The sequence below is a fragment of the Pteronotus mesoamericanus genome, unplaced genomic scaffold (genome assembly GCF_021234165.1).
Source record: "Pteronotus mesoamericanus isolate MK-2021 breed Mesoamerican mustached bat unplaced genomic scaffold, CSHL_Meso_final contig_22, whole genome shotgun sequence".
NCBI classification, from domain to species: Eukaryota; Metazoa; Chordata; class Mammalia; order Chiroptera; family Mormoopidae; genus Pteronotus; species Pteronotus mesoamericanus.
The window spans coordinates 4,329,799-4,401,887 of record NW_026555090.1 but is presented as its reverse complement, the minus strand read 5'-3'; the positions used below and the strand labels follow the sequence as shown (position 1 = coordinate 4,401,887).

The 72,089-nt window shown below is 43.6% G+C and overlaps 1 protein-coding gene and 1 pseudogene across 1 annotated transcript; one reads left to right on the top strand and one right to left on the bottom strand.

Annotated features, from left to right (window-relative positions):
- Nucleotides 1-27,785: 27,785 nt before the first annotated feature.
- Nucleotides 27,786-29,039, top strand: LOC129068730 (cytochrome c oxidase subunit NDUFA4-like; annotated as a pseudogene).
- A 14,375-nt stretch (nt 29,040-43,414) lies between these two features.
- PMP22 (peripheral myelin protein 22) lies at nt 43,415-71,559 on the bottom strand. The gene is made up of 5 exons (XM_054571213.1): nt 71,387-71,559; nt 69,574-69,685; nt 68,182-68,281; nt 52,456-52,596; nt 43,415-44,722 (listed from the first exon to the last, which is right to left on the bottom strand). The coding sequence occupies exons 2-5, from the start codon at nt 69,649-69,651 to the stop codon at nt 44,559-44,561; spliced, it is 483 nt and encodes a 160-aa protein (XP_054427188.1). The 5' UTR covers nt 69,652-69,685; nt 71,387-71,559; the 3' UTR covers nt 43,415-44,558.
- Nucleotides 71,560-72,089: the final 530 nt, after the last annotated feature.

Here is a 72,089-nt window from a genome sequence, read left to right as displayed (position 1 = left end):
CTTTCGTAGGCAGAAGCGACAAGGAAGTTATACTAGACAGAAAGCAGGCTGGTTAATGCACGGTCACTTTCCTTTGGGGGGTGGCAGGGGTCTGTCAGGCAGGTGGCTTCACTAGTGCGGACCCCACGATTCTGGATGGACTGGCTTAAGGTTCCATTTCTGGGCGAGCCTAAGCTGACATTCAGTTTGGGGTTATTGATATGGGAAATAGCATGAGCGACTCCACGCTGGCCCTGAAAACGGCCTCTTCTGCTCGGCCACACTCCCTCAGCTCTGAGAATCTTCTCCTCTGAAGGCTCTGAAAGAATTGCCATTTCTTAACATCGCTTCCAACCTCAAGTAACCTCTCATTCTTCTCTCTCACCTATGGTTGATATCTTTCCTTGTTCTGGGCAAAGAAAAGACTCTCCCTTCCTCACTACTTCTTCCGATGCTCCAATGGATAGTGTAAACCTCCTGTCTGCTTCCTCCACTTCACTTACAGCCACATTTCTGAGAAACCAAAGCTTTTTTCTTTCTTGCTGAACAGCCCTGGCTTTTAAGTCTGTATTTGAGATATAGATTCATAAAGGCCTTTCGGGGCTCAAAAGCCAGTGATTCTTCCCCACGCAGAAGACAGGGTTCCTAGAGCCCCAACGGCTGTGGGGCGGTTTGATGGTGACAACAGCGGCAGTGTCCACATCGAGGGATTAGAGGTCAGTGGTACTGGCATTCTGAAAGGCCACTAAATGAACACTGTTCATTTCTCTCTCTCAAGTACAGAATAAAGGCATAGGAATCAGGTGAACATATATATTAGCTTGATTACTGATTTTAAAAAACTGGGTTGGATGGTGCTAATTCCCCTGAATCCAACAACCTGCCTCCCTGGTCAGTGGCCAGGCTCGAAGCCCGGAGGCCTGCCCTGTGGTGTTATTCCACTGAGAAGCAGAGGAGGCTTCCGTTCTGTGCACAGCCTGGTTCCCAATGAGATCCAGCAGGCCTGGCATCTTCCTCAGCACTCATCATGTGAGTAATTTCATCTCCCTTCCGACGATGAGAACGAGGAGGAGAGGAACTTGTGGAAAATTTCCTTAAAATATGAAGCATTGGAAAAACACCCAATTAAACACCAAGGCATTATTTGCTAATAGCATCATAGTAAACTTCTGGATTTAATTTGCAAATATTCTATTCTGATATGTTTGCATCTACAGTCATAGGTTAGATTGTCCTCCATTTGTACTGTATTCTTTGTGCAACCCGTTTCGGGCTGTGTGCAAGAGACCATGGTGGCAAGCAGTACGTAATGACTTCACTTGCCCCTCCAGAGACAGCGTCGCCTTCCTTCACCTGCTCTCTGCTCTAGGAGGCTGACTACATAGACCATGTCAATGAACTCCATTGACCTAGGCTTCCAGCTGGGTTTGGTCAATGAGGAACCCAGGAAGGAAATTGAAGGATGGAAGGAAAATGAGATGAGGGCATCTATTCTCCCAGCCCCTTCCCTGCATGGTCAGCGGAAGCCATCTGGGACCCAGGAGCAAGCATGGCAGCTCCTGTCGGGCCCTCCAGCTAGGTTCTCATAGATGCCCTCTCCCCTCCCGCTTCAAGCCATGGGCTGGGCACAGGACTGCAGTACCCACCTTGCATTGCCCCACCCTCCCCACACCTTCACTGAATGCGCTTCCAATGACCTACTGTGAGTGTGGCGTATGTGTTCTGCTGAGAAGCTGACTGGCACTGGTGGGTAGGTTAACTTAGGACAATGAACCGGAAAGCCTTCTATTTTTATCTATTCTCTGAAACCATCAAATATGGCAAGAATTTCCTAGCCCTTGAAAGCATAAAACTAATTTTTAGTGCCCTCTTGGTCTAGTATTTTAGGGATGGCATATTTCTTTGACAAATGTTTATAATTTTTCTCATGGTTATTGCTTTATTTAGTTTTCTCCTTCTTGCATCAAGTTTGGTAACTGATATTTCCTTAAAAAGCATCTATTTCTTTAAGAGGTTTAAATTTATCAGCATGGAATTTTTTACAGAACCTTCTTTTACTCTTTTAATCTACTTAGAATCTGTGGTCACCTCTGTCTTACTCCTAAAGTTGCATATTTGTGTTCCCTTATTGTTTTGGTTAAATTTATTCAAGGTGTGTGTGTATCAATTTTCTTTAAAAAAAATTAACTTATTTTTAAAAGTACTCATTGCAGCTCACTAAATTGATGTAATGACAGCATATGTCACCAGTGAGTTGGACTCTAAAGTTTGAAAAACACCACTGCAGCCCTAGTTGGTGTGGCTCAGTGGATTGAGCGCCGTCCTGCAAACCAAAGGGTCGCTGGTTTGATTCCCAGTCAGGGCACATGCCTGGGAATTGCAAGCCAGGCTCCCAGCAGGGAGCACAGGAGATGCAACTACACATTGATGTTTCTCTCCCTCTTTCTCCGTCCCTTCTGCTCTCTAAAAAAAAAATAATTAAATTTTAAAAAGTACTGTAATTTAAAAAAAAAGTCTTTAAAAAAAGAAAGAAAACATCACTACAGAGAAGCTTGTGCATGTGTGTGGCAGTTGACATGAGTGAAGATATTCAGAGAAGCACTGATAAAAATTGGGGGGAAAAAAACAATAAGTAAAATAAAATTGGCCAGAAGAATGGCTTATAGACTATGGCACATTCACATAACAGAATGCCATTGAATAAGATGCAGCTATTCATATTTACCTCACTGGATCTCAAACACCTGTTGAGAAGCAAATGCAGAAGACTTCTTGCAGTACGAGTGTATGTTCAAAATTACGAAGAGATATTCGTAATTGTGAACCTGTTCAGATCAGCAAGAGAATAATAAGCAGAATTCAGGAAAAAGGTTATTTGGAGGGCAAGCTGGGGAAATTAGAGGAGATAACAGGGAGTTTAAAAAAAAATTGGTAATGTTCTATTTCTTAGCAAAGCATTTGGAGGCCTTTATTTTACCATTTGCATCATAACCTAAATGTGCTATTCATATATTTTTAGATGTTCACATAGCCCATTTAAAATACATAACAAACTTTTATAACTGTTCTATGGATATTTGATAAGTAGTCTCTGTTTGAAGGAGAGAAAGTTCTACATCTTTAAATGTATCTCTTTTCATTTTTGGCTATCTGATCTGTCTAAAGTATTTTAAACTCTTACTCTGTGATTATAAACTTCTCATTGTGCTTTTAACTATTCTTGCTTTATATATTTTATTGTGATGTTCTTTATCACTTAAAATTTTATGGTATCTTATCTTTATTTACAGTGATTCTTTTATAAAGTAAAAAAAAAAATGCTTCTTTTTCTATTATTGCCTTTTGACCTGAATTCCATTTCATCTGATAGTAATATTAATATTCTTACTCTGCTTTGTTGTATTTATGTTGCCTCATGTCTTATTTTAACCTTTCTGTGTCATTGTTCCCTTTGCAACTATTTTGTTTTCCTGGGTGTTAGTATATAATGTTATTCTATGTCTTCATTTACAAATTATTTGGGCACTACACAAATTTTTGTCATTCTATTGGTAGTAACTTCTAAATAAAAATAATTTTCTATGTGTTATTTAATGTTATTCAAACTTTTTAAAGAATTTATTTTTTGCTGCTAACATTGACATGACTCATTCCTGAGTAAGGTGAGAAATGCAGTTTGCTCTTATTTCTGTTTCCACATACCTCAGTTTTTGATTATCATGTTTCAGATAACTTTTAGATAATAATTTTTCTAGTAAACTTAATTTTTAAATTATGTAGCTTCTCATTGAAGAATTATTTTTGATATTCTTGCATTTTTATAACAACGTGTTTATATTTCACTCTGTATTTTATTGGTCTTATTTCATTTATAACACTTCTCCCCTATTCTAAAATTCCTTACTATTATTCATTCTCCCACTGAGTGTAAAAATAGCTGTTTGATAATATTTTTAGAAAATGCATAGGAATAGTATTGTTGGTAAGCCTGTGACCTAACATTGATTGGAATTTTTTGGTTTACATGCATTTTTTCCTTAAAATTCTCTAGGTTATTTTCTGTAGTCATCTGACATTTAATGTTACTGAGAAGGCTAATGACAAACATTTTTTTCCCTCATTCATAAGTAATGGGAACATTTTTCTTTAATTAATGTAGGCTATTTTTTGCAACTTTGAAATTCAAAATTTTCAACAGCGTATGTCTAGATATGGTTCTTTTTTGGATAATTCTGTCTGCTCCATTGGAAGTTGTATCCAACGCATGGGCATTGAAGTCTGTATGCTCAACGGGAGCAGCAACAGCGTCTTCATGGGAGCTGCTCTCATGTGGCTTAAACATATGGCTGTTACTGACTCCAGAGCCTTACGCTCTGGCCCTCTTGGAGAATGAGTGAGGTAGCTGGTTATTATGGGGTGAATTGGGCTGTACCCCAAAATTCACATACTGAAACGCTAACCCTCAGACCCTCAGAATGTGACTGCATTTGAAAATAAGGTCTGACAAGGAATGATTAAGTCAAAATGAGATTAGGTTGAGCTCTAAGGCTGGTGTCCTTATAAAGAAGAGATTAGGACCCAGGAGAGACATTAAGGATGCTCTGTACAGACAAAAGGCCATGTGAGGACAGTGAGAAGGAAGCCACCTGTAAGCCAAGGAGAGAGGCCTCAAGAAGAAACCCGCTGACACCTTGATCTTGTACGTCTGGTCTCCAAAATTGCAAGAAAATTAATTTCTGTCGTTTAATTCACTGAGTCTGTGGTATTTTATTGTAGTAGCTCTAGCAAACTAATACAGTAACATCATTCAGTATGTTTATTTCCTGCTAGAATTTGCTAAAATGATTTCAGTTGTTTGAAACTAAAAGCACTAATGTCACACATATTATGTAATTGTAGAAATGGTATCCACTTCTGGTATGGCTAAGTAATTTTCTATTGAGCCAATCCTCCTGCAGATTACAACCATAAACTCTGGATAAAATGTGTAAAATAAATATTTTAGGAGAGACACAAAAGTAGGCATATTCTGGAAGGGACTTGAAATTTGACAGGTTGGATCAGCACCGGATGTTTCCCATTTTAAAAACTTTTATTCAGAAAAAATTGCCCTGGCTGGTGTGGCTCAGTGGATTGAGCACTGGCTTGCAAACCAAAGGGCCACTGGTTTAATTCCCAGCGCAGGGCACATGCCTGAGTTGCAGGCCAAGTCCCCCAGTAGGGGGCGTGTGAAAGGCAAAAATACATAGATGTTTCTTTTTCTCTCTTTTTCCCTTCCTTCCCCTCTGTCTAAAAATAAATAAATAAAATATTTTTAAACAAACAACCTTTTAGTTAGAAAACAGTCCTCAAATTTCACAATGTGAAGATGGCCAAAGCTTTCATGAAAAATCTGCCGTATTTTTGGTTCAAAGAACTGAAAGAGTTTAAGGAAGCCACAACCACTAGAAAGTTAGGAAGGAATCTTAATAAGGGACTGAGCCAGAGGAAGGAGGCCCAAATTTTGTGAATATACTTGGATTAAATTTCTTGCTAATTCCTGAATTGCACGTGCATGGACAGACTCCAAACCGCTCACCAAGGATAAAATAACTGAATTGAAATTTGAGCTGCTGTCCTGCTGTCCAATAAATACAATCTGTACTTTTAGTCCTAACAAATAAATTGCCTGCTGAAACAAACAAAAATCCATGCTCTTCGGAAGAACATTAAAAAATCCAGTTTTTAATATACAATGCTAGAACATCCAGAATACATTTCAAAATTATTTGACATATAAAAAGAAGAAGAAAATGTGACCCATTCTCAAGAGACAAAACAATCAATAAATATTCCTCCAAGTTGCTCCAGATGTTTGAGTTAGGATTTTAAACCACTATTGTAACTATGCTCTAGGAAGTAAGAGAAAACATACTCACAATAAATGAGAAGATAGTAATTTTCAGTAGAAATGTACCAATAATAATAACAGAACCAAATGGAAATTTGACAACTAAAAATATATTTAAGATAATTATATGAATACATATAGAAGGATACAGACCTACGTGGCAGTCTAAAATAAGGAAAGTGAGTAGTAGCTTCCACAAAAAAAAAGTTCTCTTTCAGTCCAGACTGTTCGTCACCCAGAACTTGGGAGAGAGCACCTTGGCCCATGACCCTGAAAAGGCTGCCAGATACTTCATGAGAAGTTAAACAGAAGAGACGGGGTAGGACTGCTGAATCCATTGACAATAGACGTTACTAAAGTTAACTTATTTTGTCAAATAGAACTTTTTAAAAAAAGTTTACCTTCTACCATTACCATCATTTAATTTAAAAAGAGAAACCTACAAGTAAAAACACATAGTTTCAGAATATATGGCAAGCATTTCCCCAAAAGAGAGATAACTGGCAATCTTACATTGATATATCAAAAGGGGGAGGAGTAGAAAAAAAGGATATATTTGAAAAATACTAATGGAATAAAACTACAGCTCAAAATGTTATTTGATGATACTATATTTATTATACATCATTGTTTTCTTGACACAAATATTTCCATTTTAAATCTATATTTTACATTATGATGTATTTTGATACTTCTTTTGTAATCCAGTTAACATGTGAAATCCATTTTCATGCAAATGTTGGTAATAAAACAAAACCCCTCATGTTATTTCACTTAATTTAGAATATTCTGAATTAACAGAATTCGCAAGGAGAAAAACCCCACCTCCTCTTGGACCACTTTACCTGTAAGCTGGAAAGAAGGCAGGTGACCCAGGAGTGCTCCAATGGTAAGGTTGCCGGAGTGGGGCTATGGATGGTTCCGGGTCAGTGACCCCGCGCCCATGGTCCACCGAGGCTCAGCAGCTACGGAGCTGATGGCCAGGTTGACTGTTTCAATATGGGTCAGCCATGGGAAAATATTCAGTGCCCACTGATCTAGTGTCCTCAGGAAATACGAGGCACAGCTTCTGATCGGGTCACTAAGACGCCCGAGACCTACGTCTGCATCCTGGAACTCATCTGGGCCATAGGAGGTGGATAACACTGGTGAATTAGAGTTCAAGGACTTCTGGCCCTGCAGTGCTTCCAGGCTGCCTCAGGATCACACCTCAGTCTTTCCTGCCTCCTAGGCCTAAAGCTGAGGTCCTGATTTCCTAACATTGGTCAGGCCCACTTGTCTGCTCAGGGAGCCTGCAACACAGTTTACACTGCACTAAGCCTCCTGAAACGGATGATTGAAATACATGCAAACTCTCCTGGGCCAGGACCCTGTAGCACTAATCCACGTTCTCATAATTTTCATATCTTCTCATCAAATTCATGCCTTCTAATTCTGATGATTTTCAGCATAAATCAAACTGTTCATTACTTCCATTTTTTAAATTTGACAATGGCTTGTTACGGCACAGCACTTGGGGCTCTGCTGCCCGCCGCCGTCTCAAGGTGAAAATCCAGAGGCAAAGGTTTGGGGATAAAGGAAGAGAGGGCTTATCCTAAAGCAGTTACCGCCGTCTATCAAGTCACAGCTTTAACCGCTTAAGCCAATCAGTTAAGACTAAACTCTAACGCCTGGGTTCTCCTAGATTTTCCCTGTTAGTTTTTAGTTATCTTGTTTCTATAGGGTTAGTTTACAAACTGAAATTGGAAGAATGGCTGGCTTCTGCCTTAGACCCTGTTCCCTCCAGAACAGCCTGAGAATAACCCTGCCACCCTCTGCCAGGCCAGCCTGATCCTAGGCTGTGCCCGGAGTTCCTTCCCGTACAAAATACTGCTCATTGGGAAACGCAGGCAGGTGCAACATCATGATCCAGGCATCCTCGAGGGAGGAGAGCCAAAGAGCCTGGGAGCGGGAGCCGGAGCCGAGCCGAGCCGGAGCCGGAGCCGGAGAGTACTCTCTGAGCCAGAGGACCAGCCCTGGTTTTATTTCCAAGGGCTCTGGAGGCGTCTGCTTTGCAGCCAATCCCGTCGCAGACCGCCCACAGGTGCCTCGGCCAACTCTTCCTCGGGCCCCTCCCCACTTCTCCCCAGTGACCTGAGTCACCTTGATCAGATCTCTCTGCATCAGTCTCATCCTCAGACAATCTTACGTTGTTTTCATAACTCACATTTTATAGATGCAATGTCATCATGCATATTATTAAAATACCAGTTGTTTCAAAGAGGTTTTTTCCCTGAGTTCAGTCACTTCATAGGGTAATTTTGTTTCAAAGGATAGCTTCGCTTTATACCACGTTTCTTCTTTTCTTGAACATCTGTATCTTTTTTTCTTTTTTTATTAAATTTATTGGAGTAACATTGGTTAATAAAATTTTGTAGGCTTCGGAATACAGTTCCATGATACATCATCTGTATATTGTATTGTGTTCACCACCCCAAGTCAAGTCTCCTTCCATCGCCATTTACCCCCCTTTTATCCTCATATACATCCCCCCAACCCCCTTCCCTCTGGTAATCACTGCACAACAGTACTTGTTGTATGTGTCTATGAGGTGTTCTCTTTTTGCTTAATTCCTTCATCTTTTTCACCTAGTCCCACAAGACCCCTTCCTTCTGACAGCTCTCTGTCTACTCTCTATCTATGAGTCTGTTTCTATTCTATTTATTAGTTTATTTTGTTCATTACATTGCACATATGAGTGAAGTCATACAATACTCATGTTTCTCTGACTGGTTTATTTCACTTAGCATAATGCTCTCCAGGTTCATCCATACTGTTACAAAGAGTAACAGTCCTTTTCTTTTCTTTTTTTTTTTACAGCTGAGTAATATTCCATTGTGTAAATGTACAACAGCTTTTTTTATCCACTCATTCTCTGATGGACACTTAGGCTGCTACCAAATTTTGGCTATTATAAATAATGCTGCAATTAGCATAGAGATGCACATATTCTTTTGAATCAGTGTTCCAGGCTTCTTTGGATATATTCCCAGAAGTGGAATCACTGGGTACAAGACAGTTCCATTTTTAATTTTTTGAGGTAAATCCATACTGCTTTTCATAGTGGCTGCATTCCCACAAACAATGCGCAAGGGTTCCCTTTCCTTCACAGACTCACCAACACTTTTGTTTGTTGATTTAGTGACTATAGGCATTCTGATGGGTGTGAGGTGATAGCTCACTGTAGTTTTAATTTACATTTCTCTGATGATTAGCAATTCTGAGCATTTTTTAAAGTCACCTGTATGTCCTCTCTGGAGATGTGTCTATTCAAGTCCTTTGCCTGTTTTTTAATGGTAGCTTAAAAAACTACCATTAGTAGTTGAGTTGCATGAGTTATTTATAAATTTTGGATATTAACCCCTTATCAAATGTATCAGATAATATATTCACCCATTCAGTGGGTTGCCTTCTCATTTTTTTGATGGCTTTCTTTCTGTGCAAAAACTTTTTCATTTAATATAGTCCCATTTGTTTATTCTTCTTTTTTTATTCTTATCGCCAAATCCCAATGCTATTTATCAGCAAAAGTACTCCTACAAAAGTCTGAGATTTTGCTGCCTAGGTCTTCTTCTAGGATTTTAATAATTTCAACACTAACATTTAAGTTTTTAATCCATTTTGAGTTTTTTCTTATGCACAGTGTAAGAAATTGGTCTGGTTTTATTTTTGATATATCTGTCTAATCTTCCCAACACCATTATTGAATAGGCTGTCCTTTCACCCCATTGTATGTTTTTGCCTTCATTGTCAAATATTAATTAACCATAAAAGCATGGGCTTATTTCTGGGCTCTCTGTTCTGTTCCATTGGTCTCTATGTCCGTTTTTGTGCAAGTACCATGATGTTTGGTTACTATAACCATTTAGTATAATTTGATATCAGGAAGCATGATTCCTCCAATTTTGTTCTTCTTTTTCAAGACAGCTGTTGCTATTTAAGGTTCATTGTGGTTCTATATAAATTTTAGAATATTTGTTCTGGGTCTGTGAAGTATGCCATTATTATTTTGATAAGAATTGTTTTGAACCTATAGATTGCTTTGGGTAATTTATGGAAACTTTATTTAGTTTTTAAAATACATTTATTGATTTTAGAGAGAGAGAGAGAATTGATGTGAGAGCGAAACATTGACTGGTTGCCTCCCATACGCAACCTAACCAGGGACTGAACCTACAACTTAGGTTTGTGCCCTGACATGGAATCAAACCCCCACACTTTTGGTGGATGGGACAATGCTGCAACCAACTAGGCCACATGGCAAGACTAGCGTGGACAATTTAATTATGTTAATTTTTCCTGTCCGTTTACACCATACCTGCTTCCACTTATTTGTATCTTCTGTTTCATTTTTCAGTGTCATAATTTTTCGAGTACAGGTTTTTTACCTCCTTGTTTAGATTTATTTCTAGGTTGTTTTTTTTTTTTAACATTCGTGAATGGGATCATTTTCTTAGTTTCTCTTTCTGATAGTTCATTATTGGTATATACAAATGCAACTGATTTCTGGATATTTATTTTGTATCCTGCCACTTTAGTGAATTCATTGATCAGGTTTAGCAGTTTTGGGTGGAATCTTTAGGGTTTTCTATATACAGTATCATGCATGTGCATGTAATAATAGTTTTACTTCTTCTTTTCCAGTTTTGATGCCTTTTGTTTCTTCTTATTGTCTGATTGCCACAGCTAGGACTTCCAGGATTGTGTTGAATAAGAGAGGTGAAAATGGGCATCACTATCTTGTTGTTAATCGTAAGAGAAAAACACTTGCAGTTATTGCACATTGAGTATGATGTGGGTTGTGGGTTTTTCATATATGACCTTTATTGAGGTATATTTTTTCTATTCCTATTTAGTTGAGAGTTTTTAATATAAATGGGTGCTGGATTTTATCAAATGCTTCTGCATCTATCAATATGATCATGTGATTTTTATCTTTCATTTTGCTTACATGGTATATCACATTTATTGATTTGCAGGTCTTGTGCCAAACTTGCATCTCTGGAATAAATCCCACTTAATCATAGTGTACGATCTTTTTAATGTATTGCTGAATCCAGTTTGCTAACATTTTGTTCCTTTTTACATTTATGTTCATCAGGGATATTGGCCTATAATTTTCTTTCTTTGTAGTGTCTTTATCTGGTTTTGGAATTAGAGTAACACTGGCCTTGCAAAATGAGCTTGGGAGTTTTCCTTCCCTTGAATTTCTTGGAATAGTTTGAAAAGGAGAGGTGTTAGGTTGCTTGGTAAACTAACTCTCTGAATACTTGGTAAAATTCACCTGTTAAGCCATCTATTCCAGTGCTTTTGTTTTTGGTAGTTTTTTGATTACTCTTTCAATTTCACTAGTTGTAATCTATCTATTTAGATTCCCAGATTATTCCTAATTCAGTTTGGAAGATTGAATGTTTTTAGGAATTTACCCATTTCTTCCAGATTGTCCAATTTGTTGGCATAAAGTTGTTTATAATATTTTTTTTACAATCCTCTGTATTTATTTAGTGTCAGTTTTTACTTCTCTTTTATTTCTGAGTATGTTGGTCCTCTCTGTTTTTTTCTTTGTGAATCTGGTGTATGATATGTCCATCCTGTTTATTTTTTTCAAAGAACCAGTACTTGGTTACATTGACCTTTTATATTATTTTCTTAGACTCTATTTCAGTATTTCTGCCCTCATCTTTACTCTTTCCTTTCTTCTACACACTTTCAGCTTTGTTTGCTGTTCTTTTCCAAATTCGTTTAAGTGAAAAGTTAGATTGCTTTTTTGAGATTTTCTTGATTTTTGAGATAGGTCTGTAGTGCTATGAATTTCCCTCTCAAGACTGCTTTTGCTGTGTTTCATAGATTTTGGGTTATTGAGTTCTCATTTTCCTTTGGCTCCAGATATCTTGTGATTTTTACCTTGATCTCATCATTAGCACATTCATTGTTTAGTAACATGTTATTTAGCTTCCATGTCTTTGTGTTTTTCAGTTTTTTTCTTGTGATTGATTTCTAGTTTCATACAATTATGGTTAGAGAAAATCCTTGATATGATTTCAATATTCTTAAATTTATTGAGACTTGTTTTGTGTCCTAATATATGTTCCATCCTATAAAATAGTCCATGTGCACTTGAAAAGAATATATATTCTAATGCTTTGGGGTGAAATGCTCTGAAGGTATCAATAAATCCATTTAACTGAGTCACTTATGGTCACCATTCCTTCACAGATCTTCTGTCTAGAAGGTCTATCCATTAATGCCAGTGGGGTTTGAAAATCCCCTACTAATGCTGTGTTACTGCCAATCTATCCTTCTATGTCTCTCAAGGTTTGCTTCACATTTTTAGGTGCTCCTACTTTCGGTGCATTTACAAGGATTATATCCTCTTGTGGATTGCTCCTTTTATCATTATGTGGTGTTCTTTGTCTCTTACTTCACTTTGTCACTTTGCCTCAGTTTAAAGTCTATATTTTGTCGGATGTAAGTATTGTTACTCCAGCTTTTTTTTTTCCCCTTTCCATTTGCATGACATATCTTTCTCTATCCCTTTACTTTTAGTCTGTGTGTATCTTTCATTCTGAGATGGGTCTTTTGTGGGCCCCTATGGGTTTTTTTCCTTATCCCTTTAGCTACCTTGTCTTTTGATTGGAACATTTAAGCCATTTACATTTAAAGTGGATATTGATTGGTACATATTTACTGCCACTTTATTCTTTTTTTAAAAAATATTTATTTATTTATCTTTAGAGAGAAGAGAAGGGAGAGAGAAAGAGAGGAAGAGAAAATTCAATGTGTGGTTGCTTCTCGTTCGCTCCTTACTGGGGACCTTGGCCGCAACCCAGGCACGTGCCCTGAGTGGGAATCCAACCGATGACTCCTTGGTTTTCAGGCTGGCACTCAATCCACTGAGCCACATGAGTGGCCACTTTATTTTTTTTAACTATGTTCCTTTGGGGTTTTTTCCTTTCTTTTTTTTAAAGCATCTCCTTTAGTATTTCTTATGATTCCAGTTAAGTGATAACAAATTCTATAGCTTTTTCTTCTCTGGGAAATTATTTGTCCTTCAATTTTAAATGATAGACTTGCTGGGTAAAGTCGACTTATTGTAGGTCCTTTCTTTTTATCAGTTTTAATATCTCATGCAATTCTTTTAGCCTGAAATGCATCTGTTGAGAAGTCAGCTGACAGTACTATGGGAGCTCCCTTGTAGGTAACTAACTACTTTCCTCTTGTTGCTTGTAAGATTCTTTCTTTGTCTTTTACATTTGTCCTTTTAAATTTGATGTGTCTTGGTGTGGGCCTTTTTGGGTACATCATGCTTGGGATTCTCTGCTCTTGATAACCATTACTTTAAGTTCTATATCTGACAAATTGCTTGCCTTCATTTTATTTAGCTCTTTTTCTGGAGATTTCCCCCATTCTTTAATTTGGGGCCTTTTTTTAATCCCTATTTTGGCTGCCTCTTTTGTTTGTTTCAAAGAGAGCTCTGCTATGACCCCGAGTCTTTGTAGGGCAGTCTTATGTATTAGGTGTCCTGTGTGGTCCACGGTGTACCCTCCTTGATCATCTGAGCTCGGTGCTCGAGGAATGTTCCTTGTGTGGGTTATGTGGCCCTTCTGTTCTAATTTAGTCTTGATTGCTGTTGGGCCATTTGTGCCTGGGATTGAACCTCAGGCTCCACCATGCTCAGCTACAACTAGAGCAGGTGACCTGTTGCGCAGAGACTGACCACTCAAAGTAGAATTCACCTCTTCAGGGTTTGATGTCTGCTGAGACTTTCCTTTGGATTTGCCTCTTATGAATCTTGTAGAATCCTGCTCTGATGTTGTTTGAAGCTGGCCGCTGTGTTTGTTTTTGGTCTCTTGGGACAGACTATGGTGTAGCCCAATGTCAGACACTGACTATGACTGGTCCTTGGCAATCTGTTTGAAGCTGCAAAATGATCCACAGTTTATGGCTACCTCTTCTGGGCCTGGATGTGTGTGGGAAGGACCAAGCTGTGCACCAAGGATGGCTTTTACAAGCACCAGGCCCAGAGGCAGGCCAGCAAAGTCCCAATGCACTCCAAGATCCACCTCTGCTTGCCTCCGCCTAACAGCTACCTGTTAGGCTCAGTTAGGCTACCTGAAAGAGCCTCTGGCGGTACTTGAGTTGTGTAAGGTAGGTTCACATTGAGTCACCAGGTAGGAGCAAGTGGTTGTTCTATGAGCAGAAGAGGCTGGTTAGGCTTTGGAGAAAGTAGGGTGTGTGGTCCCCACTCTGGAACCACACAACTCAGTTTGTTGTAAATTTTGCCCCAATTTTGGCAGTGAGTAACCATTAGGAACTGGGCGGCTGGGTCCTCCAGAGCCTGGACAGTGAGTCTACCAGAAGCCCAGAGGGTGTTTCTAGTGGGCCTCCTGTGAGCCCCACAGGGCAATATCTAGCAGGGTCCTGAGCAAGCACAGGAGCTTCTGTCTCCATGGAGCTGGGGCGCATCCCCCTCCCACTGTGGATGTGTTCACCGGCCTGGAAGCTCTCTGAGCCCCCACTTGGGACTGGATGGAAGCTTCCTCACACAGACATGATCGACCATTAACTCCATTCCCAGCCCTTCTCCCCTCTCCAGAGAATATGCAATGGGGCTAAAAGTTCCAAGCTTCTCATCAGGGCTTGGTTCCTCCTGTGACCACCCTTCACCCAGGAGCCCACCCAGAGTTGACTCATTAGAACAAAAGACCTTTCTATCACCCAGGAAACTGCAAGGGTTTTAGGAGCTCTGTGCCAGGAACCGGGGGGCAGAAAGCATATTTTTCATTATCTCACAGTTCCTGGTGCCAGATCTGCTTTTTGGACTTTCCAGTTACAGATGCTAATAGCTTCCCAGTCTTATTTAAGCTACACTTCATCTAGACTTCTGACATGTACTTTCAAAGTAGTCTGACCATTACATAAGCTGACCTACCTACTTCTGATTTATCTTATCATCACTAATTTAATAAAATAACCTTTTATAGTCTGCCTGATTTGTGCGGGTGATATGCCCTACTCCATACTTCCTACTCTAGCTCTCAATCACCCACTATGAATAAATAAAAAGATAATGAGAAGTGGAGAGCTGAATGAAATTAATATTTACTGAGCACATGCTATGTGTCAGGACCCATACTCAGCCCTCTATATCAGGAACCTCATTTCATTTTCACAACCATCCTTTGCCATTACATTTCATTCTCACAGTGACTCTTAAGGTTGATATTATTTTTCCCGTTTAACAGATAAAGACCCCCCCCCCCTCCATGTCTCTAAAATGAATTCTAAAGCCCTTTCGCCACCATCACTCACCCCCTTCTCTCCCTCCTGCGCCACTTAATTTACGTCCCGGGAATGAGAGAGGAAGGCCGGTTACCACAGCAGCGGGTAACACTGCCGCCTCTGGGTTTCAGAAAAATCCCTGACTTTCACAGCACTTTAATACAGATTTTCCTTCATTTTAATATACATGTTTGCATTTTAAAACTTTTGTAACTGTGTTATGTCTATAATTCATGTCACATTTAATGAACAAATTTCTTTTTCTTGAGAAGTTTTCTTGAGAAGCGTTAGTTTTAAAGCACCGGCACCTCCTACATTAGAGGCATGTACGAATTAAGGGAAGAAGGTAATAAATACATTTCCCTCTGCTTAAGCTAGGCCATGCCATTTGTTTGTTTCTAGAGTAAATTAGTTTATCGGACGGGTTTCTGAGCTTGCCATCAATTGAGGCTTGTCACAGCAGCCTTGGGACAGACTCAAGAGTGAGAGGGACCGACTTGCCGCCTCAGAACAGGCCCCGAACACAGACTGGTTATTTTGTCACGGAGGCACTTACAAAACAAAAAATACAGGGAGAAGATTTCTCTGAACTTTGTTTTTATCTGCCTACAGCCAGATCCCCCAACGAGAACTCAGTAGTCATAGATTCGCTCCCCAGCATTTCCTCAGCAGGCAGGACTGACTCGTCGTCGGAGAAGAGGAGACGCGAAGTTTATTTACCCCACTTTGTCACAAACTATCACACCTCCCTCCTCCTCTCCCGAGGGTCCACTCATGTTTCCTAACGATCATTTGCTTCCTCCTCAGAGGCCTGCTCTCCCCTCCCCTTTCCCTACGAAGGACGAGGTTTAAGTTCTAATCCACCTCAGGAAGTTATTCCTTTCTCCCTGGGGCTCCCCCATGTAAACGTAAGGTATCCATGTTCATAAACGGCCGTTTGTTTTTTCTTGCTAATCTGTCTTTTGTTGCGGGGGTCTCAGCTAAGAATCAAGAACAGAGAGAACACTATTTTTCTTCTCCTGCAAGAAGAGTGAGGCAGCCCCAGCCGGGTCCCCGCCAGAAGAAGTCCTGGCCCACAGCCCCCTGAAAGCGCCAGGATACTGAGAACGCAGACGCGGGGGAGGCGGAGGGATCTAGAAGGTGAACAAAAGCGCTAGAAGGGCAGAGAAAAACAGAGGCCCAGGCACCGACTAGGTCAGCGTGACTCAAGGGCAGCCCTGCGTCCCGTTTCTCGTTTTGCCCGCAGCCTGATACTCTGAGGAAAAAGGCCAGGACCCGCGCTAACGGCGCCTCTACCGTCTCCCATGCACAACACTGGCCGCCGTTTACGGGCTCAGGCTTGTCAGCAGGAATAAAGCAGGAGCTCCCATAAATTCACGTACAGCCCATTTTTGTTGCCCTCCAGTTTTACTCCATAATGTGTCTATGGCCAAGAGATGCCTCTGGCCTGGCCTTCTATCACTATCGACTCATTGACTCTTAAAGTTACGCACAATGTTACTTTAATGTCCTTTCACTTATCTCATTTGCTACTCACTGTTCTGTTGTGAGATAAAAAAAGGCGAATTTGATTAACCCCCTTTCTCAGCTGACTCACTAGAGTAGATCCTTAATAACTATTGATTGAATAGTTAAAAAGGAAGAAACCATGATTCACAGGTGTGTGTGTGTGTGTGTGTGTGTGTGTGTGTGTACACGATTTGCCCTCAGTCATCGGAAGCAGAATTCAAGGTTTCTGGTATCTGGCCAGAATATTTTGCCTGAGTCTTCCTGGCAACGTATCAAAGTAAATCCCAGATCTGACCAGGGACGATTTCAAGGTGAGGGTTTTAGCAATCCAAAGGAGGAGCTGGGAGGTTCTTTCACAGCCCTGGGTCCCTGAAGCCATGGGCGGGGGCGGGGGACTCTCAGGCCGATCCCCAGGCAGATAAGCGGCAGGGCAGGAGGAGCCTCCTCTCCAGAGAGCTGGATCGCTTGATCTTCTGGGAGATAATACTTTTAATTTTCATCAGCACAAGACCACGTCCCAAACCAGAAGGGGTTTGCCTAATTCATCATGCTCCCTGGCCACACAATGGGACCCCTGACAGGCAGAACATTGGGAAGTAAGAGAAATGGACATCATGAATGCTCATGAATTGCAAATGCTTCTTCATTAAAGGGTGCTATCTTGCCTGGGACCATCTGCTTGGTATAACTGGGCCCAGGTCCTCGGGCTAGAAACATCTGCCGCTTTAATAATTTTACCTCTTAATTAAAGCACCACCAAAAGGAGGCCAAACACAGCTATGACCCTGGACATATCAGGCTTTAGCCACACAGAGTGGAGAATGCATCTGCCTTGGTTAGGCATCAATAGGAACACATAGGTATGCAGTTCATCCAATAGATGTGACAAAGCAAGTTTGGGCAAATGAATCCCTTCTCCCCACTGACTTTGTGCATCATTTCAAAGACACTTTGTCTTCGAATTTAATTGATCTTCCACTGGTAGGGCCTCCTGACCAGTTGTCTTTTCGTGGCTCTGCCCTGAGGCATCTTGGTCAAGCAGTTAATGATCTATAAATAAACACTTTAATACACTCAGGGATATGCTATTTAAAGGAGCCCTGCACTAATCCTTTTGTACCACAAAGAATTCTTTTGTAATGCAGATAGTCACCCTTTAATTGACCTGTTTTGTAAGTTCAGACTTTCATATCAATTTCACATGCAACATCAAAGAAACTATGTGTGGCAACGCTCCCGTGCAACACAGGAAAGCACTACACAAATAGTAGGCGACACTATTATTTCTCACTTTGGGATGCAACCATGTCATTTTGAACTTTGGTCAAATTGTAAGTATACCACAGAGATTCTCGGGATACATCTTTCATCTGCCTAACCTATTAGTCTATAATCTTTCTAAGAGTCAAGGCACTTAAATTTCTTCTGTTTTGTCTCATAGTTGCCTTACATTGAGTTCTGTACCCCAGTAGTGGATGCTGCCAATGTAATTAAGTGAGAAACAGGCCCCATCTTGTGTTTATTATTCATCCACTCAACAAATATCTATTAAGCATCATTGTATGTCCTTAGAATGCAGCCATAAACAAAAGAAGGCAATGACTTTATAGAGCCTTGTTCAAGGGAAGTAGAGAGAAGTAAATATATATATATAAATATATATATATAATAAATACAGAGTACTCAGTAAAAGTCGGTAATGTTATCTGTGAAGCAGATGGAGAAACTATTTGAAATAGTCTTTATTACGACCACCTTTCTTAGGAGGTGACACAGCATGTAGCTGGGGCCTGCCACCAAACACGCGGAGGAACAGCAAGCGGGGCGGCCCGAGGCGGAAGTGTTTGGGATGTTTCAGGGAAACGGTAAGACCCAGGGAACAGAAGGAATAAAAGCAGCTGGAAAACGAGATGTAAGAGGCACAGGGCCCAGACCATGTGGAGCCTCATGTGGATGGCAAAGGCCTGGTCCTCAGAGGTCTCTGTGTCGCAGACGAAGAATGAATGTTATGTGCCATCAGCGAGCTTGTTGTATTCTGTTCCACTCCTTCTCTGGAGGAAGAGGATGAAGCAGAATATTATGAAAAGCATAACAGCACTAAGAGCCCTAAAAATCCACTAAAGCCTCTAAGACTCTTCAAAGCTTCTAAAGCCACAACTGTGTCAGTGAGGAACCCAAGGACCCAAGATCCTCATGTGACAGTGGTGACCTGCATAAATCCTCGTATTCTCTATGAAAAAAGTCTAGCAACCAAAAGTAATTAAAAACTCATTCAAATATTTATTCGGAGAACTGTAAGGGACATGAAATGCACAACTGACACAAGACTGCTTAAAAACCCCTCTCTTCTTTTCTCTCACACTCCATTGCTGCTTTATTATAGTTCCTCCTCTTCTGTCTCTCTCAGCTTTCTCCCCCCAGATCTCACAGATGCCCTGAATTTGCAGGCTCAGCTCTCTCCCTTCACTCACACACCCCACACTGCCCCCAACTAGGAGTAACTCCTGCTCCCGGAAAGGACCTCTGCGCCCACCTGCCAGCTGTGTAACCTCACGACGGCCAAAAGACCCCCGGAGAGCCACACCCCAGTTCTCCCTTGAGCAGCGCATCCTGGAGAGTGTACCCCTTTTCTCATTCCAACTGATTTTCCCATGAGAATACCTCGCAGAGAACTTCTGGTCTGGCTCACCTTTTACGTATGCATTGAAGTGGTGTGTTCTAGGAGCAAGGCTAAGATGCTCCTGCGCATTTAGTGCAGCAGTTTTTCCTGGATGAATGAAAAATAACAGATATGCCAGAATCTACACTAGACATTTATGCATGCCCTATCTCATTCAGTCACCACGGAGAAGAAAATGTAGCCTCAGAAGGAGTGATTTTACCTTCCCATGATACCCAGCTACCATGTTCAGAGCCTGGATTCAAAGCCATGGATTTGAAGAGCCTGGATTCGAGCCATGTCTACTGAGCTCTAAACAAGTTCTTTCGTCTGGGTTTCTACCGTATTTTGCTGTGTATAATGCACACCCACATTTTGTGAGCATTATACACAAGATAATTATGCTCTTTATTATACCCATAGTTTTTAATCATTATACCCATGTATATGTGCATCCTTATTTTCCCTCAAAAATTTGGGGGAAAGGTGCACATTATACATGGAAAAACACAGGAATTTCAAACCCGGTGCTTTTTCAACTGAGATAAAAAAAAAATGGCATTCAAGTTTGTTTATAACTCAGTCTCCATTTTTTTCTCTTGAGGGAAGAATTTGAGAAAATAAAATTGATTTTCTATTATCTTCTTTGTGCATCATTCATGTCACATACTTTTCCCGTGTGCTTGGTGTTGTTTCTTCAAATAAGCAGCTCAGGCAGGTGCCAATTCAAAGGGTGTGAAGAGGCAAAGGTAAGTGTGAGCATCTCTCCTCACCCTGCAGTTATCTAGGCCCCTACCTGTGCATTTTTCCAGAAAGGTCCTGTGCATTTACAAAAAATCAATAGACTGACATACCAATGTTAGACTACGAAACTGATTTTCATGGTGTTGTTTCACAAACCACATACCGTTTCACAGGCCATGTTTTGTATAATAGTATATCTCAATTCCCGTTTCATGTTAGTACACCAAGAGCTTTCTGATGCTTTGTTAGGGCTAAAGAGTGTGCCACTGTGTGGATGGACTATGATTTATTTAAATTGCCCATTCCTCTACACTGATGGGCATATATCATTTTCACTCTTTACCATTATACACCAGGCTGCCATATTTAATTTTACATTTCTCATATGTGCTACTCCATCTAGCATATTCAGGTAATTTTACATAACTTGAAATCACTGCATCAAGTTGACCTATGTAGAGCCTGTAGCAATTTATACAGCAATCAGTAAAATATGAGCAGGTAACAACATTTTTATCCTTTATTAAAAGTCTCTTTACCCCAGGACATCAAATTATCTTCTTAACCATGAGCAGAAGTGCTAATTTCACTTTAAGCCTGAGGAAAACCTAATCATTTTGGCTAATCTACTAAAAAATAAACAAAAACATGTGCACTTTTCTTTATAAAACTTTTATAGTTATCCAAAAAAAGTGACAAATACTATCTAATTTCTGATTTGTTCTATCTAAATTCTAAGGAACTCATCAATTCTGGATTTTTAAGAGATGACAGACATTAATAGATGATTTTACCTCTTCTTACTGAAATAAGCAAGACTGAAGTTTTTAAACTTTGATGATAACTATAAAGCCACAAATCCAAGAATCTCAATAAACTCAAAAACAATATAAAATAGATAAAACTGCACATTGTAACATAATCAAATTGCTCAAAACAAGTGAGAAAGAGAGTATCTTAATAAGCAGCTAGTGACAGGGCGGGTAGAGACCTGTGTGCTACCCAGAACAGAGATAAGGCTGACAGCTGAATTCTTGTCAGACGCAATGGAAGAGCAAAGATAAGAGTGATGTCTTTAAAGCGTCAAAAGGAACTGTTACCTTAGAAGTCTGTGCACAGGATAACTGTCTTTCAGAACAAAAATGAGATGAAAAATTTTGAAGAAACAGGACACTGAAAGAATTCATCTCCAGCTGACTGGTATTGCAGGAAATGTTAACAGAAGTCCTCAGTCAGGAAACAATGGTGCAAGATGGAAAGCAAATCGAGAAAAGGATGAAGAGCCCCCATGAGCACATGCATAACATACTGGGTGCACAGAGGGGTTTACAGTCACGAGGACATGGAACAGAGTTTATTCTTATATTATCGTTTATTGATTTTTGGATATTTTCCCATTTGAACAACTGTAAATCTACTTTTGCCCCACCCTGTGTAAATTCAGTATTTAAGATATTTTCTCATTATTTAAGTTTCTTCCATTCTGGACAGAATGGCATAGATTCGTCTCTCCCTGTTCTTTCCCACTAAGCACAACTATAACATAAATGCTGGAAATAATACAAAAGACAACAAAAAGAGAATTCTAAGAGGTGGAAAGGGAAAGGCAGACTAGTTCAGAACTTGAAGACTAGAGGAACAGCATAGTACAGGGTGCCATAGGACCCTGGCTCCCCAAAGCCCTTCACACAACAGAATAAGGACATTTAGCGTTTTACAATCCTCAGCCTAGATCCTTAGATCCCAAGAAGATTCATTTTTCCTCCAGATCAAAAGTGATTCCCACTGGCAACCCAGGGATATATAGCCTGGCAGAACTGGGAGAACAGAAGTCCCTAAGTCCCCAGTAATCAGCAGCCAGAGTGGGTGCCCTTCCTCCCTCCTGGACCTGAGACTCTACTCCCTCATCCAAAGACATGGTGCAACCGGAAACACCAGCAAAGGGAAAAGTGCTCAGCAAACTGCCCAGTTCAAGGAGCACTCCCCTTGCGTGCCAGACCCGAGACTCCCCTCCTGCACCAAGAGACAGGGCGCGGCCTGGGACTGCGGCACAAGGCGTCCCACCACAGTAAGCACCCAGCCTCTAAAGAGCTCTGTGGACCTGGGGGTCAGGGTCTCCCACCCAGACAACCTAGAGGCCTGTCCTGGGAAGCCCTTCCGCCTCAGGCAGCATATGCAGGGGCTAGTGGGAGCCATAGCAGCATCAGATACACAGAGCAGGCAAAAAGAGCACCACACAGTCTTTTACAACTAAATAGGCTACAAAATAAGTCAGTATCTATGTGTTAACCCTATACAGCGTGACTCTCTGACATAATTAAAAAATTTAGAGTCTCCTAATTTAATGGCCAACATGTCCAATTATACAAAAATTTCTGTCGTACCAAGAGCCAGGAAAATCACAACTTGAATGAGAAAAGACAGTCAACACGAACGTGAAGATCAATTGGGTGTTGGAATTATCTCACTTGGATTTTAAAGTAGCTATCATAAAAATGTTTCAACAAGCAAGTACAAATTCTTTGATAATAAATGCAAAAAGAAAATCAAAGAAATAAAAATGTTAAAAAAAGAAACACATGGAAATTATAGAACTGAAGTAAGATGATAGAGAATGAAATCATTTAACCTGAAGACAGAGCAACCTAATTAACACAATCTAAACATCAGAGAAAATAGACTACAAAAAAATAATAAACCTCAGGGAACTGCGGAACAATAACAAAAAAAATCTAACACTTGTATCATTACAGTCCTAAAAGGAGAGGAGAAAGAGAGTGGACTGAAAAATGTTTTGAAAAAACAATGGGTAAAAATGTCCCAAATTTGATAAAAGACCTAAGTCCTCAGATTCAAGAAACTAAGCAAACAGCAAATAGGATTAACCCAAAGATATTCATGCCAAGATATGTTATAATTAAACTTCTGAAAATTAAAGACAGGAAAAAAGAAATCTTGAAAGCTGCCAGAGGTACGCTGCATTACCTATAGAAGAATGTCTGTAGGAATAGCAGCTGATTTCTTTTCTGAAACCATGAAGGGCAGAAAAAAGTGACAACATTTTTAAAAAAAAAAAACCCTTTCAATCACAAATTCAATATCTGGAAAAACCATGCATTAGTGATGAAGATGAAATAAAAATATTCTCAAACGAAACAAAAAAAAAGGATTTGTTGCTAGCAGACCACCCCTTCAGGGTGACTAAAAGGAATTCTGCAAACAGAGAAGTAATAAAATAAGGAAAGTCGGAGAGCCAGGAAGGAAGGAGAAACACAACAAAAAGAGAAACATGGTATATATAATACACTATTTTTCTTTTCATGAGTTTTATAAAACATTTTTGATGACTCAACCAAAAATTATAGCACATCTGGTATTCAAGATTTAAAAATGGGGAAGGTAAAAGGACATAAATAGAAGTAAAGTTTCCAAGGTCATTCAAATGGTGAAATGTTGACATCAGTAAAAAGTCATATATACGTATTTTAATACCTGGAGAAAATACTAAAAAAATACATGGATATACATTCAAAAACACTATAAAAGATAACCAACAGAATTGGAAATAGGGTTGGAAAAGATAGCTATACACCATGTTTATAGCAACATTATTCATAGTAACTAAATGGAGAAGCAACCCAAGTGTCCATCAGCAGATGGATGGATAAGCAAAATGTGGAACATACATATGATGAAATATTATTCAACCTTCAAAAAGTTAGAAATTCTGACACATGATACAACACAGTTGAACTTCGAGGTCATTTCAGTAAGTGAAATAAGCTAGTCACATATACACACACAAAAAAACACTGGATGATTCTATTTATATGAGGTGCTTAAGCAGTCAAATTTGTAGAGACAGAAAGTAGAATGGTGGTTTCTGGTGATTGGGGGAGGGAAGGAGGGAGAGTTACTGTTTATTAGATATAGTTTCAGTTTTACAAGATGAAAAGCGTTCTGGAGGAGGATTGTAGTGATGGTTGTACGGCATTATGAACATTGAATACTACTGAACTGTATACTTAAAAATGATTAAGATGTTAATTTTTTGTTATGTGTATTTTACCACAATAAAATAATTTGAAAAAAAACACTATAAAATTATTGTTTAGACAAACACAATAACAATGTAATGTGGTTATACACAGGGTCCAGCAGAAATAATGCCTGCTTGAGTGTGGTTGGTAGGGTAATAATATGGGTATAACAATTTATAGTTTGAATTTGAACATTTCACCTAAAATATCATATGGTGTGCTTCAGTGTGATATTGTTATGTTACAGAATTACATGCTTATGATTTTGTAATAAAAGATTTTTGTAATAAAAAACAGGCATTATTTGTGCTGGATCATATGTATACACATATGTGTGTGTGTGTATATTGCCTACATATACATATATATATACACACATATATATAATGTATAACAACAATAGGACAAAACTTAGGAAGTGAGAATGGAATCGTACTATTGTAAATTTCTTATACTATACATGAAGGTATAATATCAACTAAAGCTGGAATATTATACATTGAAAAGATATATTATAAACCCTGAAGCACTAAAATATAAAACAGAGCAAACAAAGCAAACAAAATCCTGTTACGGTTTTTGAAGTGTCAACTTGGCTATAATAATCTACAAGGACAGAAGGGAGAAAAACAGTCATTTTGTGCAAACACATATTCAATACCTTCTTTCAGTTATTCAATCAAAAATGAATCAGGTACTGCCGTAAAGGGACTTTTCAGATGTAATTAATGTATGTTCCTAATCAGGCGACTCTAAGTAAAAAAGATGACCCTGGGGAGCCTGACTTAATCAGTGAAAGCCCTTTAAGTCAGGCTGTCCCTGCGCCAGACTCCAAACAGCGGTTGAGTCTACGATTGCTCTCCTCTTGCTGCATTTCCCCATCTTGGCTGCCAGTGGACAACAGCTTTGGCCCATGTCTGGAGGGCTCTAGGTTGCTGTTTTCACCTGGCTGACCTATGGGTTGCAGACTTGTTTAGCCAGCCCTCACAACTGGCTAAGCCAATTTGCTCCAATAAGCCTATCTATTCATCTGTTTACATGTGTACATTTTTCCTACTGGGCCTGTTTCTCTGGTTGAACACTGAATGATACAAATGGAATAATAAAAATAATTAATCAATTCAAAAAACACAAACGTTCTCTAAAAGGACCAGGTAAATATTTTAGGCTTACAAGCTGTACAATTTCTATAATAATTACTCATCTCTGACATTGCAGTGAGAAAGCAGCCACATACAATACATAAATAGATAAATGAGACTGTGTTCCAATAAAAATTTATTTGAAAAACACATGGCTGGCCACAGGTTATATTTTGCCAATCCCTGCTCTAGATAGATTGATCTAGAAAAGGAGAAAGCTCAAATAATCAATATCTGAATTGAGAAGTATGATAGTCTGCATAATATCCTACAGATAAAGAAGGAAATTAAGTGAATTCACAGATAAATCAATGAATTTGATAAATTGCATAATTTAAATAAAATGGGCAGATTCCTTGAAAAATACTCATTATTAAACCTCATTAAAAATAATCTTAATAGCCCTATAAGTATTTTAAGAAATTGAATTTGTAATTAAAAACTTTCATACAAGACAGCTCTAGGCCCAAAAGGCTTCAATGGTAAAATGTACAATATATTCAAAGAATAATCATTTTAATTCCACACAAACTCTTCCAGAAAATTACAAAAGAAGGTATATCTACTGATTAATTCCTTGAGGCCAGAATTCTCTGATACCAAAGCCAAACAAAGAAGTTACAAGAAATGAAAACGACACCAATATTCCTCATGAATGTAAACATAAAAAATCTAAATAAAACTGTAGCAAATCAAATCCAACAACACAAATCATGACCAAGTAGGGTTTATTCCAAGAATGTAGGGTTGATTTAATATTTGCAAATCATTCAATGTAACCTTTCATGTGAACAAACTAATAATACAAAACTATATGATCTTCTTGATAGCTGCCAAAGGAGCATTTGACAAAATTCAAAAAACAAAACTCTTAGCAAAGCAGGAATAGAAAAAATTTCTTCAGCAGTACAAAGGACACCCATGGGAGATGTGCAGCTAGTATCGCGCTTCATGAGAGGCTGAATGCTCTCCTCCTGTGGTCGGGAGCAAGCCAAAGGCATACGCTCCCACCGCCTCCATTCGATGTTGTACTGAAAGGTCTAGCCCGCACGATAAAACCAGAAAAAGAAATAAAAGGCATCGAGATTAGTTATAAAGAAGTGAAACACACAGATTAGAATTTGAAACTTGATATTGAGAGTTATGCTATATTCTTTAGTTTGTATCAGACAAGTACTCATAAAACTACATTATTGTACCTAGGCTTATAGGAGATCTTCCCCCCCCCACCTTCCTTCATTAAAACAGTAAGTTTCTGGTTCATTGAAGTGAGAAAAATCACCATCCCCAGAGCTGTTTCATTGCCTTGGTCACAGAGACTGTCTTTGCCAGTTTTGTTTTTAAGGACATTTTCTTCAACAGCTAAAATTAGGGTTTATGTTCATCATCTGTCCCTCCTCTCCCAGTGACCCCCCTTCCCACCTGTATGCAGTAAGTGTAATACTGGCCTACCTATGTGCCCCAGTTGTCAGTAAGCTGCAAAAGTGAGGCTGAGCTGGCAGGAATGAGGAAAAGAATTAGGGAACTTAAATGATAGCATTTAGGACACCAAAGACAAAATAGGCCTAAAAACAACAACTATTAGGCACTTCTTATTGGCCAGGATTATGCTACGTGAAACTCAATCAACTCTGTGAGGTCAATCCTGTCATGGTCTGGGAAAGCTTAGGCAACATGTCCCGGTCACACAAAGTGAGAGAGCTGGGGTTTGGACATAGAGGGCCTGATTCTGTACCCCGCGCTCTTATCCTCCACCTCAAATATACAGATACAACCTCCCCTGCGCCTTCTGAGCCTGCAGGGCTTCTAACGGCAAGTTAGATCAGTTTCTACACTTAGTCACCTTTCAAAGAATGAAGAATAGGTAAGTAAACACCATTGTTTGGCACTATGGAGACAACCAGGGGATTGAGCTTATGAATATGAGCACTCATTTACCTCTAACTCAAATAAATTACTAAGAAGTCACTTTCACTTCATGTCCCAGTCAGGTCTCACAATGTTCCACTCCTGAGGCGAATAGATGAGACCAGGGGAGGCTTCAGTGCTGGTCTTTGACAAGCATCTATCCTCTTCACTGTACTCAGCCAAGATCTCACCAGAAACAGCATGCTGGTTAAAAATATTGAGTGGCCTGACCCGTGTGGTCCTGTGGGTTGGACATTGTCCTGCAAAGTGAAAGGTCACCGGTTCAATTCCTGGTCAGGGCATATGCTTAGGTTGCGGGTTTGGTCCCCAGTCAGGGTACGTGTGAGAGGCCACCGACTGATGTTTCTCTCTCACATAATGTTTCTCTCCCACATAATGTTTCTCTCCCTCTCTTTCTCCCTCCCTTCCCCTTTCTCTAAAAATAAATAAATAAAATATTTAATTAAAAAATAAAAGAAGGTCGGGTAAACATGATTCCAAGTTACGTATCAGAGCTCACTGAAAGCCTCTTAGCCTATTAATACGCAAGTCTCTTTAAACTGCAAGGTAAGTGCTGTGGCACCAACAAGCCCATGGGACAGATGGAAGAGGTTCCAGACATTCTCAGGTCCTTCATGGTCAAGCACCATGACCAAAGCCAGGGTCCTGGACATTGGCGACTCCTGCTCTGGGACTTAGGTAGAGAAATGGTAGTCTGGCTCATTTCGGCCAAAAGAAATCTTGGGCTTAGTGTACAAGTATGACTGGGGATGGAAAAGCCATAAAAATAAATTCTATTCACTATCTTTAGCCTATAAGTTTAACAAAGACAAACAAGGAAGAAGAAAATGGTCCCTGCATGCTATTACCCAAGCAGTAGCTCCCTCAGCTGGAAATTTAGTTTGAAACCATGAACTGTGATCGACTCCTTGAATTACTAACCTGGTAGCAGGACAGGAAGAGCACTTGTAGGGGGTAAAAACTTTTTCCTCACCTTCTAGGTTTGGGTTAATTATCAAATCAACAGAGGCAGATTAACAGAAGAAAATGTACAGAGTTTATTATGGATGTACATGCTAGGGGTGTCGTAAGATGTGAGACCCCAGGTGCATCAGACAGTTGGGATTTATATGCCATTCTGGACAAAGGAGGCAGCAGCAGGGTAGGGGCGTGCGATCCCGAAGGGAAGTAGGTAATTCACAGCAGCAGAGAAAAAGCGAGCGTATGGTAACCAAATTCTCGCTGGGCCATCGAGAAACAGTGGGACACAGAGGGAACCCGGCTTTGCTAGATTTCCTCCTGTCTGTCACATATATGCTAGTTCATATGCGCTAAGGTGAATATACTAAAGAGAATATGCTAAGATTCCCTTTCTGAAGTGGGTTTTTCTACCTGAATTCCTTTAGACAGGAAGGCAAAGTGGCCAAAGTTTCTGAGTCTTTTTTTTCTTAATAACCAGCTTAAATCAATTTCCCAAAAGGCTCATGTTGGGATGGCAAAACTCTGGTTTCCCTTACATTGACCTCACTTGTCTACATAGGTAATAAGAGCCATTCCAGCATTTTCTTTTTCTCTGCTTCCAGGCCCTCTGCTGCAACCGTGCTCTATCAGATCCTCAGTCAGGCGGAGAAGCATCCAAGCTTGATCCCCACTTTGTATTTATTAGAGCCAGAGGTACTGAGGCAGTGCTGTATGCCATGCGCCTGGCATTGCTCAACCCAGATGTCTGTGTGGGACAAAAAGAATGATCCAGAACTCTGGAACACCTGGGTCCCAATAAGAAATACAAGTTCTACTCAGTGCATGTAGATTACAGCAAACTGAAGAACGAAGGTCCAGACTTCTAAATGAAGGGTGTCACTCTAATGCCACCTAGAATGAAGGTCTTCCAGGGCCATTTGCAGAGTTTTCCACTTACCCAGGAAACATTTCCCCTCCAAATGTGCAAAATCATGTTGGTGTGTTCTGTTGGGGTTTACACTGATGAATAAATGCTTGAAAACTGGAGGGAAAACAAAGCCTTTCCAATACCTTTAGAGCTAAGTCACTGCTTTAGTAGAGAATATTCATCTGCTTTAGTGTGAAGAGGACGAATACAGAAAGATGCTTCAAATTTAAAGAAAATGCTCCTAGAGAATGCTTTTATGTTGTTGTTGTTGTTGTTGCTGTTGTTCTTCTCTAGAGCAATAAAAAAATATTCTGGAAAATATCAACTGGAACTTAAAGGAGAAAAAAAGAGGGAAAGGAATGATTTTCTACTCAGCACCCTGATGGGCAATTAGAAAATGTTTCTTGGCTACAATCCACCTGAGATATGGTACCAACATATCTTTCTCAAAGATTTAGGTCCTGAAAAGTGTTGTGGGTGCCTCAAGATGGTCTCCTTCTCCCACTGTTAAAGCTACATGCCGGATCAATACAGATAAGCATGTTGAAGATTTTATATTCTAAATCTATGATGTAGCAATAAAGTTTGCACATTTTAAAATCTTATATTGCCTTCTTGGCTCAATTTGTAATTTTTTGAAAATCACTATAAATTCCAAACAATATCCATTTGAAAGTCTAAACATGCAGAGTTAAATTTTGGAATTCACTGATTAGACTGTGAATTATGAAGTCTAAAAGGCATTACCAATTTTGTCAAATCAATAGGTCCATCAATCGTGAATTGTCTTAGAATTCCCAGCAGTCATTTGCACAGAAATGCCCATGAAGTGAAAGCTGCTGAATGTAAAGAAAACACGTCTTCCCGTACAGTGGTCAATGCCACAAATGGACATTTTCTCTGTCCCAGCACAGACTTAGCACACACGTGCTTGCACTCCAGCAGCACTCCTGTATTCTAACCAGTGGAGCAAACCAGTGTGTGGAACTGCAATGCAACCCAACAATAGCCACAGAGCGACTTCCTTGACCTCCATGGGGAACATGTAAGCAGAAGCAACAGATGTCAGGGAGCCAGGGAGTTTACTCATTTACACATTGAACTGGAGGACAAAGTTCAACACCATCAACACTTTCGTTTGGGATACAAACCAGTTGAGAGAAATTCTCCTTACAAAGAAGATAGTCTTCCCTTATATCTACTACAGTACTGTAGATAATCAATAAAAAAGCGTGATGTTGAAATAAGTATAATTACATTGAAATGCTGTCTTATAGCCACATTTCTTCATTTTACAATGCATCATGATTATATTTCCATTTTGATAAATCCTTCTAAAACCACATGTTTAATTGTTCACAATTGCCTAGTACTCCATTTATGGGTGCATCATAATTTATTTAAATAGTCTTTTTATTATTGATTCTATTTTTTCCTATTTAAAAAAGTCCAAAATAGCCTTAGTCTGGTGGCTGTGTCGGTGGGAGTGTCATCCTGTACACCAAAACATATGGCTTCGATGCTTGGCCAGGGCACATACCTAGGTCGATCCCTGGTCAGGGCGCAAATGGGAGGGAGCCTATCAATGTTTCTCTCTCACATCAGTGTTCCTCTATCTCTCTCTATCTTTCTCTCTCAAATCAATAAACATATCTTCAGATGAGGATTAAAAACAAAGTCTGAAGTGAACATCTTTAAAGCTAAACCTTTGCATATGGCCTTGGTTGTTCTATCAGAGTAAAATCCAACATGTAGAATTGCTAAGTCAAAAGCAGAATAATTTTGATGCATGTTAACAAATTGTTCCTGAGAGAGTTTACTCCAGTTTATAATTCTATACTAACTTTTCTTTTTCAATTTAGTAGACAAAAAATCTTGCTGTTTTAATTCATAATTTTTGACTCATGTTTAGCACGTTTTATAATTCATTATTCATAAATTGCCTGCTTATAACATTCACCTATTTTTCTACTGGTATATTTATTTCTTATTGATTGGCAAGAAATTTTGAAATACTTTATCAAGAATAAGAACTCCTTGATACATGTGCTAGAAACTTTTTCCTACTTATTTATTCATGTAACAAATATTTATTAAATGCCTACTACGTGTGACAAACTATGCTAAAACCCATGGGGGAAAAATCAAGTAATCTTTATAAGTACAAAACTATGGCTATAAGTACAAAACTTATGGTATAAGTACAAAACTTAGGAGCTAATAGGCTCCTAAGTTGCTACACTGAATGAAAACCAAGAGACAATATTTCTTCTAGCATTTTAAGGAGAAAAACCTGTGAGCCAAGCTATATATACACATGCACATTATATGCACATATATACATACATTATATATATAGAAAGAGAGAGAGAGAGAGACAGAGAGGGAGATCTCCAATTTATATGTTCAGATAACAGAAGATCATCCTCAGTTATTCACAGATATAGAAAACATTGCACCCATGTTTTCTTGAAAAATTAGTTGAAGATGTTCTCCAATAAATTAATAAATAAAGCTCATTTAAGAATTCAAGAATGGAGAAGATGTGGCATAAAAATACTAGATGAGCTCTAAAAGCTGGGAGAACAATGATAATAAACTAATTGGTGATGTAATTACAATATTACAAAAATGATTGCTAGTGGTAAAACCTATTTCCAAAGCATATGTATAGCAGAAAATGTAATTATATGAATTATAAAAACCCAGCTCACATTAACAGAAAATGAGAAATGGTGCATAGAAGAAAGCTCTATGTCTATGTGGAATAAAGCCCAACCATTGTTAAAATAAGGAGAACAGTTTGTGCAACATCAATGTAACCTGGCAATCAAGGAGAGTGGACTGGGATGTATATGTGTGAACAATGACGACTTCACTGTAGTCAGTGGGGATGCAAGACACCATTGAGTGAGCATGTGTACTATGTGGCCATGGCATTCAAAATGACTGAGGGAATGGAGCAACAAATCTGCATCAGATTTTGTGTTAAGCTTGCACATTCCTTAGAGGAAACTATTTGGATGATTTAGAAAGCTGCAGCCACAGGCAACAGGTGATTGTCAGCTTAACCGCGACAATCAGCTTATGCATTACGTATCATGCAGGGTTTTTTGGCAAAATATCAAATCACCCAGGGGACTTAGCCCCCATACAGCTCCGATTTGGTGCCCTGGGATTTCTGGCTTTTTCTAAAACTAAAATCACCTTTGAAAAGGAAGAGATTTCAGACTGTGGATGAGATTCGGGAAAATATGACATGGCAGCTGATGACAACTGGGAGAAGTGTGTGAGGTCCCAAGGTGCCTACTTTGAAGGGGACTGAAGCATCATTGTCCTATGTACACTGTTTCTTATATCTTCTTCAATAAATGTCTCTATTTTTCATACTTCATGACTGGATACTTTCTGGACAGACCTCATAGTCTGAATGTTTTTGTCCCCATGTCCCCCAAATTCATATGTTGAAATTTTAATCCCCAACGTGATGGGGTTAGCAAGTGGAGCCCTGGGGAGGTGATGAGGTTGGGAGGGTGGAATCATCATGAATGGAATTAGCGCCTGTATGAAAGAGAGGGCATGGGTTTCCCTCGCCCCTTCTGCCACAATGAGGACACAGCGAGAAGGTGCCCATCTATAAAGCAGAAAGCAAGTGCTCATCAGACATCCAATCTGCCAGCACCTTGTTCTTGGATTCCTGGGCTTCCAGAACTGTGAGAAATAAGTTTCTGCTGTTTATAAGTCATCCAGTTAATGATAATTTTTTTATAACAGCGTGAACAAAAGGGGAAAAAAAAGAAGAAAAGAGTATAAGTTTATATGAACTATTTTTAATTTCACACAAGTATGAAAATTAAATACATATACATTCAAGAATTTTAAAAATCTTCTAATGCTGACAAACAATAATATATGTAAGTATTCCAAAATATTAAAAGAGAGAGCACAATAAAGAATATGTAGCTTGTGCCAAAAGGGAGCATTACAAAGTGCTGAGTGTTAAAAGTAACATAATGGCATGTGCAAAGGCATATTGTAGAAATGTAAACAGAAAGAAAATGGGATGGCAATGAAATATTCATAAAAATTAAATTGGAAAGTCTTCCATAAAAGCGAAGTTGCAGTAACTGGCTGCGCTGGTTCTAAGTGCAGCCTCTGGCTGATGGAGGGAGCGTCTGGGCCTCCCCCAGGAATCCGGGGACCTGCCGCCCACGCCACGGTGTCCAGCCATGGGGTGCGCTCCCCCCTACTTCCTGTGAATGCTGCGATCACCAGTGTATTCACTGCACTTGGAGAGATCAGGTAGACTTTTATAGGCGGCCTACTTTAATAACTTGACAAAGTGCACTCTTTTGTCCTCACAAAAGAGAAAGCTTCATTAGAACCTGTAAAGAAAATGCATCGTTCATCGCATACCACTGCAGCGATGAAGAGGAATAGAGGTGATGCTGTGAGCTGACTTGGCTGGGTTAGATGTCTTTGTTGGGCCAACATGCACTCTGAGCTCTGTTTCACCATAGGGTGCTGCAAGCATTACTGCAGGGCTCAGTGGGAGAGAGAAGTAACTCCTTCAGCAAGAAGAAAACAATATACATCCTAAATTCCACGTAAGTAATGACAGTTTAAATGTAGATCCATTCCCTCCCTGTGTGCAAATGACAGAGCAGACAGAGGAGGAAGCTGAGGCCCAACATTGACCTGCCTACTCTTTCAGCTAGAACTGCCAGCTTCCTGTACTGAGCATTTTGTTCTTTAGTGCTAGGACTATAAAAGATTGTCAATTTTTTTCCTGTAAGCTCTATTTTTACAATAGTATTTTTCTGGTGTTGCCTAAGACATTGCAGTGAGAACCAATTCAATTTGAGGGTGCTGAAGTTGGCTGTCCGAAGCAACTCTTAGCTCAGGAACAACAGCCACCACCTGACCTCCCCACCAGCCTGCGACAGGCAGCGTTGCCATCAGCATCCCAGATGGGTCTCTTACAGAACCTGCCTCAACTGTTGATGGAAGCATCAAGTGAGAACATGTGTTTTTACTGTCCCTTCCCATTTTACTGATGGGGTGACAGTTGAGACACTTGTGTGATGCTTTACCTTTTCTTCCTGTGGATCCAGTATTTCACTAAGCTTTTTAGGGAGCAGAGAAAATACATCTGATAGCAATTCTTTCTACAAAGCTGCCTTATTTTGTAAATAGGCCACATTCATTCCTCCATGTGACCTTCCAAGGGGCTGGTAATTGATGAGACCGATAGACAGGGGCACTGTTTACTCAAGGGTCACTTCCCTGCTCTCATCTTTCATGGACGAGGGGACAAAGCCATTGCTATTCTGAGATGTGAAGCACTTTCAGTTGCACACGATACTGAGATGTGGCATCGGAAGCTTGTCCTCTGTGCAAGAGCCAGGGAAGTTTCACTGCCAAGCCTTTATCACATCTCCAAAAAACCAAAATTCCTGCATTGCAAAAGTCCTTTAAACACACATATAACAGATAAAAAAATCTCCATTCATGTGAAAACCCTAATGTAACCCTAAGATTAAAACCATTTAAAGAAAGCACACGAAAGACCTCAAGAATCAATCCAACAGAAAGGTAAATACCAAAAAGCTTTAATGAAATGCTGGCAAAAATAATCCAACAATATGTCAAAAGGATAATGCCCCATAAAAAGCAGCTCTTATTCCATTAACGAAATGATGAGTCGATATTAAGAAAGCTATTAATAGAATTCACTATAGTAATTGGTTAAAGGTAGAAAAAAGTAAGCAGTATTTTTGATAAAGACTGAAATAAATTAGTAACATTTAATATAAATTCTTGGTTAAAATTCCTGTTTAGAATCAATAAATATGTACACATTGAAGTAAATTACTTTAAAATAACAATTATAAGCACTAGCATTTTATTGTAGTCAGAAAAAAATAATGCCTACTATCACAGCTATTATTTGGCATATTTTAGAAGTTGTAGATAATCAACAAGGCAATAAAAAATTGAGAACTATAAATACAGGAAAGCAACAAAAAGCACATTATATTTATCTATGTGAAAAGCCAAAATAATCAACTGGGAAAATATTGAAAATAATATAATTCAGTAAGGTAAACAAGTATAAAACTGGTTTAGAAAAATCAATCTTTTTTCCAACATGCCCACAATAACCAAAAATAAAATACAATAGAATAAAACCAAGCCATAAAATGTGTAAAGTATATAAATGTATAGACGTGAACTTAGTACAAAAGTATAGGATCTACATCAAGAAAACAAAATATATTACTGAAGTATAAACAAAAAACTATAATTAAAGTTTATTTGTACTATGTGCCTGCTTGGGAACATATTAAGTTTCCTCAAATCAAAATATATAAATGCAATGTAAACTTTTTCAAAATAAATACAGTTGACTCATGTATAAAATGGGTTTGAACCGCATGGCTCCATTTACACACGGATTTTTAAAAATAAATGTACAGTCATTCGGATGTTGATATTCCGGATTTTGCTTCCTCAGATTCAACCAACCAAGGACTGAAAACAATATTTTCCATCTGTGACTGGGAGCCCACAGCTGTGGAGGGCTGACTGTATGCATTGTTCTGCATCATTTTATTTAAGGGGCCTGAGCATCCTAGGAATTTGGTGTCCTGGGGTCTTGGAACCAATCCCCTGTGGGCAGACACTGAGGGACAGCTGTAGCTAAGTACTGGGGGAGTCAGAGTTTACATAGGAGTTTGGACCGTGTGGGGGTTTTGGGAGGGTGGGTGGACGGGGGTCAGCACCCCAGCCCTTGCACTGTTCAAGGGTCAACTGTCTTGAATTTTAGTTTTCAAAACAAAAGGGTTTTCTTATCTGCAGGGTATAGCAAATAAATTCTTCTGACCGAGAACTACTAGAAAATCTGGATACCATTTTTTTAAAATTTTGTTTGAAAGCATCAAGAGATGCCAAAGCCACCAGGACTTGAAGAGCCAGCAGATCGGAGAGAAAGAACCCCTTTGAGGGAGGTGAGCCCAACAGGAGCCGCTAAATTTCCCCTGAAGGAATTTGCCAATTAATAGGCGTCAGACCAAGAGGCTGAAAGGCCGTGCAGAAGGCAGACGCGAGGCGCAGAAAGGCCGAGCCCTTGAAGAGCTCGGGAGACAAAATTGCTCAGTTACGGAGCCTGGAGGGGTACGCGGTCGGGCAAGAAGAGAAACGCAGAGCAGCGGGCCTGGCCCAGGAGCTGCGGTTCCCCTCGCGTCTGCGAGCGGCGTGGGCGGACGGCCGCGCCCGCGTCCGAGTCTGAACGAGAACGGAGAGCGGCGGCTCAGGGCGACCTCTAACCAAGCTCCTTTCTGTGCATCCTGATGCTGAACTATTTCTCAGAACGGCCCAAGGACAAGAGACAGACGTCATCGAGCCAGTCCCCGGGGCAAGCCCAAGCGTCTGTTACCGAAAACATATGTTAACCGTTCAGCTACAATATCTTGTTTTGCTTTGTATTGCTCAGAAGGAAGAAAAATCTTTTTCCTCAAAAATAACCAAAACCACAAAAAATAAAAGGCGTCTTACTTTTCAAACCGAAATAATAGATTTAGTGAGAGAATAAGAAAAAGCTGGAGCAGCTTCTTAAGAGCTTGATTGAGAAATAATTCTCATACTATACAATTGACCCACTTAAAGTATGTGATTTTTTTAGTGTATTTACGTCTGTGGAAAGACATGCAAACATGACCACAGTGGATTTGAGAACATTTTCCCCTCAGTAGGGAACATTGTACCCATTCGCTACTACAACCCTAGTCCCACAGCCCTTCCCTAGCCCTAAACAACCTCTAAGTTACTTCTTGTCCCTCGACGTTTCCCTGGTCTGAACTGTCACAGAAACTGAATCATAATATATAGATTTTCATCTTACATAAATTTTCAAGGTTTATCCATGTTGCAGCATATAACGCTGCGCCATTTCTTTTTATGGACAAATAATGTTGTAGCACATGGATCCACTACATTCTGTTTCTCTATTTGTCAATTAATAGGTATTCGGATTGCATGCACATGTTGGCTACCATGAATAATACTTCTCAAACATTCATGTACAGGTTCCAGTGTGGACAGATGTGTCCATGACTTGTGAGTATGTACCTGGGAGAGGAGTGCCCCCCTTGTCGAAAATCAGTTGGCCATAGTTATGTGGGTTTATTTCTGGGTTTTCAATGTTCATTTTTGTATATGGATATTGTATCCTGCTACTTTGCTAAATTCAGTTATTAGTTCTAACATGTTTTTAGTAGACTGTGTAGGATTTTCTATATACAAAAATCATGTTATCTGTGAATACACATAGTTTTAGTCTTTCTTTTCAATATTAAGGTCTTCTATTTCTTTTCTTGGCATAATTGCTCTGGCTACAACCTTTATATAATATACAATAGAGGTGGTGAGAACAGACATCCTTGTCTTGCTTCTGATTTTAGAGGGGAAGTGTCAATATTTCACCAGTCAGTACGGTGTTAAGTGTGGTTTTGTATTAGGTTGTGGATGACCTTTTTTTATTCCTGGTTTGTTGAGTATTTTTATCATGAAAGAGTTGAGTTTTGTCAATTTTTTTTTAAGTCTGTTGAAATGTCATGTGTGTTTTATTTTCTTTTTTTAAAAGATTTCGTTTATTTATTTTTAGAGAGGGGGAAAGGGAAGAAGAAAGAGAGGGAGAGAAACACCGATCAGTTGCCCCTCACATGCGCCCCAACTGAGGATGATGCCCGCAACCCAAGTGTGTGCCCTGACCAAGAATTGAACTAGTGACCTTTCACTTTGTGGGATAACACTCAACCACCTGAACCACACTGATCAGGGTGTGATTTTTATTTTATATTCAGTCGATGTGATGTATGACATTAATTGATTTTCAGATGTTGAACCAATCTTGTGTTTCTAGAAAAATCCCACCAGTTAGTGGCATATAATGCTTTTTTAAATGTAGCTAGAATTGTTTTGCTAGTATTTTAAAGAATATTTTAGTTCATATTCATAAGATTTATTGGTCTGTAGTTTTCATTACTTGTGATGTTTTTTGTTTTGGCATGAGGACAATATTGGCCTCATAAAAAGTTGGGAAGCATTCCTTCACTCTTCTCTGTTTTGAAAGAGTTTGTGAAAAAGTGATATTAATATTCATTAAAATATTTGGTAGAATTTGGTGGTGAAGTTATCTGGGTTGGAGCTTTTCTTTGTGGATAGTTTTATTTTTATTGTAATAACTACTTGAATCTCTTCATTTGTTATAGATCTATTCAGATTATTTATCTTTGAGTCAGTAATTGTATCTTTCTAGGAATTTGTCATTTCATCTAAGTTATCTAATTATTGGCATATAACTTTTCATAGTGTTCTTTCACAATCTTTTTTTCTTCTTAAAATTTCTATTATTTCTGTGATTTGAGTCTTACCTCTTTTTTTGTCATTAAGGGAAAACTGTTTTCTTATTCACAAATGACAACATTTCTGACAGCAAATGCCTAAATGTGTAGGGTTTTCCACACCAAGAAATTCTCTAGTTCTCTGCAGATACCAACTGGGCTTCTACAATTTAATTCAATTTGACACTAACTTCCCAGAGTTAGCGCAAACCCCACAGGCTATGGGCTCTGTCCCACAAGGTTGCCACCACTTAAGATGACAGTTACAAGTAGTGGGTCCCCAGGTTACCTACACTTCTGTCCAATTTGGATCCAAGTCAGGAGTTCCCATGACACCCTCCTCAAATTGACTAATTTGCTTTATTTTTAAAATTATTCTTATTGATTATGCGATTACAGTTGTCCCAATTTTTCCCCCCTTGTCCCCCCTCCACCCAGCAACCTCCACACTCTCAGGCCATCCCCACACCATTGCTCATGTCCATGGGTCATGTGTAGGGTTCTTTGCTACTGCATTTCCTCTACTGTACTTTACATTCCCATGGCTATTCTGTAACTACCTAGTTGTACTTCTTACTCTCCTCACCTCTTTACCCATTGCCCTACACTCCTCTCCCACCTAGCAACCATCAAAACACTCTCCGTATCCATGATTCTGTTTCTGTTCTTCTTGTTTGCTTAGTTTGTTTTTTGGATTAAATTGTTGATCGATATGTATTTATTGCCATTTTATTGTTCATAGTTTTGATCTTCTTATTTTTCTTAAATAAGTTTCTTTAACATTTCATGTAATAATGGTTTGGTGATGATCAACTCCTTTAGTTTTTTCTTGTCTGGGAAGCACTTTATCTGCCCTTTGATTCTCAATTATATCTTTGCTGGGTAGAGCAATCTTGGCTGTCGCTCCTCACTTTTCATGACTGAATATTTCTTGCCTATCACTTCCAGACTGCAGGGTTTCTTTTGAGAAATCAGCTGACAGTCTTATGTGGACATCTCTGTAGGTAACTAACTGCTTTTCTCTTGCTACTTTTGAGATTTCCTCTTTATCTTTAAACTTTGGCATTTTAATTATCATGTGTCTTGGTGTGGGCCTCTTTGCATTATCTTTTTTGGGACTCTCTGTGCTTCCTGGACTTGCATGTCTATTTCCTTCACCAAATTAGGGAAGTTTTCTTTCATTATTTTTTGAAATAGATGTCTAATTTCTTGCTCTTTCTCTTCTCCTCCTGGCACCCCTATGATGCAAATGTTGGAACATTTGAAGTTGTCCCAGAGGCTGCTTACACTGTCCTTGTTTTTTTTTGGATTCTTTTTTCTTCTTCTTGTTTTTATTGGCTGTTTTTTTCTTCTTTATGTTCCACATCATTGATTTGATTCTCAGCTTTATCCCCTGCACTCTTGGTTCCCTGTAGGCCATGTTACCAAGACAGGGAGTCATAGTAGCTCTATCTAATACATAGAAACAAACACAGGGAAGCTGCCCAAATGAGCAAAGAAACATGACCCAAATGAAAGAACAGATCCAAACTCCAGAAAAAGAACTAAAAAAAATGGAAACAAGCAATCGATCAGATGCAGAGTTTAAAACACCAGTTATAAGGATGCTCAAGGAACTTAGAGAGGACCTCAATAGATAAAAAAAGATCCAGTCAGAAATAAAAGACACACTAATTGAAATAAGGAACAACTTACAGGGAAACAACACTAATTAATGGAACTCAGGAAAACACTTTCCTTACATTTACTGGTTTATTATAAAGCAGGGGTCTCCAAGCTCTGAGCCGTGGACCACTACCCATTTGGACCGGCTAGGAACCAGGCCACACCAGGAGATGAGTTTGAATGTCATGCACTTGAATCATCCTGAAACCACTCCCCCAACCCTGGTCTGTGGGAAAATCGACTTCCACAAAACTGGTCCCTGGTGCCAAAAAGGTTGGGGACCACTGTTATAAAGGAAATGATAAGGACACAGGTGAACAGCGGATGATAAGGTTATTGGATGAGGTCTGGTAGGGTCCCAAGTGCAGGAGCTTCTGTCCCCATGGAGTTTGAGGTGCACCACCCTCCCTGCACATGGGTTTGTTCACCAACCTGGAAGCTCTCTGCCCTTTTATTAGGGCTTTTATAGAGATTCCACTACATAGGCATGATTGATAGGTCATTGGCCAGGTGATTAACTAAATCTCTAGCCCTCCCTTCTCTGGAAATCAGGAGTGGGTGCTAAAGTTCCAACTCTGGTTGATTCCTCCAGCAACCAGCTCTCATCCTCCAAATATCACCAAAATGGCATGAACTTGGTGTGACTGAAAGGGGCGTGTTATGAAGAACAAAAATTCCTCCTCTCACTCTCTTCACTCAGGAAATTATGAGGGTTTTAGGATTTCTGTGCCTTGAATCAAGGAGAAAGACTTTATGTATACTTCTTCCTATGTCACAATATCACAGCAAATCTAGCTAAAGATCTGTCAATTTTGTTCTTTTTTTTAAAAAAAACAGTTTTTGGTTTCATTGGTTTTCTCTATTTTTTTTTATTTTTCACTTTATTAATTTCTGCTCTAATCTTCATTGTTTTCTTCCTTGTGCATGCTATAGGTTTAATATGCTTTTCTTTCTCCAGTGTTGTAAGGTGGAAGGCTAGATTGTTACTTTAAGATCTTTCTGTAAAAAAAAAAAAAATTATTTATTTTTAGAGAGAGGGGAAGGAAGAGAGGGAGAGAAACACTGGTGTGTGGTTGCCTCTTGCATGCCCCCAGCTGGAGACTCGGCCCACAACCCAGGCATGTGCCCTGAATGGAAATCAAACCGGTGACCCTTTGGTTCCCAGGTCAGTGCTCAATACACTAAGCCACCCCAGCCAGGGCTGAGATCTTTCTTCACATAAGCATTTATAGCTATAAATTTGTCTTTAACCACTGCATTAGCTGTGTCACCTACATTTTGATATGTTGTGTCTTCACTGTCATTCACCTCAAGGTATTTTGTGATTTTTATTTTGATTTTTTCTTTAGCCCTTTGGTTATTAGTGGTGTGCTATTTAATTTCCATATATTTCTTTCTCAGTTTTTTCCATTTATTGATTCCTCTTTTAATTCTATTGTGGTCAAAGAACATACTTTGTGTTATTTTTATCTTTTTAAATTTGTTGAGATTTATCTTGTGACCTTGCATATGACATATCTTGGAGGCTGCATATGTGTGCACTTGAGAAGAACATATATTTTGTTGTTGCTATGTGGAATGTTCGATAGATTTCCATTAGGGCTTGTTGGTTTATAGGGCTTTTCAAGTATTTTACTTCTTTGTTGATTTTCTGTTCAGTTGTTTTATCCGTTATTGAAAGTGGGGCATTACTATTGTTTAATCGCCTATTTTTTGCTTCATTTTTGTCAGCTTTTGCTTCACATATTTTGTTATTCTATATATTAGGTGCATATATGTTTATAACTGTTATACCTTCCTGGTGTATTGACCCTTTTATCATTATAAAATGTCTCTCTTTGTCTCTAATATTGTATTTTCAAATTTTAGTTAAAAATTATAAAAGAGAAAGCTGATGAAAGACAAGCGTAGGCAGACCTTATTTTATTGCACTTCACAGATGCTGTGTTTGTTTGTTTTTTACAAATTGAAAGCAAGGGCCTCTGCCAGACGGAAGGTTGTGCCTTGATTTATGGCAGTGGTCTGGCGCTGACCCACGGTATCTCCGAGGTCTGCCTGAACAAGCTTGTGAAGTCAAGTTCCCACTTTCCTCAGTCACCTGTGTCTCACGTGCATCTCATGGCCACCTGTTCCACCCCGACCAGGTGATCCGAGTTAGAGGCAGAGTAAGCTGGCCATTCTTGAAAACCTCAGAAGGAAGGAGCCCCTCGATCACGGGTGTTCAAAGGCACAAGAGCACGAGGAGCCTGAAGCGTGTCTTCATTCCAGGTCCTTGCTACTCAAGGCGTGACCAGCAGCACCAGCGTCCCTCAGGTGCTAGCTGAAAATACAGAACCCGAATCTCCACCCCAGACCTACTGAGCCAGAGCCTGTATCTCACAGGTGACACATTAACACGTTACACCCTAATAAGCAGTGGAAAGCCCCAGGGTGTCCGCCCAGGCTGTGCGCTGCACTCGCCAGCAGGGTTCTTTAAACCTATTGAGGCAGGTGGGTCCCACCACAGACACTGGGGATCAGAATCTTGGGGCGGTCCCAGCACAGGGGATTCCAATGCGCAGCCTGTATTGAGACTCCCTAGGACAACCAATATCTCCTTCTACTACACTTCCGTCCTATCATTTGTGATAAATACTATTTTATAGAATGCTTCCTACCTACCATCACTGTGCCAACTATTTCACTTATCATCTCCCTTTAACCTCTACAATATCATAAACATGGCATTGGCATCTTCATCTTACAGAAGAGGAAACTGAGTCTTAGAGTTCAAGTACATGTCCAGCCTCATACAGTCCTTCCCCTCTGCCGGGACCATGTTAGGAGCTCAGCTGATGCCAGCCAATGCTCTACCTGAAAGCCTGGCCTCAAATCGAAATCACCATCATGCACACTTTCCACCATATCATACCTCCCTTCCTTCTGGAGGTTAGGGGTCTGTGCTGCTCACGATAACATTCCCCACGTATTAGGCAGCTACACGAATACTTCGGGGGTCGCCATGCTGGTCAGCAGAGAATGGAGCACAGAGGGGACCCCTTTACAATTTCCATTTCTGCTCCAGTTCTCGGCCCCCTCCCGTTAGCAGACATTTGCACAGGCTTTTCGAAGGCCTGTATGATCCAGACTTGTGGCCCCTTCACACCAAACCGTAACCCAGATCGTCTGCTCACTCTTGCTTCCCACTGAGGCGCCCCCTCTACTCCGACACGTACCTCATGCTCGCACCCAGGCCCCCACGAAAACCCGAGAGAGATCAGTGAGTTACTCTGATGTTTATTTTGATGCATCTTAGTCCACACAGTTGGTATAAAATCAGAAAAAGCAAAGCAAAAAAGAAAAAAAAAGGTCTGGAGTCTTAGCATCAGAAGGGCACCATATATACATCTACAGTTGGTGGCCGATACAAGTCATTGCCAGACAGTCCTTGGAGACAGAGAACAGCCTAGACCCCCCTGATCCCCAGAAACGAATGGCCCCAGGGGGTCTAGAGACTTGTCCTGATGCTCCGACCGCAAGAATAATGTGGGAGCGCTAAAGGCTGTGTTTATTATTTATCATAGTGATCATAGCAGCCTAGCTAGGTACAAAAGCAGTTATAAACCATTTATATTACACAGAATTATTCAGGTCTTCATTCTACTTTGTGGTGTAAAACTGTTAACTGAATTTCCAGTGAGTAGTTTAGAAGATTAGTGATAAGGAATGGTAAATACATAGCACCATTTCACAGGCTTTTTTTTTTGTCACCGATTTCTCATCTAGACATGTGACAAGGACACCCTCCCTCAAGGGCAAGTAGTCGAAGCCACGTGTCATGATTTTTGCCAAGGGCTCCAGTTTTAGGGTTTTGCCCGCGCGAGCGCAAGGCTTCCCACGGGCTGTGGGCAGTGCACATCCCTGTGAGAACACGAGGTCGCCCAGGATAAGAGGGCTTTTGGCCATTTGGGTCTGCTACCCACACTTTGGTTTTCTAAATGAGGTGGAGTGGGAGGGAGGTATCTTCTTTCAGATGAAAGGGAAGGGGCAAGATGGAGTTATTTTATTTCTGAGGGGAAAAAAATGAAAAACAAACAAAAATACTGAACTTGATTATACAGTTAGGATGTAAAGTTCCTTAGCTATTTCTTTAAGGTTTCAACACAAGGCTGATGGTCAACATATAAAGCAAACAATACTATGTACATATATGTAAAAAGTGTTATAAATAGGTTTTATAAACCGTAGATATTATATACATCTTCAATCAACACTAACCCCACCCCCCAACTGCTTTCTGTTTGGTTTGGTTTCAGTTTGGGTTTTTTTGGCTAGCTTTTAGGTTTTTTCGTGGGTTTTTTTTTTTTTTTCTGTTTTCAGGTTTCCTTCCTCCCTTCCCTGCGTCTGCTCAGAGCCTCAGTCTGGGCCCCTCATTCGCGTTTCCGCAAGATCACATAGATGACGCCGCTGAGAAGAGCCAGGGGGAAGGCCACCCAGGCCAGGATGTAGGCAAATCCATAGGAGTAATCGGAGTTGAGGTGCCATTCTGAGTGTCTCACGGTGTAGATGGACGCTGCGCTCATCACACACAGACCTGGGGAAAGAGAGCAACAACCTGAGCAAGGGAGAGTTCACAGTGGGGACCCCTCCCCACTTCCCCCAGGGCAGGCTCCACAGGGCCCTGGGCGCCGGCGCGCACCCTTGCTGCTCCTGACCGCACACCCCCACAGGCCGCCCAGGTAGACGGCGGGGAAGGCAGGCCGCGCCGTGCAAGGAGAGCATGGATAGCTCTGCAAGGAGTCTGCTGCCGGCTCCAAACCAAGAGGAGGAGGCTTGAAGATACAGGAGCACTCGGCTTCCAATCCACATGACCCCAGCCATCATCTCCATCTTTTCACCCCATCTCTCTTGCTTTAACTGTCACCAGTTCCCAGTTGACACAAGGCGGCCAGCAAGAATTCAGGTCGCAAGAGAAACCCGCCTCTATCTCTGCAAGGAGGGTTGGGTGTGGGAGCTCCCGGACACCTGCGAGCCACTGTGCAGGTGCGTGGGGCGCTGCCTGGAGCTGGGGAAGGTGAAATGGCCCTTTACCACTGTCGGAGTCACGTCATGGCCGCCGTGCCGGGCTCCGGCCAGAACACGGGGCAGACGTCCCCGCTCATCCCCTCAGCAGGGCGGCCACACAGGAGACAGAGAAGGCAGTGCCAACGGGCGCTGCCAGGCAGAAGACAGGACACACGGAGATGAACAAGGTGAGCATGGAGCCAGGGGAAAGGCCCGGGTCCGAGTGGGACACACAGCCCAGAGGAAGGAGACCACAAGGGCAAGCTCATCGCACCTGGTTCCTTTCAACAGTGCTTGGTGCCCCGAGGTTAGAGTTGAAGCCTGAAGAAGGGTGGAATGATAGCACAGACACAGGTAGGACAGGCGGCCCTCCCTTGCCCACCAGGGCAGCCCTTTGGTGTGGGAAGAAGAAACACCTTGGCCTTGGTCCCCATGACGCAGGCACGTTCAAGCATGACAGTCCGTGCCCACCGTGATCATCAGAATCCCCTGCAGTGGGGCAGGGAGAGGGGGTTGATGTCGTCAGCACCCAACCTCGAGCTGCACAAAGCCTGCTCTGTTCCCTCCTGATAGCAGGGTCTTTGAAAGGCTCTGAGTGACTCTATTATGAAGGCAACGGGCCGTGTGGGATTCCTGCGGTGCCAGCGCTCCCGATGATCTGGACCACCTACAGCTAACCTCACTGCTATTTGGCTGCTATGTGGCAGGACACTGCACCTTTGTTTGGATAAAGTGCAGAATTGGGAATATGTCACTTTCACGCTCCCCCCACCCCGATAAGATTGTCCTTCTGCAAGTCAAAGCAGAAGACTCCCACTCAACTGGCCCCCCTTGAGAAAGCCACACAATAGTCTTAGAACTACAGCGGGACCAGATCCAGAACCCTGCTACCTACAGAAAGTCGGGGAGACAGCAGAGACAACTGTGTCAGAGGGGAAACCACAGCTGGCCAGCTTTTGCTTGAGAAGTACAGTTTTGATCTGCTACGAACACATTCGATTTGTTTTGTGGTCCATGCTCCCCAGTGGTCTCCCCTACAGTGCATGGCTCACCTCTCCGAAGTGCTCATTCTTATCTTTAATAAACATTGACGTGGTCTCTTGGACTACATCTGAGCTCAAGGAGAGGGGGAGGTATAAACAGAAGGCTAAAAGGCCAGGACAATGATTCTTGTGTTGGCAGGGCTTCCAAATGGGGTGTGTGTCTAACCAGAACTGGCATGAAAAATGCCATTGTAGCCATGGAGGCCAGCTGTGCCCAGATTTCACCGGCAAAGAAAACATCAGAGAGAAACATTCCATCTCCAACCAAGGCGGGCAGAGAGAGGCAGGGTACACGGTGCCATGACAGACTAGATGGATTGACTTACATGCCATTTATCCAAGTGGGATCTCAGAAGTAAATGAATTTAAGTTTTGCTTCAAAAAGCAATAGGCTTAGATTCTTACAAAGTCAAAGAGAGGATTCACACTTTATAGTGATTGCTGTCAGGAGACTGATGTTTTAGGGAATGCGTTGTTACAAGGCTGTCTGTATGTAAAGCAATCGATGTGCCCTGAAATCCAGAGCAGTTAATGCCACAACACAGTCCCTAAAAGTCCAACGTCGCTCCCCATAAACGCACTGTGACCCGTGTTCTCAGCAAGCAGTGAGTTGGAAAGGCAGTTATGAAGGTTCCCATGATGACGGTAAGTGACGCTACTGACACACTGCAAGTCATCTTCAAGTGGAAGGGCCCAGGCCCTGTCCAGACAACATAAAAGTCCTGGGCGCTCAAGAGTTCCCAGGAGTTTCCCCGTGTCTCAGGATGTCTGGTCTGAAACCAGTCCCTGAAACTCTCCCTAGAGCCCTCTTGCAGAGGAGGGCTCAAGCTCCCTTTAATAATGACAGCAACTGCAGGTGGTTAAGTAGAGCCCAGAGCTTTTGGAAGGGAGCAACCAAAGGGCCAAAGGCAAAGGAAGAGATGGAGGGAATTCTCTAAACTTCCTCATCTCTATTTCGTTTGGTTCCATAAACGTGCAATGAGTCCCACTGAGTACAGGAACTGTTCTAGATGCTGAGAGTGCCCAGATAAACGAGACCTGGCCGATAACTTCAAAGGGTGAGTGGCATCCAAAGACAGACATGTCAGTAGAAACTTCCACTATGGTATGATGTGACTTCAAGAGATGGAGAGAGAAATGCACTGGGTGCTCTGAGAGCAGGGATGGGCCCTGAGCCCAAAGGGCATGTAAGAGTCAGCCAGGTAAAGACAGGTTCCCAGGAGGGGAATCCAGGCAGAAGGAAGAACATAAGTGAGACAAAGAAAACAGAGAGCTTGGTAGAAACCACCAGCAGGTCATAAGAGTGTCCCACGATCCAGGGTGAGCCGTGTACGAGGAAGCTGAGAGCCCACTCAGGCCAGGAAAGAGTGGGCCTTCACTCATGTAGGAGAAGCTGTGTGGGGGGGAACAGCTTCAGCAGAGGAGAAAGCATGATCAGATGTATGTTTTAGAAGGATCACCCCGTCAGCAGGGTGGGAAACACATTTATGGGTGGGGACAAGGCAGGGGACAGAAAGGTGCATGAGCTGGCTTTTGCACAGCGACAATACTGCCAGCAAGTAAAAGAAAAGGAATTGACAAATGTCTCTGCAGGATGCTACGCAGCGGCAGGACTCTGGTGGGCTGGACACAGGAGGAGGGAGGGCGACTCTGGTATGATCGATTGTCTGGTGGGTTAACTTAGGTGACTGGGAGAACGGTAAAACTTGGAAGATGAGGAAAAAAACAGTTTCGAGTAGCAAACAGTCAACAGTATTGAGAGGAGTGGAGGAATTCAGCAAATGACTTAAATGTGGACCTCGGCAACCTTTGCCAAGCAGTGCCTCTGAGAGCCAGCAGCAGAAGCCAGAGTGAAGCCGGGGGAGAGTGACCGTCAGGCGAGACCACCTGGCTGGCCAGTGGGAGGTGCCTGGGCGCCGCTGGTGTGACGAATGAGGGAGTGTCTTTTTCTCCCCCACCTCCTCCTAAGGGGAGTGAGGAGGGGCAGGAAGGGGCTGGAGGTGCCATTATCCTGGAAGCACTGGGCTCTACGTTGAGTGGCACACAGCCTTCTCTGCCCTGCTGACCAGTTTCCATTTCCAGCATCCAAGTGACCCTGCAGCTAGAAAGTCACCCACCGCATTCAAGATTCTGACCTGGGCGTGGCCAGGGCAACATCTGGAATGACTCTCACAGAGGGGGTTTCCAAACGTGGCATCCGACCGAGGCCGTCCTTGAAGCACTCCGAACAGGGGAGGCATCGTGCTTTTATTCACCCTTCAAATTACTTTATTCTAAAGCCGCATTATCTATATCTATATCTACATCTATATCATCTATCTGTCTGACAAAAGAAACAAAGCAAATAGAAACAATTCAATGCACTCAGGAGTCTCCTTCTCCCACGTTTCCTGTTCCCCTTAATTACAGTGAACAGCAACTACGCATGGGCCTGAGTCTGAAGCTGCCCACAGAGCACGATTCGCAGTCATCCAACGGGCAGGTGGCTCAGGGCCTTCCCTTACGGGGCCTGCACCGAGCTCACTGCCGGCCGTAGGCAGGGAAATACATTACACAGGCATATTTTTCTTTCACATCTGCATCTATATGGCTTTCTTGATGTTTTCCCATCTCGTGCAACCCAACCCAACCCAGCAGAGCGAGGGCAAGGGTAAATGCTTCCGGGAACAGGTGGCTACAGGCTCTGACAGGGAGTCATGCAGGATCAGGATGGCGCGTCCCTAAGAAGGGGATTTAGGAGAATGGGTGGCTCGTGAACAGGATGAGCGGTCTGGCAGAAATGTCCGAGAAGAACTCACAGTGGGACTGGGGACAGTTTAACGGCTGAACCAGTGGTTCCTGACCCTGAATGAATCGGGGCCACCCAGGGAGCAGCCCCAGCTAAGAGCTCCGAAGCAGGACTCTCCAGGGATGAAGGTAGAGCACTGGCCTTTTTAAAAAGCACCCCCTCTTTTGAAATGTAATTCTGATGTGCAGCTGAGATCGATAAGCACTTAACTAGATGAAAGCACCTCCTGATACGTCTTTAGGAAGCAGAAAACCTATGAAGTATATAATTAAGGAAAGATAGTTTTTAAATGCGAGACTCGTGGCTTATTATGAAATGGAGAAAGGATGATTCAGCAAAGCAAGTGGACCTATGGCCACACGCAGAGCTGTGATCTGGAGCAAGGCAGAGACAGCTCCTAAATCTCTCCTTGGCCCCAAGAGCCACACCTTTCACCTGCTTTTGCTGCACCCTTAGCTGTAAGTAAGATCTGTGAAGATCACAACCCTCCAAACAGAAGCTATGCGGGCAACCGTCACTGGGGAGCCTCAGTGGACATTCTGGTGGCTTCCATTCAAATGCTTTAGGCTTTTAGGATGCTTCGGCCCTACATGGACCCTACCCATGGCGGCGGGAACCCTTACACTTGACATCCCATGATTGTGGGGCTTCTTCCTTCCCCTCCCCCACCCTCCCTCCGTTCCTTTCCTCTTCTTGTTTTTTGTTTGTTGCTTTTCTGATGTGTTTCTCTATATTAAGCTGTAACATCTCAGGCTGTCACCAGTTCTCAACTCCAGCAACCCTTCCCTAATTTTCTCTCTAGTTACTGGCTTCTTAATGGATTGCGAATTAGGAAACACACATGACAAAGTTGATTGAGAATCCTCGGACGTTAAGAGTCAGGAAATCTGTAAGTCAAATCCCTAACTCTTTTCGTTCTCAATTTTAAAGGAAAAGACCCTACAGCAAGTTCCAGCGCAACATTCCAGGACCTGCGCATCCCAGAAGACAAACTTCCAGATGGTGTTGACTGGAGTTCACAACTAAGAGCAGAACCTTCTTAGGACTTACAAATTACAACTGCTATTTTGACTCAACATTTCTAACCCAAGATAAAGTCCTATTCAAATACTGACAGTTGCACTGACACATTGATAACTGGAAAGTAGGTCTTGTGAGAGATAAGCAGCTAGATTTGAAGGGCATAAAGGAAGAAGAAGGCATGTGCTTTTAAACTCGGGGTTTTTTATAGCAGAGTTCTAAAAGGCTGGTATTGAGTTCAGAGGGGAATCAAAACAGCGAAGTGAATATGGACAGAAAATATCAACACCTAAGAGTTTCTGTTGAATGAAATACTGTAACACACGGTACAGCGAGGGCATGGCATTTGTGACTCAGTGGTTCTTATCTCTGGACTTTGGGTTTTGACTTAAAATGACCTTGTTACAGAATTTGAAGCTGAAATATCTCGGAGGGGAAATGAGGAGGAAGCACTGCCTGCTCTGAGGAGCCCTTTCAATAGTAACCTCACTTTTCTCAGTCCCCTGCTTTTAGGTTAGTTCTGCCGGTGCAGGCTCGCATTCCTCGCAGAGATGATAAAACGACACAGGCCGGCATTGAGCCTCCACTATAAATCAGATTCCGTGAAGAATAATACAAAGATCAGAGTTTCCACATTGGGTTTTCTGTTCTTAAAAATGTGGCTGTATTTTGTATCTCTAAATGAAAAGAGGTACCTAGCTAGGATCGGGGCCTGTGGCGTGAGACGGCGTGTAAGCATTGAATTCCTCACTGGGTGACCTTACACATTCAGCTTATTCTCTCCCAATGCCAGTTTATTCATCAGTAAGGCAACAAGCTTGTAGAGATCAAATATAAATATTTTATGAAACTTCTGCTTCCTAAATCTGTATCCTTTTATCTTAAGGATACATCCATTGATACAAGAGATATAATCATTTGCATTTATATCAAACTTCAATGGTGACCCAAAGGAACCCCAGAACACTTTTTGGTTTTGTATATATATGAGTCTGGTTGGAAATAGAGTGAATAATGCAACTCTGCTTCTAACACACCTAGAAATGATCTCTTACTGCATAATTAGTAATTTAACAAAGGTGGTGACAACCCAGGAGCTGGGTTTGGTATAATAAAACTGTGCAAGGAGCAAAGCAGTATTTGGTTTTGAAATCCTAAAACTGTGCATATTGAAATGTTATGTTTAAGTATTTAATGAGAAGTGGGTGTCCAGGTCACTTCCTTTTTCCAGGAAAGGTAACTCTCCGGCTTCTACAGAAGATCATCAACATCCAGCCTCAGGCTGTGTCTTATCATACAGCCCTGTGTAAGCCATTGTATCCACCATCCACCCATCTGCTCATCCGCCCATCCGCCCACCCACCCATCCACCCACGAAGGACGTGGACTCTTTTCAACCCTCCAAAGGACCTAAACACAAGATGGTGACTCAGCACCATGGACATTCTGACAACCAACTAAAACAAGAGATGCCACGCCATTTGCGTACTCTGACAGCGAGAATCTAGAACATCTCACAGTACCCAGAGGTACCCTGATCCACATGGAGTTGGTGATTTATTAACTTGGACTATAGAATCGACCACTGCCTTTTCGTCTTACTTCTCTCCAATATCCTGCTGACCCAGTCAATCAGCAGTCAGTAGACAAAAGGATGTGTCGATGGAGTAAAACATTGGTCAGAATCTAGAGACAAAGTTGGAATATGTTGCCGTCTACGGTAGAAGCTTCTAGGACTCTGCATGTCATACATATGGACATCCCGCCCAGTGGGGGAACCTGAAGACAGTTTAGGGAGAAGATAAAGGTCTCTTGTGCATTGGCAGGGTCCCGTGTTTGGAAATGGTGGCAGGTTACACAGTGGTGCCAAAATGAAGACACCCGCCAATGACAACAGTAAATTAAAGCCCAGTGGGACCGAGGAGCTGGAGTAAAAGAGAGTACGAGTTTTCAGTGTGGCTCCAGCGCCGGTTAAGTGAGAGACACGTGCTGAGGACAACCTCGGCCGCTCTCAGCAGCACATCGGGCCATTTTCTACACTGAGCCAGTAACGTGCTGCGCAAGACTCCATCCTCGAGCCTGGCCTCTGCTGAACTGATAACCTCAGCATTTACCTCCGATTATGTGTCCAGACTGTGGCTTCCTTCCTGGTGGTAGGTCTGGCTTAGTTAGGGACCTTCTTCCCCGAGCCCCAGCCCATTTCCTGTGTACATCTTTCCACGAAGAAGTGGTTTGTTCCCAAATCCTAAGGTATATGCACACATGCACACACATCCCTGCACTTTATGAAAACCATCCAGTAGGCAGACCCAGGAAAGCCAATCATTCTGGGGCCACGTCCTTCTACTGACCGATCATTCCGCAGCCTTGGACAGGCCCAGCTTCCAGGTGAACTCTATCGTCCCCACTTACCAGCAAGGATTTGGAAGATTCCAGTGAGGTAAAAGCGGCCCCCCTTGGTGAGGGTGAAGAGCTGGCAGAAGAACAGGAACAGGGACAGGACACTGAAGATGACGGACAGGATCATGGTGGCCTGGACAGACTGCAGCCATTCTGGAGGGAAGAGACACTGGGTTAGGACAAGCCGGCCATGGCCAGGGCAGGGCTGTCACAAGGAGCACGGGCCTGGTGCCCCATGGCCCTGGAGGGCCACAGCCCTGCCAGGCAGCACAAGTCCTCTTTTATGAGCAAAATCAGACAATTCACTTTTGTACTTTTAAAAGTCAGTTGTGGACATTTTAAGAAAGGGCTGTAAGGAAATACCTATAGTAATATCACTAGCAGTTAAACTCAAATTAAAATATATCGAATTGACTTCCAGTCTTTTTGCCAAGTGTTTTACTTACACATATATGTATCTATTAAAGAGGGTCTGAGCCCACCCCCTGCCTTCTCTCTTCTTGCCCTCAGAGGTTTTTGAAGGGCTCCTGGAACTCATTTTATGACAGGAATCGTTTAAGACCACTGTTCAAAATATGAGCGTCCCCCAAAGAGATATAGGTATCCTGGGGATGGATGAGGATGAGCACATGGTGGACAATTGGAAGAAAATGCTGATGGAGAGGAGCTATGCAAATCCATTTGCTCAGCCAAGTTCTGTCTTTTATTGGTCAACCTTGATCTTCATCATTAAACTCAGCACAGAGCACTGTGTGCTCAGTCAAGTCACACGCCCGGGGATTACGGATCACACTTCCACGCCTTCCCTGAAGCCTCCAGCCTTAGATCCAATCTCCAGGCCTCCAACGGAAATTCTGGCAAGGAGGAGAACACTGCCCTTCGCTATCTACTGCAAAAGGACGTCACTTCCCCGAGGAAGGAGAAGAGGACACAGGCTGAGTTCAGCACTCCAGAGGGAAACCTACGCGTCCGCTTAGGAGAGAGGCACGTGGCCTTGCCCACCTGTCACCCGCGCCCTTTCTTCCAAGTGCCAGAGGAGTGCTGGGGTGGGCACTGCTCTAAACAGGGAAAGCAGCGGAGGAGCCACAGGGTCTTATCCTCTCTGCGCAGTAACAGGCTGATATGCAATGGCTCAGAGAAAAACCCATGGCCGCCCAGCACAGCATTCAAAGCTGTGACATGGGAGTGGCTTATAATCGTAACTGAATGCAGTAAAGCTGGTTTGAGTTACCAGTGGTAGCTCATGGGGGCATTTTCAAGGTGCTGGTTAGATGAGCTCTTACTGGAGCGTCACATAAGACTTCCCAGACACAGGGTAGAAGTATTTTAGAGTTGGAAGAAACATGGGAGATCAACTAACTCAGCTCCTTTGTGCTGAAAGAGACTTCAGGGATGTCTGGAGGAGCCCAGTGGGCCCAGCCAAGCCGGGAGGCCCTTGATTCCAGCCTCGTGTTCTTTTCACTGTGACAAAACATATGCTCTTTTACATTTTTCCAATTTCTTCATCAGTTAAGACACTGATGTCTAATGAGTTGTGAGCCGTCCTGACTTCATTTTTATATATCTCTAATTAAATGTGTTTGTCTGTATCCAGAAAAGTGGTTCTCCTTGAAGAACAGTCTGCAATAAAGCTAATGTTGCCATAATATTATTTTTCTTTAAATAAACCAATTATCCAGCACTCTAGTGGATGAAACTAGAAACATAAAGAAATCTGAGATGCAAATCCACGACTGGAACAAAGAGCGACCCAGCCTGGCTGGGGAATGCCCTTCGTTTGCGCCCGCAGCAGGAGCCTGGCTGGTGCAGACGCCACCGGGACTTCCTTAGTCTTTACCTCCACTGTCATACTTAGAGAAAACTCAAAATCCAATATGTTAAATCTACATGAACAGAGAAAGTCCTTTATATTAAATAATGCAACTAAATCCTTCTCAAAACTTCATTTACCGATCGTTGGAACTTTAGTCTCAACCCCACTACAACTGAGATATTTTGCCAACAGTTATTTCTCAGATCAGATCAGAATTAGAGGATTAAGGCGGTGTTCATTCATTGAGCATTGATTGAGCACCTACTGCTGGGAGCCAGGCCCTTTGGTTGGTTCTGGGGATCCCAAGTTGAAGAAGGTTTTCAACCATTAAGCACAATAAATAAACATGTAAATGAAGACAGTAAGTCCAATGATATCATCAGTCCCAATATACGTGACTGGATTCAAGTCACTCATTAAATGATGTAGAATTTCATCTTGAATTACATAATTCTTATCTATAGTCTCATACAAGAGATACACCTATGTCAAACAAGAAAAAATCAAAGATTTTAAAAAGAGACGCTAAGTAAATATTAACAAAAAGAAAGCAGGTATACTAATAATAGAATCAGACAAAACTGACTTCAAATTGAAAAGGATAAAAGTGGCCAAAGAGGGATATTTCATAGTGAGGAAAGATCCAGTTTACCATGAAGAAATAATAGTCAGAAACCTTCATGCATGTAACATGGCCTGGAAAAAGGATAAAGCAAAAAACAAGTATGAGAAGAAACTGATAAAGTTACAATCATACTGGAAGACTTTAGCATACCCCTCAGAACAGATAAATGAAGTCGGTCAAATATAGTAGCATATAGGTTATTTGTATAACAGAATTAACTAATTCAATTTGATAGACATATAGAAAATTTGTGTCCATATAACAAGGACTATAAATTATTTTCAATCATACATGAGACAGTTTTACAAACTATGTTTTAGGCCACAAGAAAAGCTCCATAAATCTCAAAGAAAACAGACATAATATAGGCACAACTAAAAGCAAACAGGAAGTAGAAATCAAAAATGAACTAGACAAAATAAATTTGGGGATTTAAAAACAGTATTCCAGATAATGCCTTGGACAAAGAAATCAAGATGAGGAGTAAAAATGTCTTCAGAGAAGAACAATGTTGAGGGCACTACTCATCGGACCTGCGGGCGGCGCCGGAGCAGAGGAACTGGTGCACCCACAGGGCTTCCTCTAGGAAGCACTATAAACGGGGGGACTAAGCTTTGAGCTGAAGAACTTAGAAAAGGAAGAATTAAATCTAAAATTAATAAGCTTTATACTAACAGAAGCAGAGATTAATAAAATAGGGCAAAATATAATTGATTGAAGAATCTGAATTTTTCTTGGGGGGGAAATCAATAAAATGAAGTAGATAAATTTTATTAAAGTACATAAGAAAAGTGATAAAGAAACAGAAATAGACTATATTTCCAGATAGAAACATTCAAAGTTGTGAAGATGCCAGTTTTCTACAAAGTAATCTAGAAATTGAATGCTATCCTAATTAATATCGCAACTAAACCTTAACAAAAGTGTTAAAAATTCATCTAAAATACAATGAGCAATAACAGCTAAGAAAAAATTTGAACCATACAATGGCAAAGACCAAAAACAGACAAATAAACAAACATAACCAATGAGGCAGGACGTCACCCACCAGATGTCAAGCATATAGATACACAAAGCTTATACTGACATGGTAACATCTCAGCAACTCAAACAATGTGATATTAGTTATGACAGTAAAATACAATGAGACAGAAAGAAGACTTTGGAAGTATACATGTGATCCGAGTAAACAATAAACACACCATATAAATCATCGGGAAAGAACCCAACAAACAGATAAGTGGTTTTGGTGATCTACTTGTCAAAAAATAAAATTAGATCTAGCTCACATCATTCACAAAATTCAATTCCAGATGTATCAAAAAGTTAAGTGTAGAATTAAAAAGCCATATAGACATGTGATTCACAAAGGAGAAATACGAATAACCAACAGAAATACTTAAATATACTCAGCCTCACTAGTAACCAGGAAAATGCACGTACAATCCACGAGGAGTGTGATATCAATGTTTATCTACCACACTGACCAAAAAAAAAACAAACCCAAAAATTGATATCAACAGAGTTCATGTGTGATAGATACCTCTATACGCTATTCACAGAAATAATAATATAATCATCTTTTTGAAACCAGCAAGTTGACAGAATATACTCAAGTTTTTGAACTCCTATAACATGATTCCACAATTTAATATCTATATTTTGGATAAATACTTACACATAAACTCAAAGAGAAATGAATAAGGATGTTCACTGTAATATCATTCCTATAAGTGAAAATAAATTAGGGTATATCCCTACGGTAGTTAAAAAATCATGAGTTAGAACATGAAAAATGTTTGAAAGATCTCCAAGACAATGAAAAGAGGAAGGTATACACACAACATGATGCCATTATGTAAACACACACCAAATAGCTCTATGTGAATATACACATACACATGCATGAACGTGTGCGTTTATTCAAAAAAGAGCCAGTGCCACACTACACTAACATCAAAGGCCACCCCCAGCAACTGGAACTGGAATGAAAGAGAGTTTGGTTCAGAAGGCCTTTCCTTTGATCTATATCATTTGATTTATTTTTAATAAGGAGAATATTTTCATTTCTTACTTAAACAATTAAAGTCAATTTAAAAGATTACAAGGTAAAGAAGACATGGCAGTCAACAATAAGTTAGGGTTCCAAAACCCAGTGAGCTACTGGAACTCGGGCAGGACGGGGTTCCACGTACGAAGAACAGAGGGCTCTTCCTTCCCTGAACTCTGTCCATTCAGAAGCTATGCAGGGCAGAGAGGGAAAAGCAGGGTGAGCCAGGGGGAAGCAGCTGGCAGTCCAGCCCCAAATGGCTGGCTGAACAGTCAAAAGCCCAGTTGGCGTTGTTCCAAAGGGAAGCCCATGAGGTCCCAGGAAACGCTGAGGTTCAGAGGACACTGCTCCAGCTCCAGAATCGTGCATTGGAGCTGGACTAGACCCAGGCGGGCGGAAATAAACAGCAGGCATCTCACGCCCCAGGTGTGGCAGGTGTTTGATCCCAGGTCACGGGCTCCAGTTAGAACAGGCCAGGCTGCCTCTGCTACCTAGTTGTGCTGACCCCCTTTTTAACTCGCCACGTACTGTGTTTCTGGCCTGGACCTCCTCTTCTCTAACATGAGATACTATGTCACAGGGTGGTTGTCACGATCAGATAGAAGAGCTGTTATGAGAGATCTGTTGATGGGTCGTATTGGAATGGCTGGTGTTGAGGGGCAGGGCAAACAGCATTTAATGGCTGTCCCAGGGTATGGCTTTCGGGGCATCTCCCTGTGGGCCACTCCAAGTGATGGAAGAATGGGGGCCACCGTGCTTACAGAAGCCATATTATTAGGGCACCAACCAGAATCCCAAAAGTATTTTGGTATAACTTTTACATCAATTCATATCTAATCTTCAGCACAGGGTTGGGCAAATTATCTGTGAAGAGTCAGATTGTAAATATTTTAGGCTTGGCAGGTCACATGGTCTCTGGGCATCAACTCAATTTTGTCATTTTAGCACAAAATTGCCTTGTATGTAAATGGTGGGTGTGGTCCATTCATTTAATGGAAACTTATTTATAATATCGGGCTGCAGGCTACAATCGACCACGCTCTGCTATCGCCCAACCAATCAGGTGTACAGAAAATAATTATTAGAGGGAGATGCAATGGAGATGCTGTCAATTTCAAACCTGCTTGATACAGAGCAAACCTAAGGTGAGTCCAACCATCCAAGCCCCAGGGGCAAGTTTGCAGTTACCCAGCCAGCGGGGCCTCGGCGAGTTCCCACAGTCCTCCTCCAGGCCTCGCTCAGGGCAGTGTTTTAGTCTCCAGCCTCTATGCCGAGCACAGGAATGAAAAGCCCTACAACTTTTTGAGGACCTCCTGTTTGAACGAGAGTGTCAGGCGAAAGGGCTGCTACCAGCTTCTGGACACGGCCTTGGCTGCAGGCAGACCCGGCTCCCCGTGGATAAGGGCAAGGCTGCGTGGCACGAGGATCCAAGCTCACGTCAAGGTCAGAGTCCTGCTGCTGGCAACTGCGCAATGAAGGAAATACATCTGCCCCCTCACCGGTATTCTTAGCCTGGGGCCTCCAATCTAGTATGTTAAGGAGCCAGAAAATATGAGGCACTTTTAAATGCACCACAGGTCCTTCTGCGTCTTTCCTCACCAGCATGGAGCCACCTGCCCCCGCCCCCCTTGCTCTTAACCCTCCTCGAGTCCCATTCTGGTCAATTCATGAAAGCTTTCTGACTCAATTAAGAGAATAGGTTTTCTTAAAAGGCAAAGAAAGGTCGGTTACAGAACAGTCAGAACAAAAGTTGAAGGGTCATGGGAGGAACAAGCCCTGAGGAGAGAGGCCATCAGAGGGGACGAACCCGACCGCAAGAGGCAGCGCTGCGTGTGCGCACAATGCAGGGCTGCCCTCAAAAGCATATGACTCACCAGGCTTGGCTCCTACCCTCACCCTCCCCACCCACCGCCCTCCCACAGATCCCCATTTTCCTTACTTCTCAGTGGGAATGTCATTCCAGACATAGCTGGCTCGCCGAGAGGCCTCCACCCTGAACAATGCGGCCTCTGCACTTGGCTTCGCCCACCAACTGGAACATGTGCAGGGCCCAGCATGGTCCTCCCCCAGCACTGCAGCTTCCTCCCCGTCCAGACCAGCTGCCAGCTTTGAAATAGGATTCAGGTCTCAAGCCAGCTTTGCTGGGGCCCTTGAGGAATGCCAGCACTCACGGAAAGCTACAGGTGTGCCTTCAGCCCACAGGCATGGCCCCGGAGCTCACAGTGATAGGAAAGCCACGTGAGAGGCTCTGTCAACACATCGCCATGAAAGGCGTTTGAACTAGGGCAGAACCAATGGCCGGCTGGCCGCTACTGAACACAAGTGCCCAGCAGGTGGGAGGAATCTTGGTGTCCGGGTGTCTCGGCTAAACCTGATACAATCATTCAATTAACTGCACTCTGAGTTAAGAGGCTTCCTGGGAGGTACCGGAACTAGTCTTTCAGAGTCTGATTTGTACTTGTGATTTGACACCCACAGTCTTGTTATGCTAACTAGTCCTTGAATTTGAAAAGGAAATATAATCTAGCCACTGAGGTACCTGAAGTTACCTGAAAATTAAGGCTTCTCTTATGCCCTGGTTAGAAAACCCTACAGTAACAGAAAGATCAGGTTAGGTTGTGCTTCCCAAAGAACTATTGGTAGAAGACTTACCCCACCAGTTGATTAAATAAAAAAGAAAGAGAGGGAGTGAGTTCTATGGTCAAGTATTTTAACCTCTCTCTTTGGATATCACAATGAACAATGAAAGAGTAATGCAGTTTTGCCACTGGGTGGGGGTGGGGGAGGCGGAAGCCTGCTTAACTTTTAAATTTATCGGAATTTTTTTTTTTTTTTTTTTTAAAGAATAGCTCACTTGGAAATGCTGGGTTTGGCCACAGAAAATGACAGTGAAGACGAGAAAGACACTTAATTGCCCAATGACAGGTTGTACTAATGCAGAATGTACAGAGGATTATGGGATGTTTTCAAGATTTTTGGCTTCCATATGGAGAATGCCTTCGAAAGCCAAAAATCTTGAAGCCCCCTCTCCTTTTTATTCCTAAAATATTAACAAGGACAACCATCATGTAAATTAAGAGCTAGAATCAATACAGCCCCCACCAACCAGTCCCAGTAAACCCCAGACATGTCCCTCCCCAAGCAAAACAAACGCCCTTCTCTCCTCCCCATGGCTCAGCTCTGCTCAATTTCCAAGGCCCAGCTCAACAGCTGCCTCCACTCAGGATCCCTGCATGTCACAACTACATCCTGAATGCGAAGAGGGCCCGGGGCCTGTGTGACGCTGGGCACCAACTCCAGGTCCTACCTCCAGGCCCACTCTTTAAGGCTACTAGCATCCCTGCCCAAGTTTCCCAGCTTTATCAGAGGCAGCCCCGGGGGGGGAACCAAAGACTTCTGAGGCCCAGTCTACTGGATTTCCCACTACAACACACCATGTGGGTACTGAGTTCAACAATATGTCTAAAAACTAATAAATTAAAAGATGCTACTGACTTCCTTTACGCTTAGAATCCACAAAAGACAGGGAGTGGGGAGGGAAAAAGCTTTGGCAAAGGGAAAGAGATTCCCCTATCCCCTGCCCATCAACTTGCCAAGCGGACCACCGCACAGACTTCAGAGGGCCAGGGGCGGGGGATGCTCCTGCCTGCCTTCTAGAGGCAAGTTCTGCACGGCCGGCCTTCAGGAGAGCCGCTCAAGAAGAAGGCGTCATCTAGAGAAAGGAAGACCTCCGGAAGATAAAACTGGAGTCTCCACATATTTGAAGAAATAGTGCAGGGACACTAAAGAGATATAAACTCATTAAGGACAAGCCACTCAACCAGGTAAAGCCGCAGTCTAGTGCATCAGGCATGAACAGAGACAACCAGAAACGGCTGGACGAAAGAGGGGACAGACTGGGTTGAACAATGTCACCTCTGAACTGACAACATCTCACGGAATTCCAGCCACATCACTGGCCACTACTTCCGGACCTCATCTGCTCACCCCTTCCTGTACCCCGTGACCCCCCGGAGTAGCACAAGACTCTGCTCTGGACCCTACTCCCTTCATCCCGCTCTCTCCTCTCAGGTGCTCACCTACTCATTTTCTTCAGCACCATGACATGAAACACCCTCTGTATAGACACGGGGCTCCCATATCTGAACTTCCAGCCCAGACCTCTGCCTCGAGCTGCAAATGTCTAAATCCAAGAGCTTTGCTCACATTCCACACTCTCAACATAATGGCCAGAATAAGCTTTCAAAACACAAACCAAATCATGCCCCTCTTCTGCTTAAAACCCTTCAGTGGCGTCCCAATTGTGCCTCTCAGCACCATAGCCTGTGGGGCCCTTGCAATCACCCCCCCCCTCTCCAGGTGCCCCCCGCAGCCAGCAGTCGCCCTGCCCCGGTCCCTGCCCCGGGGACACACCAGCTCTCTCCTGCCTCATGGCCTCGGCCCTTTCCATCACCCCTGCAGTCTTCGTCCTGTGCCTCCTCACATGACTGGCCCGTCTCTGTCTTTTAAGTCTCGATCCATGTGACCATGGAAGGGAGAGACCGGCGGCTCTCTTCCCAGGGGCGACTTTCTATTCCGTCACCCTACTAGTGTCCTGGGGAACACTATCTACCATCCATATTACTTATTTTGTATATTCTCATTCTCCCCCAAGTAACTGAGCTCCACAAGAAGAGAGTCTTTCAGCTCTGTGTGCCCAATTTGAAGAATAAATGAATAGACCACATTGTTGGCTCTTTGAATGAAAAGGGCTCTCTTGAAAGGTAATGAGTTCTCCAGCCCTGGTAGGATGAACACGTGGTAGGCATACAGCAGAGGGGTCTAAAGCTGGACGGGATAGGGCACAGGGATGGATCTGAAGACCTCCCAGGTCGCTGCCTGCGTTGGGAGTCCACGTGCGTGTCAATAACTGAACATCAGAGGTTTCCTGTCAGACATCCTTCTCACTGAAAACTGACACCTACCACCTTAGGCCACATCACCACCATTCCCTGCTTCTGAAATCACACAAGGGGTGCTTTCTCAACTCCAGTGAAATCCTAGGAATACAATTAAAATTTTTTTTTAAAAAGCAAAGTCTGTGAGCTTCAAAGGCCTTCTGGCTCAGGCACAGGTCTGAATGAGCACACCGAGTTAGCTTCTGGCTGCAGGATTGGATGAGAAAGTCAAACGGTGGAAATATCAGCCTAGGATACCACGTTCCACCTCTGCACCTCTGTCACCGGCCACAAGGGCCTGTGAAATCAAGAGCAGTTACTTGGGCAGAGATTGTGGGTTGGCCCATGGAGCCACAGGGACTTTAAGTTGCAAAACATAACCCATAAGTGCAGAGGGCCTCCCGTGTTTTCTAAAACCTGACCAGGAGCTGAGCCGCACAGGAGGAAATGGTCTCTGCCCTCGATGGAATGACCACAGCACTGGAGGGACAAACAAGATAAATTTCGAATTACGGGAGACACACACAACAGGTGACCCCTGTGTGCTGGAGTTGGGGGCTCCTGAGAGAGGCAAGATTTTTTTTTTTCCTAATTTTCAATCCAAAGCATCGGTCTCGAGCTGCCCCCAGCCTGCCGACAGCCATGAGCTCATCACTGTTGTTTACGGTGGAAGAACTGGCAATGAGGGCCCCCCTTCCCGGCCTCGGACCCAGCTCCAGCCCACCCCTGTGGCAGAGCAGGCCTGCCGGCTGCCGCTGGGAATTGGGGGCGCCGGCGTGCCGCTGCCTCTACACACAAGAGGAGGCAAAGGACCGGGACAGACTGGAGGAAGGCCCAGATTTTTCCTTCATGGTTTTGTGTTGTGCACAAGCCTCCTCTTCAAAAATGAAAGTGCTTCAAGAATGTATACATTTTATGTGCCTAATATCTCAGTATGAAAAAGTTGATCAACTCCCTTCCAAGACAAGAGAGGACTTTGTGTGTGGGGACAGGGAACAGGAGATGGGGTTTATTGAAGACAAAATCTGCCCGGGCCCTGCCTCCCTTTGATTCTCTGAAGCTGACCAGGGCCAGGCCGGGGGGGCAGGCCAAGGCCAGGGCTGCCTTCCAGCTCCAGGCTTCCAAGCAGCCGGCAGCCGGACTCCAGTCCCTGACCATTCTGAGACATACCACATCCACACAGATAAAATACGGAGTGGGAGAGTACTTGTGTACACTGGGACTTAAAATTTGGATAATTCTGAGATTTCAGAACAAAAAGCATTAGTTCGCTCGATGCAAGGCAAATATTTTGCTAACGTCTGGGGCAGTAAATTTTAACCTCGCCCGTGGTGTAGGGACCCAAGGAAGGTGGGCTCTTTCCTTCAGGACTTGGGGAGGAGGCTTGGTGCGCCCCCTGATCTCAGCCAGAGCCACTCAGACCTTATTAGTTTGAAACCGAGGCTCCAGCGACTGGCCTCGCCTGTGTCTGGAGGGACGTCCACTGAGGATGCTACCAGCTGAGCCCCACCTGCCAGGCCCTGACACTCCGCTTCCTCAGCCAAGGCGGACAGAACCTACCTGATACTCAGTACTCTCCTCCTAACCTAAACTACTGCTCATAACTATTTTCTGGTTGTGAAAAGATCTCAACAGGGAAAATGAGTAAGGCAGCAGAAGAACACAACCAAAGTGCCAAGAATCCACGACTAGGATAATCACGGGAACTATCTTGGTGTGATTCTGCCTTGTAAGATTTCTCATATATTCTGCCTTATAAGTGCTCTGGACTGTTATTCTAACTTGGAATAAAACAGAGAGTTAAGAGATACATATAAGACGGAGCAGGTCAAATGAAATCCATATGCACCAAACTCCTCACTGGGGTCTAGAAGGCCCTCAGGGCTGGCCCTCTACACCACCCCTTGCTCTCTGCCCCCACGATCCCAGCCTGCCCTCGGCTCCTCAGCTCAGCCAGGCGCCGTCCCTCCCCAGGGACCTTGCCCTGGGTGGTCCCTCGGCCTGGACCGTCTCTGAGGGGCTCCGATGGCCAACTTCTGATCTCCGGGAGTCACTCTTCCAAGACGCCTCCCTCCCAGCCGCACCCCAGTCCCTCTTTATCACATTACCCTGTTTTATTCTCTTTTTAGCTCCTATCAGTGCTCCAAGTTACCCATGTTTATTGACAGTTTCACCCAGGAAAATAGAAGCCCTTACTCACTCTTGTATCCTCAGTGTCTATAATGGTGTCTGGTACTTGGAAGGTGTTCAGTGAATAGTTCTGAGTGAAAGAACAGAGGAAGAGAGGGAATCCGGAGGCAGGAAGTTCACAGTCAAGGAACTAAGAGAAGGCTGAAATTCCAAGATGAAAGGGAGGAGAGAGGGAAGATGCGATTTCATGGGAAACAGGAAGACATCATTCAGGTAGATCTCTATAGGCCTTGGTAAAGATTTTCATCTGAAGATTAAGACCCATAAGGGCTGTCTGAAAGGTTTTAGTTCAAGAGTAATAGGATTAGGTTTGGATTTTTTTAAAATATCACCGTGGATTCAATATGAAAAATGAGTTACAAAGGAGCACGCAGGCTAGGAGTTAGCAGGCTGCGCAGTCGCTCTGACGACCGGCACGAGATGAAGACGGGCCTGCGGCGACTCTGAGAAAGGAGAGGGGGCACGTCGAGGAGGGCTTGCTGGCCGGTGCAGCGGCATTCGCTACGGGACGAGGAACTGTCAAAGGGTGAATTTGGTACGAATTGTATGAATTGAGAAGCCATGCCTCTCACAAGGACAGACAACTGCATTCTCAGCCTCCCTGGTAACTAGGTGTGGCTGTGTGACTAAGTTCCAGTATGAGACAGAAACAAGTGTGTGGTCCATCTGGACATGTTTCATTAAAAGGGAAGGGGTGCCTCCTCCTCCTCCTCTCTTCACCCTATTGCTTGACGCATAGATGAAATGGCTGGAGCTCTGACAGCCTTTAGGTCCACGAGGATGAGGGCCAAACTCAAGAGATGGCAAAGAAATATGCGAGAAAGTACCTGACAGCTTCATGAAACTGTCTCACTCTCTGAGGATTGCCTCCTTCCAGACTTCTTTTAAAAGAGAGAGAAATAAACTATCTTATTTAAACAACTGTCATTCAAGGATGCTCTGTTGTATGCAATGAATCCTAATCCTAACAGGAACACTAGCCAGCTGGCTAATCACGTCCCCTGTGTTGCTTTCCCCTTGTTTTAGGGCACGCCATTGCCTCGACAGGGAATATCCTCCTCTCTGCCTGTATTTATTTACCCTGCCCATGCTTTGGAGGATGGATCAAATTCCGCCTCCCACGCAAGACTTCCCTCCACTTCCTCCCTGAACTCTGGCACTGCCTGCCTGCCCCCTCCTTGGGCATCTGGCCTAAGCTGCCTTCACAGTGATTCATCCTCTCCATGCACCTCCTGACGGCCCCTACAGGCTCAGGACCGTCAAAGGCAAAGTGCCCGTTTCCTAGATCCTTCGATTCCCTGGACGCCAGAGGCATGCCATGCAAGGTCGCCATGCATGTGCCCCCAGGAAACCTCTTTCACCTCTACCTGCAGCCAGGATCCGGATGGGGGCAGAAAGTCTGTAAATAAAGTCTAAATACGGAAAAGCAGGCAGAGTGGAGGGCAGTTTGTAAGAAATCTAAAACCACTTCTAATAAAGAGGCAACTTGGGGGAAAGAGCTGGTACGCTTCCCTCCAACAATATCACATAGGTGTTTGACTGCCATACCGTTAACCTGGCAAGGGGCGCCATTCATATAAAAAACAAAGTGAATGGCAACCCCCAGAGAGGCGCAGCGCCCTGGCTCCACACAATGAGCCCATCAGAGAAAATAACAAGCCATGTAAACCGATGTATTTGCACAGAACACACTTGCAACATATTCTGCATAAATCATATCAGTAACAAATTACTTTTGATTTAAATAACATAAAAAGCATGTTCCAAATATTGCAAGTGCAAATTAAGACCAAGGTAAATGGTTTGCAATTGATAGAGTTAATTTATAAAGACAGTCTAATTTTTTAAAGTTACACATTCTTTTCACCTTATTGTTGGCCACGGAAATTGTTAAACCCAATCAAAAAGGCAACAAAGGCCCAGAGGATTCAGCCCCATCAGAGCCAAAGTTTGTAACACATGCTGACCCATCAACATCAGCAAGACGTCATCACAGATAATGACTACTCGGGACGCTGAAATGGAAACTTCTAATTTAGTACATGAGCCCAGGTCCAAACACCAGTCTGTCTGAGGGTGTGTCCAGATTCCCTCAAAATGCCCTGAGAACACGGGTGAGGAGAACCCACACTCCAGGACCCCCACAGAAAGTAACCACGCTAGAAACCCCAAAGTCATCATAAACAAACCCTATTCAGATGCATCTGGTATATAAAGAGCCAGTTGAGAGATAAGCTTTCTGACTGAATAACATGAGTGCCTCTCTGAGATCTGCTTCTAGCGCAGAAGAATGGTATTGAAAACTGCAGATGTGGAACGCAGGCCAATAATAGGCCACGAGGCAAATTCTGCTTTCCTTCCTGCAGACGGTGTGAGTGTGGTTTACATAGCTGCTCCTCCGCCACCTCATTTCTGTCGAAACCCAGCTGGGTTTCAACATGCCTGCCTGATCTGCCTCCTTCCAGGCCGAAGTGTCCAGGATTCCATGCCAACCCCGCATGGCCACATGCCACTTGGGAACTGCTGGTGGACAGGGCTTGGCCTCAGGGAAAGCCTGCTTTCCAGACCGAGTCACCACTTGTAACCACCAGGTGTCAGTAGCGGGTGAGTAGACTCCCGTTTGCGTTTTCAGGACATTTCAGCTGACCCTGAAGGGGGAGACACCGGATACTGTGGCTTTGGGGACAAGCAGTACTATCTCAGATTCTCAGGCCCTCATGAGTAATTACTTGCAACTCACCGTGCAACCCCACTATGCAACCTGTAGGATGGTTTAATGCAATAGCCTTCACACACTTCGATAAAAGATGAGGGACTGCTTGCTTCAGTAAGCACTGGGCCTTGCTTTTCTTCCCCTGCCCCAGAAAGTGGAAACATAAAGTGGGTTTTCTACTCCTTGCCTATTCTCTCCATATAAACTACCAAGTAACTAATTCAGCACCTTCATGCTGAGATTCGAGATGTCTTAGGTGCTGGTAGGTGTGACGCCCACAAGAGGCAAAGCCCAGCAAAGACACTGGATGGTGCGAAGCCAGAACGAAGGGCTCCTTCACTGCCTGCTTTGAGGAGCTGGATCTAAACTGGTTTCTTCCTTTGGGTATAACGCCTTCGACAGAAATATTGGATTTATGAGTCACTGCAGCCATATCGAAACCTGCAGGCTCTCAGTCTTTTAAACCCGTGAGGTCAGCCAAGCACTGTCATACCTATACCTACTGCCCTCTCCGGGCCGAGGACACTTCCCTTGGAACCCAGGCGCATGCCGAGCCAGGCCCCCCGAGCCCTCAACACCAAGCACTGAGGCTCCTTCAAGAATCCACGTTACCACTGACCATCGCCCAGCCGCCAAAAAGAACGCATCCTATTCACCTCCGCTTGTTCTGTCCCGTCGCAAGGGCCGAGCACTCCTTCCTCTCCGAGAGCCGGAGGGATCTAGCAGGTCCTCCCACTGCCAATTAGCCCTTTACTTAAACCCAAGTGAGCCTGGTTTCCAATATCTCCCAGGCAATGATGCTGAGGACAGAGGAGGAGCACAGTCTTCTGAAGAGAGGACCCTGCCGGTCCAAAGGAGGGTTTTGCAAATAGCTTCAAGTCCCCATCTGGCACGAGGAAACACTCAAAGGTTTTGCTACTAAATGGCATCACTGAGTCTAAGACCTGGAGAGGCAGTTTGGTACCTGGGGGACCAACGCTGGCCCAACTCTTCTTGGGACAGCCCCACTGTCATTACAGCAGGAAGAGGAAGGACATTTCTGCAGCGAGACAGCCACCAAACCAAAGTGCCAAGGGGTTACCCCAGTTTTTGCCATTATGACTCCTTTACTATTTATCTGTGTCCACATGTCTTGACTCACAAGAAGTACTGTCCTAAGCGATGAGAGGGAGCTCAAGGGCATCCTGTAGGTACTGAGAATGTAGAATCCTACCCAGGATCTTAGCTTATCCAGTGAACCTACCACCCCCTCTCCTTTTGTCTTAATTCATGGCCCCAGACACATTCCACCCAACACCAGCAACAGCTTTCAAGCTTACGTCTTCCAAAAACAAGGGCTTCCAGCTCTGGGCTAAGAAACATGCTGCAGATAGAGAAGGACAAGCTTGTGGAGCAAAGGGCCAGTCTCACCGTTCGCTGAAGAGGAGAAACAATGGCGGACGCTGCCCGAGGAAGAAGTGCTACAGTTCTGCCAGAGGTCGGTCGCATGCCCATTGCCCACGATCCATTCCTGGGAAGAACCGGACATTCGACATCAGCTGAGCAGTGAGGAGGGACTGGAAGGGGAGGGAGAAGCCCAGGGGAACGCCAAGAGCAGCCTCATCCACCTGTCCGCCCGGCCCGCCCCTGCCCTGCCCAGGGCTGCCCAGCCAGAGGCCACGATCACGCTGGAGAAAGGAGAGAGGTGCTGGTCTGGCTCAGACCTTGTGTTGAGGAGGAGGCCAGTTTGGGCAAGTAAAAAGCACTTTGTAGGTGGAAAACTACCACACACACAAAGACACACACACATGCGTTCCTATTGTGCGTGGAGGTGTGCCCTGTAATAGAGGGAGCCGCCCGGGCCCCCACGCTCAAGCCGGCCCACTCCCTGGATCTCCTGGGTGTCGCTCCCCGCCCACCCCCTCTGGGAGCCTACTTCCTCATTGATCATCCCCACTGATCTGAGAAGATTATCAGGCACAATTAAAATGTTAAATGCTTATAAATGATAAACCTGGATTCTTATAAAATTCACCAATCCCGGACATAATTATTTTTCACAGACCACATGATCTCTCAACCTTTGACACAGGCAAGAATATCACGCCTGGGGTCTGCCTCGGGCTGAGAAGTCAGAGCCGCAGCACCCGGCTGCCCAGGGCTGTGCCCATCTTCACAGCCCAGAAAACACGTTGAGCGTCTAATCGATGGGACGCCGATGGCTCTGTCACTCGGGTTCCCCCCTCGGCCTGTCCACGCACTGGGGACGTGACTCAGAAGGTGCTGCGTCCACATCATGAAGCAGACCGGGGAATGTGAAGTCTTTTCTGAAAAAGCCGATTTTAACATCCCAACTTTAAGTCCTTGAAGGGCGTTTTGTGGACTAAGCCGCCCATCGGACCCATGCCATTTGGAAAAAAAAGCAAAACTTCCTAAATACTCCTCTTCCTCAACAAACTTGCATCAAGGAAAAATGCTAAACAACTTTACCAAGTAAAGGTCTAGGAGGCTTGGACCTCCACCGAAATCACTGGCCCTAAAGAGAGGCCTGGGCCGCTAACGCAGTCCAGGGACTGCTTCCTTCCTACCCCTTCATCTGCTCTAGTTTTCTCAAAACAACTGAAAAGGCGCAGATTGCCAGAAACTGCAAAACGCCCTGGGACATCTGAGGCTTCTCGTCTGCAAATAACCGCGCCGTCCTGAGCTAGAGGGGGCCTGAGGGGCACCTGGGGACCGGGCCTCAGGTGGGATCGGGCCTCCGGAGGCCCCAGCATTGGGTGAGCCCCGGGGCGCCCCGCGCCCCCGCGCCCCCCGGGCACTCACACTGACGATGGTGGAGACGAACAGCAGCACCAGCACGGCGACGTGGAGGACAATGATACTCAGCAACAGGAGGAGCATTTTGACGGCAAGTTCTGCTCAGTGGAGTTTCTGCCTGCGGGGAGAGAGCCAAAGCGGGACGTGAGGCCGAACCGACTGGCCCAAGCGAGGGAGGGAGTGGGGCAGTGCGGAGGGAGGTCCCTGCGCTCCCCGGACCTGGCGCCGCGCCCGCCCGCCCGCCTCCCACGGCTGGCCGAGAGGGGGCAGCCGCGGACCGCAGGATGCCCGCCCAGCACTGCGGGGCGGGAGGGTGTTGGAGGGGGTGGTCCCTCTGCGACAGAACAACTTTTGCTTTGGGGAGAAAAAAAAAAATGTGGTCAGTCAGTCCAAGAGGAGAGGTTTTTCCAGAATGACGAGCAGAGGCCACAGCCCGCCTCCACCCACCCCGGGCGCTTCCCCGGGACAGCCCAACTTGGGGAAGGGGACAGAGCGCACGTTCCCTCACGGAGTGAAGGTGGGGGCCAGGGGCTAGGCGCCCAGATGTCTGCGCGAGGCCGGGGGACGCCTGGGGCGGGCAGACTCGAAGGGAGAGCGCGCCGCAGGGAGTTGGTTTCCCAGATCCCCGCGCGCTCCGCATTCCGTGAGTCTCCAAGTTTCCACTCAGTTCTGCCAGCGCCGGGGAGACGTCCTGGCCCCAGCTCAGCCAGCGAGAGCCGCTGGAGGCTTCGGAGAGGGCGCAGGGCCGTGCGGGGAGGGAAGCGTGGCCAGAGAGAGGTACTAGGACCCTGCGCTTCCCGCCCACCCCCCCGCCCCGCCCGCGCGGCCCCGGGTAGCCCCCGTGGGCGGGGACACCACTCCCGGCCCGCCCCAAGTTTACCCCCGAGGCCCCAGGGAGCCCGCTGCGCGCGGAGCCGGGATGCTACCCGGTCCGGCAGACCTGGGGCTGGGAACTCTTTCCTGAAAAAACCAATTGTATCTTTCCCGTTTTAAGCCCTGAAGGGTGTCTCGTGAAGTAAGCCGCCCATGTGGATGGAGCGGAGCAAATGTTCGGTGGGAAGGAGAGGCGGAGGGCGAAGGGTTGAGTCCCAGGAGCACAGCAGGGCCACTGTCTGCAGGACATCTTCGATCCGCGGCTGTGCGGCCCTCGCCCCTCATTTTCCAGACCTCGGGGGAACTGAAGGCCGGGATGGCCTGTTGGAGGGTGTGTGCAGATGAGAGACTGGCTGCATCTTTGGGGACCATTTCAGGATGGAGTCTTGGGCCAAGGAGACGTTTCATAAGTCGGTTTTTAAAGTACCCAGTCCCAGGCCCCTTCGCTCCCCTCCACAAGCAACACATTCAAAGAAATCCAGGAATGTACAAGAAGAGATAAGCACAGTTTTCTGATGTCTCCCAGGTTTAAATGAAGTCCAGTGGCTCCTGGTGCCCGGGCGGGGCGAGAGGAGGATGGTCGGGCGTGTAGCTGGAAAGTGGGGAACTGCTGTACCCGCGGGAGAGCTATGGCAGGCCCGCGTTTGCGGCTGAGTCCCTGAGCGGCTCCCATCCCAGCGCGGCGAAAACCGGTCCGCCCCTGCCCGGTGTTCTGACCCGCGCCCCTCACGTTTTACAGACCGCACGGCACCCCCTTCTGGATCCCTACAAACCCCGCTGGAGCCGTACGGGGCAGACCGTGGTCTGTCTGCCCGCGCCCGGCGCAGAAAGCTAGGAGACCTGGCCAGCCTCAAGCCTGCGCCTGCTCCGCGCTTTCTGGCACCATCGACAGAAGATGCCCACGTTTCTCCCCCATCGCCTCCACTTTCCCTACCGAAGCACTTACAGCCCAAAGGGATAGCTGTCCCCGATCCTCAGAGTGGCCTCAGGCACAAACTCGACGCGTCCTCTAAGCTGCTGGCGTCTCCAAAGACAGCTGCGCTGCGGGGCTGCGATCGCAAAGCGAGGGGCCTGAGGGAGGCTCCTGGCGATCCCCTTTAACGGGAACAACGCCCTGTCTGCGTCGCTGCAATAGGGTGTGTCCCTGGGTCAGCGTGTGCAGGAGGGCGGGACTCAGGGAGGAGAAAGGGCAGAAAGCGGCGGGTGGGGGCAGGAGACAGTTACTTGGTCTTCAATGCGCCGCAGGAGAAAGTTGATCTCTGCAAAACCACTGGGACTTTTACTAGAAACTAGGAGGCAGCTGAGTTTTCTCACCTCCACTCCCACTCGCTCCTCCGCCGAGTTCATGGAAACCAAGTATTGACCAATGAACTGGTCCCTCCGCCACCTCGGCCCGCGTGGGAAAAGCTAGCCAGAGTTTGCCCCCGCGGGTGCCCAGCGCTGGGCTTCTGGGGGGGCTCACGTGGACTGAGTTCCCTTGGGGACTGCGGCTGGATTCCTCTTCTAAGGCGGGGGGGGATGCGGGGCACTGACATGAAGGCTGGAAGATGTCCCGAACCCCTCTGGTCCTGGCCCACCCGGCCTGCCCTGTCGTCTTAGCTGGGCACATCTGCATGCTATCGGTGTCTGCACGCAGGCCCTGCGTGGGG

Bases quoted from the DNA above. Each gene is read 5' to 3' on its own strand.
- PMP22 (XM_054571213.1), bottom strand. From the start codon at position 69,651: ATGCTCCTCCTGTTGCTGAGTATCATTGTCCTCCACGTCGCCGTGCTG. The intron at 68,282-69,573 runs GTGAGTGCCCGG...GGTTCTTCCCAG, and splicing joins TCGTCTCCACCATCGTCAGT to GAATGGATCGTGGGCAATGG. The intron at 44,723-52,455 runs GTAAGTGGGGAC...CTCTTTCCCCAG, and splicing joins AATCTTCCAAATCCTTGCTG to GTCTGTGTGTGATGAGCGCA.